At 38.8% G+C, this 72,089-nt stretch overlaps 1 protein-coding gene across 1 annotated transcript; it reads right to left on the bottom strand.

The window, feature by feature from the left end:
* Positions 1-44,613: 44,613 nt before the first annotated feature.
* slc9a8 (solute carrier family 9 member 8) lies at positions 44,614-71,102 on the bottom strand. Its single transcript, XM_054609126.1, is given in 17 exon segments — positions 44,614-45,922; positions 47,672-47,818; positions 47,913-48,133; positions 49,190-49,301; positions 49,384-49,466; positions 50,155-50,202; positions 50,205-50,270; positions 50,416-50,521; positions 50,627-50,765; positions 53,826-53,969; positions 55,251-55,285; positions 55,432-55,533; positions 56,902-56,985; positions 62,963-63,021; positions 64,943-65,023; positions 66,805-66,986; positions 70,866-71,102. Coding segments are annotated over 17 exon segments (1,887 nt in total). The 5' UTR covers positions 71,030-71,102; the 3' UTR covers positions 44,614-45,808.
* Positions 71,103-72,089: the final 987 nt, after the last annotated feature.

The raw sequence follows: 72,089 nt of genomic DNA, 5'->3' as shown, positions 1-72,089 counted from the left end.
CTTCATTTTCCAGAAATTGCCTGTTTAACAAACTTTCCTTTTTATTCTCACATTTTCCTTGGCAGTATATCTTCTTGCTGCACAATCCTAAGTGGACCCCTTTAACATTAATTTTGCATGTACAGTATACATACACTATATACACTTTACAGGAGAACGATACAGTAAAGTGACTGAAGAGACCAGAAAGATAACAGTGAAGAAGCAAAGGGAGAATGACATGATACAAAATGGGATATCTGGATGTGGAGAGTTCTGCAGGGTGGGGTTAGAGACTAGGGCGCGGGTTTGGCTTTGAAGTGCAAATGAAAGCAGAATGTCATGGTTAATCTTTGCCACCAGCAAAAGCAGTCTGGTGTGTGTGTACACCATTGCTCTGTAGTCCGTTCAAATGCAATTTCACAACGCACTGGAGGATGTACTGGGAGCATTATTCATAGAGAAAATTGAAACTAAAGACTTCAAATCAGTCTTCACCCCTTGGTTGCACACATAGAAAAAGGATGGACCTTATAAAATGCAGTTTATATATGCTGTATAATGAAACCGGTAGTATAATTGCATCCATTCATGACTATTTTTGAATGTAGAAATATGCCTTTATTCAGTGCAGAGCTGAGCACGTGGAATAAATGAGAGGGAGATTGAAAAACGGGGGAGGGGTGAAAAAGCAGCAGCTAATCAGTCTTCACATCAGCTTGATCACATTTTGATAGCTTTAATAAAAGACGCCCTTGGTGTTGACAATGGTCAGTTTGAGGTGACTCATTTTTGCACACTCGAGTGAGTAAAAAAAAGCACAAATCAAACGCGAAAATGAAAAGACATGCAGACACATTTATGCACCCTTGTGTATTGACAAATAGGATTTGCCTTTCAGCGTGGACAAGGACAAGTACCATTGTTGCCAGAGCTGCAATATCAACCTGCCTCAAACTAAAGTAAAACATCATTAGTTGACCAGAGCACAGCAAGCTCATCATGTGTTTTGACTGTGACATCACAGTAAAGCATCTGTTTGTTTTCTGATGGAAATGTTTTAGAAGAACATTGGGTCAGAGTTATCCGTCGTATGACTGTGCAAATACTAGGCTACAAGTAACGTTTCTACATTCAAAATGTTAAAGTATTTAAGTGTTATCAGCTTCAAGTATAAAAAGTAAAAAAAACACTCATTACGGTATGCAGAAATGTTCTCCCTTTTAAAATAAATAGATAATCCTTAATTAGTCCCGCAGCAGGGAAATTTGCAGGATTACAGCAGCAGAGAGGATGGTGGAAACAAGAGACAGTAAAAAATAAGATCTAAACAGGTATTATAAATAAGTAAATAAGTAATAACAGTAAAGAATATGAAATAAGTAAAACAAGTAAAAAATCCACAATAACTAAGATATTATATAAACAGACAGAATAATTTTGGTATTAAAATTTAAACAGTGCAATAGATAAAACAATAAAAACAAATACTGCAAAGATTACAAATAATAAAGGGGAATTAAAAAGAATAAAAGCAGTAAAAAAGACAGCATCACATGGAAGCCAATCTGTAAAACCTAATATTAAGAAGTAATTTATAAGAGATTACTGATTCTGCAAATCTAATCTCCTCAAGCAGGTCGTACTACGACTTTGGAACAGCCAGAAAGACCCCAATTCGAGGGGTTTTGAGCTGTCTCATACAGGGTCAACGTTTCCACTTTATAGCTTGGGGCCAGAACCAGACGTGCTTTAAAAGTTTGTTCATAAAATCTTAAAATCAATTAAAAAACAAACAGGGAGCCAATGGAGAGAGAAGCAAAGAAACGGGTGATGTGATGTTTGACGTTGAAACCAGTGAGAAGACCAGCTGCTGCGTTCTGAACTAGTTGGAGGCAACAGAGGGACTTTTTGTTGATGGCAGAAAAGAGGTAGTTACAATATGAAGATAAAAGAATGAATTACTTTTTCCAAATCAGGTGCAGGAGAGGATTGGTTTGATTTTGGAGATGGTTCCTATTTGAAGGAAAGCAGGACTGAACATATATTGTGATTTCTTGTTTAAAGCCTAAATATGAGGCAAATAGAACTCCTAAATTATTGTTAAGACATAAGGGAACATGGGCACTTTCAATGGGACTGGTAGGGTTTGAAGGACCGACTAATATGTTTTCTGATTTCTAATTGAGCAGATTGAGAACTAAGACAATCCAAAACAGAAGCTGGAAGGCTTCTTGGGTCATTGGATCACAGGAGAATTATTGTCTAGGCAGCAATGAAAAAAGATGTTAGGACGTTGGAGGATTTGACCAGGTAGGAGTATGTGTATAGAAAATAAAATTGGACCTAAAATCGAACCTTGCGGTACACCACAGGTAATGTGAGTTGGAGAAAACATATACTTACATTGAAATGATACAAAGCTGGTTGAAAATTGACAAAGTCTCCCTTTATCTCATTAATATACAGTTGGGTAGTTTAATCTACAACAATTCATCATAATCAATAAAGTCATCATATGTTCATCTCATCGCTGACCTGTGAGAACTCATTTCTGAGCTCAGAATAACAGCCCTGTTTTCCAGCTCTGTGAAGATGTATTCTCCAGCTTATTCGATAGTATTCATATAAATAGTTTATCTTATTATCTAATTATCCAAATTCAAAATCAACACATTTTGAGATAAGGGTTTTTTACTAAACAGTACAGGGATGGAAAACGTTGGAATTTGAAAAGTAACTAGTAACAATAGCTGTCTAACAAGTGTTGTTTGTAGTAAAAAGTATACACCATATACTTGCCACCGAAAAGGAGAAGTAGAACAATAAAGCAGCAAGAGAAACATTCAGTTACAATATACGTACCCAGAATTTGTACTTATGTATAGAACTTGAATAAATGTTACATATTTTTATAAAATGTATAGAGCAGCCATTGCTTTTGTGTTACCAGTAAGAGAGCAGTATCTTTCCATCATGCAGTCATCATACATCGTCAAGGTCATCATCATGCATCATAATCATGACCCTCGGTTAAATGCATACACATGTAGGGGAAGAACACATTACACTGATTGCATGTAAGCAGAGCCTCGAATGACGAACTGCACTTCCAGCACTTGTGTTCTTTTTGATAAATAACACAACACACCGATGTATGCAGAGTGCATGTAAGGGGAGCTGCAGATGCCATAGTAAATCTAGCCAGTGTGCACATCTGGAGTCAGTGGTCCACAAGGAAGTGAAGCCTTTTGTAGTTCTTGAATTCTGGGTTAATGCCAGCATTTGGTCAACATGTCAGCCATTTATTGACCTCATAAGGCCGACATGCTAATCAGAACATCATATGGGCCCCTAGTTATGGACCACATGAAGTTGTATGGGGTTATGAGAATTGTTGTCTTCATTACAACCGCCGTTGTTCATGAAAATCTATCTAGTTTCAAGTCTTCTTCAATACAGCATGATGTTCATTTAGTAAATGCTCCATTTAGAGTCAAACAGACCATAAAGCAGGGTATGATTTAGGGCGGGGCTTACTTAGTCATTGACAAGTTTTTACAGAAGTCCACAAGTCAATGGGCGAAGTCACAAAGACTAGGTCCACTTCTTACATATAGTCTATGGTATCAATATGCATTTTTAACCTAATTTAGTCAAACTAGGATGAGGATTCTTGTTTATTTTATTAACTGGGGACAACCACACCGAAAGTGTTTTGTTTTTTTCTACATAGATGCTGTTGTGCACTCAACAACCACATATCGGCATTTTCCATTAACAGATCTTTGTTGACTTAGTTTAGCTCCATAGAGACACATTTACTTTCCACTGGGCGGTTGGTGAAAATAACATAATGGCAGCTGAATGGCTTCACATTGCAAGGTTTTGAATAACAGTGTTAGCTATTTCAGTCTGTATGATGTCATGAGCTATTAAAGTCTAAAATGTATATTATACCTTTGCCTAGTGGAGTCGGCTCTGTCTGCATATATCGTAGATTTATAGTTATAAACAAAAACATCATCATCATCTTATTCCTGGATGTTTCACATTCCTCATCCTCATGCCTCTTTCTTTGTCTCTCTTTCTTTTCCTTACTCACTTTCTCTTATTGTCTTATTCTTGCGAGTTATTAAAAGCAAGCCTTTTGATATATGAGTCAGGACTCTATGTTTTATTTTTATGAAAAAGAAAGAAAGGACTCACAGTAAGTGGAGGAGTGTTTTGTTGGGGAGGAAAGAAAGGAGGAGCGTGAAGTGTACACGCTGGAGTGTGACTAATCAGTAATCCTCGTTTCTCAGGTGCCTGATAGATCAAAGCTTGTTTAAATTGTCATCCAATTCTTTTTTAAATGGCCTCTGTGAGGATTTCAAGTCAATGATGTGGATGTGTTATATGAAAAAATAGTGACACGTGACACATTCAGCAGTGCATCAACTATAATAACCTGAGAGGGAAGCAGGAGTCCTTTAGAATGACAGATACACAGCATACACTGTATTCCGTGGCCATTCATGGACTGTATCTCCTCTGTATATCTGTCACCCTAAAGGGCCCCCGCTTCCTTTTGAAGTAACTCCACTAGAGTATGCCGTCAAGCAAAGACAGCAGAGCGAGTAAAATGCACAATGAACTGGTTCACTATGTTCACCGTTCAGTAGTTTTATAGCATCTGCATGAAGTAGAAGTCCCTGCAGTTTTGATTCCTTACATTCATCTAACAGACAGCAGCAACTGTGTGCAGGCTTAGGCAGTTTATCTGTGACAATGGACGCAAAAACAGTATATAACAGCTGGCAACAGGCAGTCCACACACAAGTCGTCAACAAGCAGGAAACTATAATACTATGGAATTCTAAGACACAATGGACGATAGGTCAAACTAGTAGAGAAATCTGTCTTCTATAAGGAGAACAAATTGATTGCAAAACCAAGAGGAGGCTGGGCTTTAATGCAGCTTTAACAGGATTGTTTGTTGGAGCACTGGTAAAGAAGAAGAACGGCTCCAGCATGCTCCGTGATCTGACCCATGTACAGTGTCCTCTACAGGTGTGTGCACGATGCATGCAACATTTTAAGCGTGCATATTCACGTAACGGAACAATATACAGCAAGCACAAGGAAGGCTGCTAGAGAAACCAGGAAGTCCGCTGGTTATACCATCTAATCCTGAGTGAGTCATGAATGGACTTCCATTCAATAGTCGATGAGACAACCCACTTAAAGCTCTTCTAGAAACAGTGAGGGGATTCCCTAAGTCAGTATGATCAGAGCCCGTCTACGAAGAGCCTGGGCACTCCCTATACGCCTTGTACTTTTTGGTTGTAGTTCCATGAGACATCCACTGGGGGTGATCGCGGGCGAGTCCAGATTGAATGGGAGTCTATGGGGCTAAACGCTAAACCTTTTAAATTGTAGATTCCGCAAGTTCAATATAGATTATGGTTCAAAAGTCAACATTTTAAGCGTGCATATTCACGTAACGGAACAATATACAGCAAGCACAAGGAAGGCTGCTAGAGAAACCAGGAAGTCCGCTGGTTATACCATCTAATCCTGAGTGAGTCATGAATGGACTTCCATTCAATAGTCGATGAGACAACCCACTTAAAGCTCTTCTAGAAACAGTGAGGGGATTCCCTAAGTCAGTATGATTCACCCTCTGAGGAACATGAACATCTGTACAGACTCTAAGGGCAATCAAGCAAAGAGTCGTTGAGATAATTCAGCCCGTGCTTTCGCATCCACTGACCCTTCACTAAGTCCCGCCGCTTTGAAAGCAGACTGGCCAATCAAAGCGTGGCATCGGCTAGCTCCAACCTGGGTCAGATAACTACCTGTCTCTGCTCCATAGACTCTCCTGCAAAGGTTTCAGATGTTCTTCATGGCCAAAAGTCAATTAAGACTTTAGTGGTGATGAGTTTGAGTGTCAGTTTGAGTCAAATCCCACAGAAGCAGTTTATCTGCTCAGCCAACTGGAACAAAGTGATTAATGAGTAATTACAACGTAACAAAGATAACAGTGACCTTGTGCTTCAGTAAACAAGCTGTACAGTAAAGGAAAAGTAAAGGCCTCTGGTATGAACAAACAAATACATTTAAGAACTAATTAATGCAGTACATACATGAGCCTGCACTACGCATACCACAGAGAGGGTCTCTGTGGGGTGAGCCGTCGCCCTCTGCATAGCTTTTCTTTGTGATGTTAATCTATTATTGTCCTTCACACAAATTGGTGGTCGACCGATTAATGATTTTTGTTTGAGATAATTGGCCGTTGCCTGCGCTCTCGAGGCGGATAACAAAAAATGTTTGCAGACATGCATGCAGCTTCATCAGTGTGGCTGCTCGAGGGCCATTTTGGTCATTCCACTCCGCAGACGACTGTGAAGATGTTGGAAATGTGCTAGGAAGTCCTGGCTTTTTTTAAAGCTAAATATATCTAATTGACCACACCTAATAACATATACAATCTTTACTAAGTATCATTTAACAAACTGACTACAAAAGAGATTGTCTTCTCATGTCGGCAGAAGGCGAGCTAGTTAGCTAGCTGTTAGCTCCACTAGCAAAACATACCCGCAGGACTCTGCTGCAAAAGGCTAACAATTAACACCTTAGAGCACATTAAATATGATTTATTTATATAGTGTCAAATCATAAGAGAAGTTATCTTTTGACACCTATACATAAAGAGTAGGTTAGGACCTTAGCAATTTACAGAAACCAACCATTCCTTCATAAGCGAGCACTGGGGTGACAGAGGCCATAAATAAAACTCCCCTTTAACGGGTAAAAACCTTTTGGCAGAACTTGGCTTTGGCAGCTACAAATTACTTAGCTACCTATTATCTATGTTCTACAATACATCATGGGGTGACCAATGCAGTGAAGACTGGAGAGGTCAATCTGTTTTTTATGATGTCCTATAAAAGTGCACAAGAAAGAAAGGTAGCGGTATAGGCCACATACACATACAAAGAGTATCACATGATTTTGTATTTTATGAGTGCAGAATTTTTGGAACTATCCGTTTGCCTGGGAGGTGATAGATCACAGTTTTGCAGCTGGATGCCTTTAATCTTTTCATAGAGTCTTGATTTCATTTCAGTCGAACCTCTCCCGTGTTGTATTGACTGTGTTTCATTTTTCACGCCTTCTGCACATTTTGCCCCTGAAGCATAAAGAACTGCAGGATGTCCTCCAATGGTTGCTTGCTCTCCCTTTTACTCCCCTCAACTATACCCCTCGAGGCAGCATCTCATGTTCCATGTTACTCCTTCATACAACTCTTCCTTTCGCTTGTGCTTATGTTTGCTTTATCATTCTCATTGGTTTGCCATTGCAAACTCTCCTTTATTCATCTTTCACTGTCTTTGAGTGCATTTTAAATAAACAAATGTAATTTAAAGGATTTGACCATTTTCATATGTTTTTATATACATATGGGACATTTACAGATGTTTTCTGATTCAAACTAGTTTTGTTTTTACAGCTTGCAGAACGTTTTGACAAACTCTAGTCAGGATTTGTTTTTGTTTCTCCAATTTAGCCGCTTAAAAGTTTTGTCAGCACTGCAGGTTATCAAACTTCCAGCTGATGCAAAACTTTGGCAGCAAATACAGCTTCAGGTATACTGCAAGAGGAAAAACATTCATATTGAGCTTTGAATAGATTGATACCTCTTGCAGGTCAAATTTTCTGGCTTATAGAGCGGCGTGTTGTATCCAGGTCAATATGTTTACTCGTCAATGTATCGATTTAGCTGCATGAGACAAAATAATAATACTGTTAGCATATTTTCAGATGTCAATACCATGAAATAGTGTTTTTGCTTGTTTGAGTGACCTCAAACGAGCGTCCAACATTATTGGGATTCTCACTCTGCTGGTCTGCCACAGAAGCAAAAATGTTTCTTTCTCACTTTCCGAAACCTACTTAAATTTAAACAAATTAAATTTTACCTGATTTCCAGATAATCTGAAAAGGACATTGCCTTTTTTGCCTACTCACGTAGGTTTGTTCGCTGGATAATTTGTTTATTTGTGTCAATCGCACTGGATGCATTGGTAAGAAGGGGGTGGGGGGGTGAATGATATGTAATATACTACTGATTGTAAGTCGCTTTGGATAAAAGCGTCTGCTAAATGACTGTAATGTAATGTAATGTAAATGATTCTCAAATAAACAGATTTTGACATGACTAATTTCAATTAACTGCTTAAAAGGCTGCCGACATTATTACGTAATGAGGCTGATTTTTAAAACGTCGGAATTCATGCTAAGTCAGGTCTGTATGCAAGACGACAAGCAAACCACTTCTAAAATGCTTGTTTTCAGAATGGAGCTTTGATTGATCGGTGCTAGGCTATGCTGCTATTGTAGCCGCTCCATCAACACTCAAAATAACATCATCTATGCATAACTATGGGAGCAACATTCCTGTTCTATATACACATAGAGTTTCATCCACTCTCTGTACAAATATGAGGTACTATCATGGAGCTCTGGGTGACCACAAATGGCTACAATATTTATTTTTTCTCCATTTCTGGTTCAACAACGTCAAGATGTCAGTGACGAAGAGAATCTCAACACCAACAGGCTTTTGCAACGCACCATCGTCACGTTTTTCAAAATTTGCATTGAATCCGTATCTGGCTGTAACGGAAAAATTGCATTACTGTTGCCAAAATTCAATCAAGTCATCCATTCTGCAACACGTTCAATCACGCTGCCTGCAGTCAACAAGCCAGTGGACTCCCATCTCCCAGTTGGTTTTTCTCCCCGTTTTCCCATTATGTTGCCTCTCTGCTCCTCAGTTAATCTCTCTGCCTCACAGCCTGTTCATGTAATCTCAGATTTTACTCTGCTTTTTCTCAAATCAGCCAGCTCTTCCAAAGCTTCTCTGCCTGCTTTGATGACTCCCTCCAACACTTTCTCCGTCCCCTGGCTCAGCTTAAGTCTCCCATGTAGCTCACATCAAGTAGCTTTTGTTCAGATCGTTAGATTGTTCCTCTAATGAGCCAGAGAGCTTTCAATCAATTAGCTCTTTTTCCCCGACCGTCTTTCCTCCGATTTTCAAAGACTCCAGCTTTCCCAGGATTTCGCCAGGTTTCCCAATTACCGAGTCCGGTCCTGATGCTGTACATCTGTATTTGTCTGTGGTCCGATATGACCACATCTTCCTGGCTCCAGAACTCCAACCACAACCTTCCTTCTATGTTCGTTAACTTGCTCTAGTCTGGACCGTTTGGTTGCTGCCTGTATTTGTGTGCAGTCTTACAATTAACAGTTTGATCAGCAGGCCTTGAACAGTCCTCACTACAATATCCTCGGTTCTAAAGAAATCATTGTGATAGTCACATGGCAGAATGTGTTAGATTTTTCTGATTGCATTCCTATGAGTAAATGCTGTATTCTTGATTTTATTTAGCTGTTTATAATAAATGTGTGACAATTACTTGCTGTGCTTTAATAATTTTTCTTAGTTGCCGTCCTGCTATCCAAGAAGAGGAGAGACAATGTCCTGCTTTAAACCAGGTACTAGATCAAATTGATCAAGGGTCCGTTTAAGACTTTGATATCAACGCTATCGTTTCACTGCAATGACGTCGGGTTGAATCATCTTTTATATTTTCAATTATTTTTTTGACTGTAGAGATTCAGTCACACTCAGATAAGATCAAATTGAGCATTAATGGATTTCACACGTTCCTGTTTAGAACTTGCCACCCTTTTGCAGTTCAGGAAGTTCACAGAATCTCTTTCCACTCTTTATCTTTTCCATTACTTCCTTGTCTGTGGTCTCTGTGATATGGATTAGCCCCCATCGTGGGCCAATTCAACATATAAGGCGCTCTACTGTTTACTGCCCTTCTGTCAACCCCTTGTTCTCTATATCACCCTCTAAACATTCATGTGCTTACTTTCAATACATTCATTATTTTCTCCACATCTATCTGAAATAGAACCATTTAGTTCAGCCATGCTCACACACACTGGCAGAATGGGCTCTGCTCCAGTCTGTTCTCCCCAAAGAATCCAAGTAGCAGCACTATCGCTATCTAGAGCAGAACCAAACAGACACATGCCAGTGAGAAACGGGAAAAAACTAAATGCACAAGGCAGGAGACGCCATCACCAAGTGTAAAACTAGAACAACAGACGGGTGGCCCTATTATGCTTTTCCACTTTTTCCCTCTTCTTTAGTGTGTTATATATATTTTTGTACATGTAAAAGGTCCGTAGAGTATAAAACCTGAAGTCCACGCCTAAAAGGAGTTACCCTCCCCCTCAGAAGCTCCTGAGCTACTGAAACGTCTCCATTGAATTCTTTCCTTCTCTTCTGTAACTTTATGAGGTCAGTATCGTTGTCGTTTTGGAGAATAATAAAACGAACAGCGCATAGAGTATAACCGACTCTGTTCATGATCTACGGCGCCAGACCGGAGTATGAACAGAGCTTAAGACTCAGCAAAATGTCACAAAAAAGATAAGAGAAAAGCCAAAACATTGAAACAGATTTTGCCTCTTCCTTTTTTTAGGTTTGTGAGAAAAATAAAGTTTATTTTTTGATGCTTGATAAGAAGAGACTGACTTTTTCTTCTTCCAAAACTACCCCAATACATATAATGTTTAGTGTTACCTCAACTGGATATAACAGGGTATATATGCAAACACATCCATGCATCAGTATTAACAATAATAATACATCATATATAATGATATCTGACATGGACCAAAGTGAGTACTTTTACTTTCATTTTGCTAATAATACTTCTGTACTTTAACTTAAGTTGGATTGTTAATGCAGGGCTTTTTAATTTACTAATATATTGCCTTTTTTTACAGGAGTAAAGTTGGCAGTGCTTCTTCGACCACTAGCTGTGTTTGTTTTTTTTGGCGGCTCTTTACTGGAGGTTTGTGTTTGCACTGACAACAGGATATGTTATCACAACAATAAAGGCACACCCACATGACTACCACTACACAACCCTGTGTTCAGACTGCTTATAAATATATGGAATCAATTATTCTAAATGTCACTTCATTAGACAATTGTGTAATTACATCTTGCTGCAGCCATTAAATCAATTTTCTCTGTTATTAAAGTTACATCACAACAACAGCATTTGTTGGTAGGGGTCAATGTAGAAATGCAATTAACCATAATGTCACAAATGTCACAGTTCACTGGAGACATGCCAATTACTAACCTGCCTAAAAAACCTCCCCCATTAGGATCACACCCAAGGATCACAACAGACCTGATTCCCTGAACTCTCTGGTTATGGAGTTTATTAAGCATCTTCCTGGAGCCCCTACAGGTCGCTTTCACAGCCAAATTTGTAGATTATGCAAACCTGACCACGTAGGTTTGATGCCCAAACCTGCACGAGATTTCTGGCAAAGGCAAACTTCTCCCATGAGTGCTCATGTTCTGTGACCAGTGTAGCATAAAAGCATGGTGGAATTAGCAAGCTAAGTTGTCAGCTGCTTAATGAGTAAAATTTTACAACTTCATTCACACCAAAGACTCTTATCACAGCGTAGGAAAGAGGACTGCTTTAACCAGATGAGTGACAACTTCAAATCAGAACACATCACCCCAGTCCTCCACTCCCTCCACTGGCTTCCCATAAAACAACGCATCACTTTCAAAGTACTTCTCCTAGTATTCAAGGCCATAAGCTGTACCGGTCCAACCTACCTCCTGGACCTCCTCACCCCTCAATCCACATCCAAGACACTTAGGTCAGGAAACTCCAACATCCGTGCGGTTCCCAGGACAAAGCTGGCTACCATGGGAGATCATGCCTTCTCTTCACTGAGGCCACGCCTGTGGAATAAGCTCCCGGAGAAGATCAGGGCCTTAGACTCCCTCACCGCTTTTAAATCAAATCTTAAAACTCACCTGTTCCTCTCTGCCTTCCCCTAAGGTCTTGGTAATTTAGATTGCTTGTGTTTGGGTGGTTGTTCAGTTTTAATAGATATTCTTAGATTTCATTATGATTAAATTAATTCATTTATTTAAATTCTTATTTTATTTTTTGTTTGTTTTTAGCGTTTTATTATTATATTTGATTATTGTGATTGTTCTACCCTGTGCAGCACCTTGAGATTTCTTTGTATTTTAAAGTGTGCTATATAAATAAAATCCATTATCATTATTATTAACTTTGTTCGGCTCATTTTCGTTAAAAAGTGTAGCATGAAAGCTAGTGGAAAATAAATGAGTGAAATTTAACAACTACTGGACCATCAGCACTGGTTCCCTTTCCCCTGCTCTGATAATAACAATAATTATCATAATAATGAGCAGAACATCTTCACATTTGTAATGATGTGTAAAAAAACACTTGTACTTGTGAAAAGTGACATTGAATTGATCCTTTAGCCATGATGACATAATGTAGAATGCCAACTACTTCACTGTTGTAAAATGATTTTCATACAGATTTTGACATTTTCCTTTTTTTGTTCTGTGTGCAAAATAAGGTTTATTTTTTCAGTGCTTGATAAGAAGAGGTAGCCTTATCATGTTGCAAAAATGAACAGATAACACTCTGATATGATTTATTTTAAAGCCTTTTTCCATCCATGTTTACAGTATAAGGAGATCTGTCTGCAGTATATCTACAGTATTTCTTCCTGCCACCCCTACAGTGCAAAGGTTGCCTAAGCCCCCTGCGTTCCACACCTCGAGGGTGGAAATTGGATCCCATGGATGATGTGCAAAGGAGAGATTATCTGGGATTACAGCATCAAATATACAGTCAGTAAACTACTGCAGCGCCGCACAGCCAGCAAAGGGGTGCTGCAAAGCACACGCTACTGTAGAGTAGAAACTTCAATTTATTGCAGCAAATGGAAAAACAGTCATACAAGCAGCAGTTTGTGGCTGCATTGGCGTAGCAGGGATCAGGAGGGAGTCATATCTTAATGGACCGCTTTTTTGTGAGAATGGGAAACAATGAATAAATCAGCTGGCTGTCAGCTGATTACAGTTCATGACTTCAATGACCTGCATGAAGTAAGGCAGTGCTTTATTTTGGAAAAAAATAAAAAAAAAAGCTTTAGGAAGTGCTGCTTCCACGTTCCTGCTTATCAGGATGCAGACTTGGATAGAACCAGGCAAGCATGAAATTTGTTATGGCGTACAGTGGAGAGGAAAATAAACATTTGCTGTGCAGGGAAATCAAAATGACACAATGGACACCAAAGAAGTGGACATGTTGTTGATCCTGCGACCTCAGCTTGTCCTCCTCTATCCTACTGCATAAAGACACATCCTCCATCTCGCTTGCAATCTATTCCCAGTGTCACAGCTTTGCAGACTGGTGGACTCAAAGATAGAAGATAACAGAAACTAAAGAAAATTATTGTTTGCCTTTCGGACTTTATGGCAGAAGAAGGCAAAACAAAACTGGTTAGATAGAAACGCGATGAGCAGAGGCAATCAGCAAAACAACAGCTGCAAACGTCGGGATACATTGATAACAATCGAACTGACAGAGAAAGAATGGGAAACACATATTTACACAGAAAATTGACCAAAAGAACAAGACACAACAGTCAGTATCTCCCAAGCTCTGTAGGCCTCGATTCTCAACTTTTCATAAACAGTATTGGCACTGAAAATCAGTAATCTATTCAAAAAGGGCAGTAATGATGAAGTGGATCTAATCCGTTTTTCTTCAGTGACATCAGATGACAGCACGGCCAAAGATTGGCTGTTCTGAAGACTGTGCATGACATTGTTTTGCAGTAGAGGGAATCTTTCCCCTCTTTGACATCCAAGAGCTGTTGCTGTGACGGATTGGTGACCCCTGCGCTCCCTTTGGTCCCACGTTATTCCCACGTTATTCCCACATTATTCTCACGTTATTCCCACGTTATTCCCACATTATTCCCATGTTATTCCCACGTGTCCCTGTGATGGATAATGACTCTAACGTCTGTCTCCGCTGAGGAATCATTCCGTCTTTGACCACTGGCTTCATTCACAGATGGTGAGACAGTCTTCCCGGGCCATATGCTGCGAAGCTGTACCACCACCACCTCTTTTCTCCACATTCTGCATTTCTGTTGCCGCTGCTGTATCAGGAGAAGTTGCTAAATATAAATACAGGGACACTGTTGTCAACCCGTTGCTGTCAGCTCTGCTGTTTTTCAATGACAATATGTCTGGAAATAGTTCACCTTCAGCGATTCTCCTCTTAGACATTCTGCCAGCTGGACACGTTGGTGATCAGAGGAGACTTGTGTTTATGACATATGTTAAAGTTCAAGTGACTACAAGCTTTCTGGCGCTCGTAGTAATTAATATCTAGGAGGAAGTCCAAGAGCGACAAAGTCCGGAGGGCTAGGAGGTCGGCTTTGATGGATGAGTCTACAGAAACTCCGACCTTAAACAGGCCCTATTATGCTATTTTTCCGGGTGCATATTTTTTTCTCCAGTTACAGTTACAACATGTTTACATGCGTTAATGCTCATAATCCTCCTTGTGTTTCTCATCCTGGCTGTCCTGCAGCACCTCTTCTCACACTCTCTCTGAAACGCTCTGCTGTAGCGTTAGCTCCTCCCTCCAGAAAGCAAAGTCTGCTCTGATTGGTCAGCTAGCCCGCTCTGTTGTGATTGGTCAACGTTTCATATTTCAAAAAAACTCTTCCTCCAAAGCTCCAGCTCCGTCTCTCTCTTTTGTTGTTTGAGTGCCAAACTAGCTGGAAGGAGTTCCGTAACATTATGACCTCATAAAGTTACATTATGACCTCATAAATTAACATTATGACCTCATAAAGTAACATTGTGACCTCAAAGTTACAGAAGTGAAGGAGAGAATTCAATGGAGCCGTTTCAGGAGCTCAGGAGCTTCTGAGGGGGAGGGTAACTCCTTTTAGGCGTGGACTTCAGGTTTTACACTCTACGGACCTTTTACATGTACAAACATATATATATAACACACTAAAGAAGAGGGAAAAAGTGGAAAAGCATAATAGGGACGGTTTAACACCGGGTCATGTGGATTTGTTTTAACCATGACCACTGTTGTTCACTAACTGTAACAAAGTGGTTGTAATTGTTATGACAACAAATCCCCTTCAAGAAGAAGCAGCAACTTTAACCAATATTACCTCACCCTAACCCAGTCATTACCATAACCAGGATCAATAATAGTATCTACCTAGATAGCATGGACCAGAGAGTTTCATGGTTTTTTACAGATCAGAGTCAAGGTAATGAAGCTTTTTCTCTCCATCAGCATTTTGAGCTGGAATGGAGGCAGATTGACCATCAACAACAAGCCTGTCTAAGAAACACGCCTTGTCAAAGCACTAAATATAATATACTTACTTCCTCAAAACACTAAATTCTTGCTATCAGGCTCTAAAAGAAGTGATTTATCTGATATAATTGGTCCAGAACACTGTTCCCTCACGTGGCTCACATCCTCTCTGCCTTAGCTATCAAAGGGGGGGGGGAGCTACAGCATGCATCCTGTGATCTTGACCTCACTGGAGGCAACATTGCTCTCCCTAGCAACCTTCCCCATCATGGCCTCGGGCCAGATGTCAGCGGATCGGTGAGTTATGGCGCCGTCTTCCATTTTAAAGAGTGCACACTTAAATGGTTTTTTTCAAGCTGTAAACTTAATGATATGACTGTACTGTGATGAAACACATCAACGCTGGTGTTAATATTGACACTTCCTACCAAAATGTCATCGTAACACCATCTACTGTATAAATCTTTCGAGACCCGTTCCGAGAAAGAGTTTACGGTTTGGGACTGATCTACGTCATGAAATAAAAGCATGTTAAAGTACTCCAATTCCCTCCTCTCCCAACAGCGTCTATCGTTTTTCAGTTTCAGTAAACACTGTAGCTTTACAATCATAAGTCTGTTCTCTCCATTCTTTTTCATTTTAACAGATGAGCAACCACCACAGCTCAGCAATCCAACATATTTGAGAAAAAGTTAAACAATTCGAACGCTTTCACTGCGTTAATCGTCATGTATAAGTGGCGTTAGGGGTTAGTTCCCTGAAACAGCAAAACATTCTCAGCCCAATGCGTCCAATAATGAAGCCTTGTCAGTGCTCCTAAGCTTCAAACTATGGCGCTCTACGTACCCCTCTAGCATCCGTTTTGCACATGTCAGTAAACGTTGGTTACATGCATAGCGTCTTTTTAAAATAAACTTCCGTCTTCACATTAGGTTTAGGGTTGAGGCAACAAAACCACTTAATGAGGTTTACAAAAGGAGAGTGGTTGCTAAAGATAAGGCTATGGATAAAAAGGCGCTAGAAAAATGTGACAAGCAGCGCAAGATAAGAGTGCAAATAAGGTGCGCCAAACCGTAAGAAAACAATGGTTTTGCAGGTTTAGCGTTTTGTAGCGATGCATCTCGCTGTGATCGGGGCCTCACAAGATCAGTTAGTAACAATAGTCATGTGACAAGCGCCTCCACCAATGATAGTAACAACTCACGAGAACATTTTTTTACTTTTTCTTTCACTCAGGACACGAACAGCGGTCTCATGGGTCAAAGTCCTGTGTTTGTTTGTCCCAACCGCGATGGCAAGTTACACCACAGGACTACTGAAATGTAGGCTAGCTGGTAAGCTCAATGACGAAAAAATATTGCCTTACAGCAAAAGACTTGACTGGTTGTGTCATACTGTTATGTGGCAGTGCAAGTGTGTGTGTGTGTGTGTGTGTGTGTGTGTGTGTGTGTGTGTGTGTGTGTGTGTGTGTGTGTGTGTGTGTGTGTGTGTGTGTGTGTGTGACAGTAACGTTTACTATATATGAGAGGAGCTGAGCATTGCAGTGGTGAGCAAGCTGGCAGTGGTGAGCAAGCTGACAGCGGGTCACGGTGAGGCATTAGATGAATATGTTCCTCAAAGGTCACAGAACTAGCTTGACCTCCCCCGGAGAGCTTCTGACTGTATATAAATCTAATGTTACTCTCATCCATATGCATCATATCGAATTGACTATGAAGCCCACTCACACTGACTGCAAGAATCATGTCTCCAGGTAAGTATTGATAGTTCCACATTGTTCAGTGTGTCATTTTATTCAAGGAAATGAGCAATGGCTCGAAGAAAATCAGTCATTTAGCAAAAGCAGTTTAGATTTATTTGCAGTGCGAAGCTAAATATACTAAACAGTAAACAGTCTTTGAAGATCCATCCTTTAACAGCGTAAAAAAGTTCAGTCCACTTAGTGTGGAGAAAGAACTTTTCCGTCATTATATGCAAGCATTTGAAAGACCACATGCTGTTCTCAGTTCTGGTGTGTGCTGCTTTCAAGGTCGTCCATACTGTCCCTGAAACAAAGCATACAATGGGAATATATACACTTCTGCTTTTTTCCACCAATTACTAGTGTGATTGCCACTTCAGGAGAAACTTAATGCAAGAATGGCGCTCCGGGATGCATCAGGCTTTAATCACCAAACAATTGGTTTTAAGAGGGAAGGGTATTTAAAACTATTTCAGATGAGGCTTAGTTCATTTGAATTGAAAAATGTCATTACATTAGTTACCCAAAGAAGATAACAGTCTAGATCGTAGCCTAAATGTGTGTGATTTGGTTAAAGAGACACAGTAGATTTGGGGATTTTCCACTTAAAATTTAAACTTGTTGTGATGTAACTTTAATAACATTTGCGACAACTGAAACACTTATAAGATAAATGGTTAGAATGGATAATCTCATGCAGAAGACCAACTACCAGGATATTCTATTGACCCAGAGCAGCGTCTGTCTGAGGTAAACTGTTCTATGGCCTAAGATACTGTAAGATATTTTATTTTTTAAATGCCCTGACCTTATTTTAGTTCCCTCTGGTACATGTGTATGTCTAGGGCTTTTATTGAGAAAGGTAAGAACAGAAGGAGTGGATTATGTCCGTGCTGCCTTTGTCAAGGTTGAAAGACGTCTTGGTTTTGACTACAGAGCCTTTGTGTTGTCTAACACTGTAGTGTACGATTTCAATATGTGCATTGATTGGTTGATGCCTTTATGGGCTAAAAGTTGCTTTTTTGCCGCATATCAATTGCATTTTTTGTGAAAGTACACATGAGAAAAACAGCAGTTCAAAATAATATATTGACACAAAACTTTGCACACATGTTAATGTATTTGTTGTTGTCTGAAGTTATGTCAAACAGGAGTTTTAGGCTCAATTGATGTATGTCTAAGGGATGAAAAGTCTCTGACTATGAGCACTATAGAGCATATAGTGTGAAGACTCTGTCATGATGACAGACACCTATTTGAGGGACCTGTTTGTAAAGGAAATTGCATCAAAGGCTGAGATCACATCATTTATTTTTTTTTATTTTTTTACACTTTGGCCTTAACCTGCAGACCTGACCTCCCTCCTCAGAAAGGGGCTTTCCCAGTTAGAATCACACTGGTTCTTTGTCGTAACTTACACATTAAGAGGTCTTTCAGTTGAACCGTGGTGATATTTTCTTCCCAGAGGAACAGATATGATGAATTGGTTATAAATGTCATCACACATTCATCATTTCATTTTTTAAAGATAAAAATAGGATTTGTATCTGAACGTTGGTGGGAAAGCAGACTAAGTCTGAGATGGGGTTAAAAACGGTAGTGACACTGTTACTATCAGGAATATCTCTATTGTGGATTTTGAGACAAAGCTTTTAGCTTATATGATGATGACCCCATGCCAAAACTATTGGGATTTTGGGCTATACAAATAAATAAAAATGTAATTGAAATGAATAATGGAAATATGTTCAGAAAAAAAGTCTCAAGCTGGAACAGGAATCAAATAAAGTAAGTGACAGATCTTTGTCTGTAAATGCTGAACCAACAACACATAAAGGGAAAGTAAATATTGGATTTATATTCATTTTGTGGCCAGAAACCAAACTGTGTTAAAAAATGGTGGCCCCCTAGAACCTATTGTCTCCTATGAAATGTCCTGATTGAAACTCAATAGGACTAAGCAGCACCTCTACTCGTCTGTGCATGATTGAGTCCATTCTAACAGCTGTCAATGTGAAGAAGAATCAGCAGACATTATTAACTCCGCCGTCACTTTGATTATGTTGCTTGTCAGTCACACAGACACTGGAAAAGACTACGCAATACCACAGAGCTCTGCCTCATGCTGCTTGTCTGCTAGTATTTAATGCCTTCATTAGTCGGGACGACCCACTTGTAGTTTATACTGTCCATTTAAAAAACAATATCATATAATGATAATACAGTCAGTTGCATAGAAAGGATCTCTGAGATTGAGCATGATTATCACACAATGAATGAGATAGATGGGGTTCGCTGTAACAGCTGGTGATGTAACTTACAAGTACATTATTTTTCAGATGATTCTTCAAGAACACATCAACCTCATTGACCACATAGCCATTACAGTATATTATTGTCCTACTAAAAGTATGACCTGGCCTTTTGAGTGCATTTTAGTGCATGCTAGCTCCCCACTAGCTAGCTAACAGCCGCTGCTCTGCACTGCTTGCATATGGCTGTCACATCTTGATACGCTGTTCCGCCCAACAGAGTTGTCGTGGAAGCAAAGCATCCCAGGTTTAACCCTGTTAGCAGGGTTTGCACTTTTGCTGCTGTTTGCACCGTTATCGCTGTTAGCACCGTTAGCTGTTGAGGTGCATTGTGGGTAATGTGTGCGCCAGGTTTTGACAAGGAAGAAGACTGGTTAGAATTTAAAAAAATATGATAATCATTTAAGTAATAATTCGGTACTCCCAAAAACAATGTAAGCTTTATATTATTTGTGCAAACATGTTTTTTTCTGTTATTGTCTAGTAGAAAATTCACAAAATCTCTATTACTTTTGCTTTTGAGCATATAAAAGAGCTTTGCATTAGCAACATCAAAATCTACTAGCTATGTTCATAAACCTTATCCTTAACGTTAGAGTGAAACATGACTGTGTGACTTGAATTAAAACTATTTAATCAAAGAACCCGTGCTTCATAGTTTATAGAACATCAAAGTGAGGTAGAGGAGTGGATGGAGCAGATGGAGAAGGGGGTATGGCATAGACTGAATGTCAGTTGAGTGAGTTGTTGAGCACCTGAATGAATAAAATAGTAATTAAAAGCGTGCGTATGACCTGAGGTTTTGGCTCTGACCAGTTTAACGAAATATGGTAATTTGATTAAAAATAATGCAAGAGTATTAATTTAAACCTTAACTTTTAACCGAACCTCGGGTTACTCACTTCCACGCTGAGTTCCTCGTGTATAATGAGCTGTAGATTTCATTTCACAAGTGACGGTAAAGCAACATGATCTGCAGTCCATGTGCTCGTGTGAAGAGGCTTGATGATTTTTTAGAAGACTTTGAAAAGTCCTTAACACCGAGGAGACATTGAATCAATCACGCTGACTGTAAGCCACGTCGGTTGGGAAAATGCACGGTAGTGACACAGGACGCTTTCTATTTGTCCATCCCATATTACTCCTTCACACTCAGAACATGCGTACAAATACAATTGTCATGCTCATCACATGCATCTCCGGATGAATTCTGGCAGAGGCTGCTCGGGGGCTAATGGCTGTGAGGTACCAGCTGCTGGAAGTGGAATATAGAAAAGATGGGCGTGCTTGAATTGCGCCACGAACCCCCCTCTCGCAGCTCATAGACTTTTCTCACAGAGGACTTCATTTAATTCTCATTTCCATTATAATTATAATATATAATAATTATAATTATAATCCATAATAATCCGCCTACATTAAAAGGTGGCTATGGGGTCACACTGACTCTGTGAACGTGTCTATGTGTGTGCACGCGCTCTCTACGGTATATTACTAAATATGTTTTGAGCCTATATACTGTATGATTATGGCTGATTGAAGTGACAGACGGAGTGAGGACTCGGTAACCACGCAACTCTGACGATGTGATGACCTTTAGTGCCGATACGGCAGCCCTGCTACAAACCCCACAGAGGGATTGTGGGACTTCAATCAACAAGCGAGAGGTTTAAATTGCTCCGTAGTATAAGGTGTATAAAAGCCCTGTCTCTCAACCACATCAATCACTGACCTCCTGCTGCACCGAGCGCTGCCAAGTAGGCAAATAGCTCAGGGGATACATGTCGAGTGTGTGCACGAGTGGTATTCCTATCCAGCATGCGTTTTCTGCCTCACCTGGAGATGGATTTGGATTGAATAGCACGGTGCAGCGTGTCAATGGGGTCTGGTTTTCTGAATGTTACTGGGATGAATATGATATAAATAGGCTCCATGGCTGCATAAAATGAGTGATGTAATTAACCATTTGCAGCGTATAAATTGGTCATGCATCCTTTACATGTTCCATTCCTCACAGTCAAAACTCTCTCTATGCAGATGACATGATCATATTTCAAGCAATACATTCGAGGTCTAATACAAGATTGAAATGTTGTATTCATATATAATAGGGGAAACAGTAAACCAGGGTGCATTACAATCTGCACAACAAAGAACGTGCTCCCTCCTTCTGTATTTCATATTCCAGATCGGCTTAAATGCATCGTGTGTAGAATTTAGGTGGAAATATTGGCAGAAATGGAATATAATATTCATCAGTGTGTAATGACCTGAACAGTCAAACAAATATTTTTTTTTAACCAGGTTACCGTTGTTTGAGCCCCGTGTGAAAGGAGTTTGATTTATTTGTCAGATAACATTCGTAGTTATTTTAAGCCAAATCACGATCTTTTCATAAACTTTACTAAGTCGTTTCCTGTGAAGATGGAAGTTTATTCTCAAAAGACTGCATGCATGTAACGAGCAGAAATCGACAAGTGTTCCTCAATTTTCTTAGAAAAACACACAAAAGGTTTTCATAAGATATCATACCAAGCGTTGTATGATAATTTTACAAATGTATCATATTTACTACTGTCTAACAAACAAATGTAGTTCAGCAATTAAAGCATTACGCTAATAACGTTATACAATGTATGTGAGAATTAATATTAATAAAAAAAACATATTCCAGATGGCAAATTAAGCAGCATCTTATTTCTCAAACATAGGGATCAAATGATGACGTCTCTATTCATGAGCAGCAGCGTTGCGGCTTAATGACTTCAGAGCCCAAGTGATGAGTGAAGATTCAGAGCCCTTCAGTGAGTCATGTGTTTGGTCTTGCTGGTGACACATGCTCTCCTCTTCACTACTAATGTATGGCATAATTATGGCAACTACGGTGGTTATTTCTATGACTGTAAAATGTGTGAGTTTTTCTGGTCCATTTCTCTGACTACCCAAGCATTCTCAAACTTTCCTCATTCTGCAAAGTTTTATTCCTGTACCGATGTTTTTCCCTCTCTGGGTTTCTGGGACAGATGAGGTTCAACAAATATTTTGGTAATCTAGACATCTCTCCACATTGCTAAATATCTATCCTGGAGGCAGGATGTGTGACTCAGCCCCCCCGACTGACAGCGGAAATCGAAAAATAACACGGTCAAATAATAATAATCAATCCTTTATTAGTCCCACAATGGGGAAATTATTTCTCTGCATTTAACCCATCCCGGAGGAGCAGTGGGCTGCAATGAAGCGCCCGGGGAGCAACTTGGGGTTAGGTGTCTTGCTCAAGGACACCTCGGCATGCTGCCTGTAGAGGGGTTTGAACCACCAACCTTGTGGTTACGGGACAAGCGCTCTACCTCATGTGCCACAGCCGCCCCATATTGACAGACTGTCACCTCTAAAATACATGCTGACCGATCCGATGTGCTTTTATGAGCCAGCGGAGGTTGGACTCAATCGTCCAACAGATTGTCTCATGCCACAGTCATACACATTTTATAAAGGCCGTTCAAAACACTACTTTATACAGAATGCTGACTTGATGTTTAATATATAATTTATAGAAACATGCATATGATAGAACAAGATTTAAGAATACATGCTGATTCCCTCACAGCTCAAAAACCTGATCCACTTTGCTCCAGTCTGTCTTTAGATCCAAAAAAGACTTGCAATGCACATTCATCAAACCGACACCGGGGGGAATTTAACTTGTAGATCCGTCCAACAAGTACGGGTGTCACAATTTGATTTAGATTTTCAGCACTGACGGCTTAGCCATCATTAGATTGTCGAGTCTTGATTTGTATAAAGATCTACAGATCATTAGTTTTCTGCCCTGACAACTGATATATCAAATAGTTTTTGGAATATAACACACTAACGCCCCGATCACACCGAGATGCATTGGAAGTCCTTTGTATATAAACAGAAAATTGACAAAATTCTGAATTATAGCATGTTATAATGGAATTACAGACACAACGAAAAACTAAAGGCTGATAAATTTGATGTATAATTCATTCAATTTAAATCAAATAGAAATTCTAAAACCACCAGGACTGAAATCTGAAATATTGCCAGTTTACGTAAAAGATCTCAGTACTTTTTCCATTGTAAAACGTGTGTGTGTGTGTGTGTGTGTGTTTTTACCGTATAGCATGTGTGTGTTTGTGTTGGAACGTTATGCTCCATAAATCTGCTTGGACCCTGCAGCTGGTCTAAACTTAAACTTGTATTAGTGTGCACCATCGAATAGAGGATCCATTGGGACTCTTTCACCCTGGAGAGATGAAAAGACCTGAATACAGTGTTCACAAAGGGCTCGTGTTGTCTTCTGATCAGCATCATCAATAGCAACCATTAATGTTTAATTTACTGTAAAATTACATGCATAGCATCTTGGCATGTCTTTTCTAATTCACATCTGACATGTTGAAAGATCTGAGAGCACATGAATGGCTGAAGAAAGGAGGCGGAAGTACCAAGAGGAGAAAGCTTCCCTTGTGACGGCAGACGGACATATAAGTAAGATTGTGATTTAACCTTTAAAGACCCACAGATGGATAATGTTGAATATTCTTGGGATTTTATAGGATTCAACTCTACAGAAGCATGCGATTGTTAATAAATATAAAGAATAAAGAAGCAGAAAGACATTTTTTGACCCGTTCAAAACTGTTAATTATATCTTAACATGTTTTTATGCTGCACTTCCAATTGATTTATCATTTTATAACACATATATATATATTTATTTCCCTCTGTGAACTCTTTGAACGTAGCCTCTCGGGGCTCTTGTTAGAACACCATGTGAAAGGAGAGATTAGGGGAGAAGAGCATCAACGTCTTATGTAGATCAGTCCTCTACTGTTGGTGGAAGGGATGCAGAAGGGAGGACAAGATGACAGCAAGAAAGGAAAGTATGAAGACAGATGTTGAGGAGTTCAGAACTTAGAGGAGGAGAATTCATGTTCACAAAACCTGAAGTCCGTCTCATATCGTGGATATGAGTCAAAGATCGGATCAGCAGGAAAAAAAGAACTTTACGTAAATCAAACTTTTAGAGAAGTCGCCAGTCATCAATACAGATTATTTTTTGTTGTTATTTTGTTTCGTTATATCAGCTGATATACAAGAATGCAGGTTATATTTTTCACAAAAATCACCACTCTGAAGTCAATGTAAACCATCAAATATTATAATTTCTTATCATTTTAATTCAAATGATTATGAGATAAAAGATTCTATTTTTATAGATTTTTTGAATGTATTATGAGCTGATATAGATCTAGTGTTAGCAAGTTAAACAGGTTATAGTTCCTATTCTAATATCTATTTTAAATTGCTGTGAAAACAACAGTTTTTATTCAAGTTTCTCACCAAAAAACTGCATTTTTACAAGATTTGAACACATCATTATAAGGTTCGCCCAAAACATATTTTTACTATTTTGATCATGATGAAGTCCGTAGTTTTGAACTAGGTGCAGTAAAATATGCAAAGTTGCATTTAGGAGAAAACAGTGACTTTGAAGGTGTGTTAAATAAAACGTGTGAGTCCGGTCAGGTGAGGAGGAATGTGTTTCCTGCTTGGGGAGGTGACCTCTTTGGAAAATAACCTGTGACCAAAGATGTAGTCATGCTTATCAGAGCGTGCTCCTCTCGATTCATCCTTATTCTATCTCTGCTCGCTTCACTTCCTTCCTCCAAACCCACCAGCTCTTACTCCTAAGTCATGTCGTCCTTTTTCTTATTATTAAACCCAGTTCATCTTTTATAATTTGACTCTAATCTTGGATTAACCGTCAGATCAATCAGCACCATAGCACATTGGATGAATAAATCTGCATTATTGTTCAACGCTGACCTCATAATTTTGATTTCATACTTTAAACATATTACTGTGATTTGTTATTCACAATAATAAGGAAATGAAATGAGATGAAGATAAGATTATCATGCGCAACGGAGGGCAAATTAATTATTTTAATTATAAAGTAAACAACATGTAATTATATTTAATTAAAATGAAATTGTCTGGTATTAGATAGTCGTACAGTATGCAAAATATTTGTTTTAATGTTGCTGACGGATTTAAATAGAGGACACAGTGTGTACATACCCACATGTGACAATGAGTGTGTGTGTGTGTGTTCCTTTGCATATGTGTGTATGTCACTATAAGTCACATCTCTGTCTGTGTTACATAATCACAACCCCGACGGAGGGAGATAAAAAGAGGAGGAGGAAAAACAGAACAGAAGTCATTATGCGATGCGGCTCGTTTTCTCCTCCTGGCCGAGATGGAGTTACTTAAAAATAGCCCCCCTGTGTTGTTATCCACATCAGAGAGTCAACAGCATCCCACTGTGGAACGAGGCCAATGAGGGTGGGAGGGGGGGAGATGCCAGGATGTAGATCTGTGTGTGGGTGAAAGCGATAATATGGATATGGCAGCTATCAATACTGCCAATTAGCTAAAAATCTGCCTGTAGCACCAATTAGCGCTATCGAACCCGTTATCAATAATTGACAGTTTAAAAAAATCCATACAGTAATGAGATCATGAGAAGAAATTAAAGATGTGGATGGACAAATGTGGTTCTAAAGAATTCTGAGCGAGATATATAGAGAGATTATTTTATAGTTGGACCATAAACGTGTGTTTTTACATATGTTTGGCATTTTTCTACTGCAGTTTTAGTTGCTTATCGGCCAACATGCACATTAAAATGATGTACCGGTTACAGACTCTGTTAACAAGAACTCTAAAGCTAAAAGAGACATTTTAAAATGTCACATGTCATGTTTGGTTCCATGGTGCCCAGACGCCAAAAATGAAAACCTTTGCTTGTTGACTGTATCTGGCAACCCAGCAACTGTAACCTGGAATTCAGAGGACCTGTTAATCACACTAGTCCCGCCCTAAAGCATACCCTGCTTTATGGTCTATTTGACTCTAAATGGAGCATCATTTACTAAATGAACATCATGCTGTATTGAAGAAGACTTGAAACTAGAGATTGAGACGAGTTGGGATGAGAGAGCTGCAGCGAGTCGGACTAAAACACCTCCGATGTTTTTCTGCACTTCAGCCGCTTATAGTCCCCATAGTGCCATGTACTGTAAGTGTCATATGTACTCATCACGTGATGGCCACACGTGAGACACGTCCTCATGTAAAAACGTAACTGAAGGGCTTTCTGCATCATGTGCAGGACGGAAATAGTCCCTCTTCTAAATGAAGCATGAACAGTTCCAGGCTTACTGGAGGTCTGAAGACAGAGAGGGGCTCCTAATGATGCAGCTCACAGATGCATTGTCTGCACGGACTGTAAAGAGCTCACATATAGGTCTTGCTTAATTTGTCTGGTCGAATTTAGAAAAAGGGGACCGTGAGCTTGTGACAGAGACCGTGACAGTACCGAAAGGGTGAGGCGTCAAATATATCATCCAGAGCAGTGAAGTCAGCGCACACCTACACTCTCCTCAAGCTGAGACCGGAGTGGGAATCATCCTATGTGTGTGTTGCAAAGGCTGATAAGAGTTGCTTGGACATGTCCTCTGGATGTCCCAATAGCCTGAGGGGGAAGGTGTCACAGAGGAGGATATTAGGCAGAACAAGGACTGCTCTGCTCTGTGATTTTTTTTTTATAATATGATAATTTTTTACCGTACTTTGGGAAACATCAACTCTAAATCTCTGCTAGGTGTTAATGTAAGCGCTGTCTGGTATTGATCCACACCCGACCCCCCTGAACCCCCTAAAGATAAGCCGTTATAAATAATGGATCCCCGCAACTATTGGATGGATTGCCGTGGGATTTCGTACAGAATTTCTTGGTTCATATTAAGAATAAATCCTATTGATTTAGTTGATCCCCTGAATTCTCCTCTTGCGCCACGATGAGGTTAATGTTCCTGGTTCCAAAATTATTAAAATAATCAATAACTATTTGATGGATTGGTTCACAAATTCATGCCCCCCCGACAAGAAGAATGGTAACAACTTTGGTGATCCATTCACGTTTCATCTGTTGCCTTCATTAGGTCAACGTTTTAAATTTGTCCATTTGTCTTTACAGAATACTTGCAAAACCAGTGACATTCCTGTCAACCTGTACTTTGTGTTTTCTGCAGATGTCTTTGTCAAAGATATATGTGTTTATGCTTGGAAAACATTCCAATACATTCTTTGTTTTTTAATCTGACCACATCTTTTGTTGATTTCCTAATTTGTTCTGTTTTGTTGTTTAAAAAATAAAGAATTAAGTGTGAAAGAAATAATAAAAAAGCAAATGTAAGCATGCTGATATGCTAATCAAAGATGGCAATCATGGTAAACATTTCACCCGCTGAGCATTGGCATGTTGACAGAGTGATTATAGATTATAGATAGCAGCCAATTGTAAAAATTGCTAAACTCAGGTTGTATTCTGACCTTTGACCCCAACTCTTGAGACAGACAAGTCACGGTCAGCTGTGGTTTCCCCGCCCCCCCAAAAAAAGAAATTTGCGTAACATTCTGCACACATGTATGCACGCAGCTGCATTTTCTAAATCCAACACTGCCAGATTTTCTGCTCTGTGTGTGTGTGTGTGTGTGTGTGTGTGTGTGTGTGTGTGTGTGTGTGTGTGTGTGTGTGTGTGTGTGTGTGTGTGTGTGTGTGTTACTGCCACAGCTGGAGGGAGCAGATGTTACATGGTGTCCCAGAGGTAGCACAAGGCCACGCACCCTCTCGCCTTGCCACGGTGCCAACGCCAGGCAGGCTGGCTCAGGGTGAGGACTAGATCGGGTGCCGAGGGGGCAGGGGCCACAGGAACCCGCTCATCACTGACGCTAATTAGTAGTGACAGAAGTACTGCTGCATACTGTAACTCCAGCTTAGCTCATTAAAACCGGACAGAGGGAATGTCCTGTCTTGCTTCCTTCTGCTCGGTCTTTTAGATTTTATCCTCTGCTCTGTAATTACCCACCTTTTTTTAAAATGTTATACATATTGGTCCGAAATTATAATTCCCTTCACAGATGCTGTGCTTCATCCTCAGCATTCATTAGGCAGTTCTCTCTTATTCATAGCTGCACATGTGACTGTGTGTCCTTCCAGATCCAGGTATCTGCAGAGAGTCTCTTTGCGAACACAATTTTAAGAAATCAAATGTGCAAAGAGAAGCAGACGCCTTTGCTAATTCTTTTACTTCATGTTTCTGAAAATATTCTTAAGAGGTATACTATGCAAGAATACAGACTCAATTATGACCAACTAGAAGTACATAGCGGCTTCTAAAAACTGAAGCCAATGTGGAGGTGTCTTAAAGCTGCATTCTCTCTACTGTCCATCAGGGGGCGACTCCTCTGGTTGTATAGAAGTCTATGAGAAAATGACTCTACTTCTCTCTTGATTTATTCCCTCAGTAAACATTGTAAACATGAGTTTATGGTCTCAATCTCTAGTTTCAAGTCTTCTTCAATACAGCATGATGTTCATTTAGTAAATGATGCTCCATTTAGAGTCAAACAGACCATAAAGCAGGGGATGCTTTAGGGCGGGGCTACACAGTGATTGACAGGTTGTTATCAGAACCGTTTTTATGTGTCTTTCTCCTACTTTGTCTGCTTTCCCACAGAAGGCTTTTTGATCTGAAGCCCAGCACATTAATCAAAACTGTCTCTTAGTTGCAAGCTGCTGCATGTATCTATCTTTCTGTCCGTTCTTCTTCTGTGGTGCTTTGTTGTGTCCTGCCCACCCATCTGTCCAGACTGCTGGGGGAGTCCAGGTGGAGGGGCTGGCCACAGGAATATCCAACCAATAATTGATTTTTCTCATCCACACACCTTTTAACATGCACAGCGTGTGTCAGAAAATGTACCATGATTGCAAGGTGCCTGACGTGACTCTCTGTGCATCTGGATGTCACATCCCATGACATGGTACTTCCATGGTGCCCTCCAGAATGTTGCAATCATGGTCAATTATGATTCCTCTGCTGCTCTAACAGGGTGCTGTTCTGTAGGAATGCAAGGGTCGTTATGCCCAAGAAAAGCCCCTGTAGAGTAAATGACACCAGTACCCCCCCACCACTATTCGTATTAGTTGCTGCACTTATTGTAGTTTGTTGCACTTATCCTATTCGTATTTATTGTATTCGTATTAGTCTGTTGCACTTATTGTTTTCGTAGTAATTTGCCTCTGCACTGTACTTTTGCTCTGGTTTATGCTTTAAGATGCTTGTTTAAGAAAGGAGATGCACTTATGACTTCTGGTGACTAGTAGTTCTCTTGAATACCTATGTTGAATACACTTCCTGTAAGTCGCTTTGGATAAAAGCGTCTGCTAAATGACTGTAATGTAATGTAATGTAATGTACCCCAGTCAGTCCTCTCCCCTTCCCTCTTCATAGGTCCAGAGAGGAGGCGGTAAGCAGCCGTACTGATTTCTCTACACCGAGTGCCACATTTCCACAAAAAAACGAACTCCTGTGGAGGATAATCTGACTGCAATGCACATATGGGCCTAAAGCAATAACAGTCTTTATAGGTGATCGCTTTCATTTTAATAAAAAAAACTTATGTTATGGAAAACCACAAAGTATGAAACAGTTTGAAAACAGCGTCTGTTAAAAAGAAATTTAAAAATAGAAGAGAACCAAACGGACGCATGTTATAGGTACTGTAGAAAAGTGATGACAAAAGCACTTCTCGTTGCTACGCTCATAAATCTGCAATAACATAATAAATCTGCTGGTAATTTACGGCACTAGCTGTTTGATATGCATGAATGCATTCAAGCTGTCTTCATGCACCATTAATTAAATGTCTGTGCCACGAGGTCTCAAAGAACAGCTATTGTGCTGCAATGAGGCCTTAAATTCTAGCTCAGTTTCTTCTTTTGAGACAAACCTCTTTCTCATAATTTGCCTTGAAGTGAGATCATAAATGCTGCGATCATCGTTGAGCAACACACTGCACCCTTGTTCTGCTCAGTTCTATTCTAAAAGAGCCTCAGTTAGTCTAACATTCTACATCCTATCTGGAAGCCTTTCCCTCAGACTTTGATGATTCTGAACTTGACTACATGAATTGACAACATGAACCAATTTTTAAAAGTCTAACCAAGTCACAAATCTTGCTCTTCAGCCATGACAGGCGAGTGCTTACCCTTTATAACACTTCCTTTCATTTATTCTTGGCAGTGTGAGATAGAGAAAAGCAATCCCAGAACTATGTGACTGTAGGAGGAGCAATATTCATGCTGAATGTAGTTCATTCTCTGTTTCATTCAATAAAATAGGTGCGAGTGTCTTCTGCATTACAATTTTATATTCAGTAACCTGCTCATCAAGCAAAATATGATATTAATCTGTCACCCAGTTACAGATTAGTATTGATCCCAGCTGAGAGAAGTGGTCCAGCTGCAACGAGCATTAACAGCTCTGGATTGAATCGATGAGCTGCACCTTTCTGTCTCCGTTTTACACTGTTCCATTTCAGCTTTTTTTAACGGCCCATCTTAAATCTGACCATCTGTCCAAGCTAAACCGCCTCCTTGCGCCCAGTGGTGAAATATTACTTCCCAGAGCCGCAGATATGAGGTAACGCCGATAAGACCGAGCTTGTTAAGATGTTTCAGTACTGCCTGGTGGAAAAAAAAAACTTGGACAGTGATAATGGATTTCGCAATACTCCTGAAACAATTGTACAGCTCATCAGGCTACAGATAATAGCTATACTTTTTCAATAAAGGTTTCCCCTGAGGGAAGACAAAGTGATGGAGCATATGCCAGGTTGAGGTTGAGGCTCTATAAACATTGAACACAGCCTGAGTGACTCCTCACTGGGATGAAAAGCCCTTTTGTATGACCTACAGCTCTTCCAAAGGGCATTCATGTCACACATTCATTCTAAGTATTGCTGTAATTGGCACATTTTATGTAGGGATGGGACATAAGATTATATCTTATATAATCGTATTCATAATTGATGGGGACACTGAAGTTGGTTCACAGTTGTCATCTTGTGACACTGACAGCTCATAAAAATGCTTCCAGGAGGGAAAACGTAGCATAAAAAAAGGATTTTGAATTAATTGCAAACAGTCAAATTAATCAATAATTTGTTAAAAAAAAAGCCCCCAAATGAAGATAGTAAACATTATTGTGGCACTTGAGAAAATCATTGAATAGAAATACCAAAAGGTTAGAAATCAATAACTGTTTTGTTCCTGTTTTATTAAGTTAGTCTGAATGCATTGATCATTTGTGTTGTTTTTAGTTTGGGGCTTGGAGAGAGGGGATATTTTAGAGCCTTATAAACTTTGTGCTTTTCTATGTTTCACTGATTTATTGTTGTGGTAGCTGCAGGCAATCATGAGACTCTCTTAAGATTCAGGGAATATTTGGGTTTAGTCAAGTTTAATCCGCACAGTCAAACACAAATTAATATCAGGCATACTAAACAAAACACATTTCAACAAAACAACCGGCCATTTGGACACCAGAGATTCGATCTTGTAAATTACCGACCAGCCAAACACACTGAAGTCTAGTGTGTAGGATCTGGTGACATCTAGTGGTGAGGTTGTAGATTGCAACCAACTGAAACTTTCTCTCATGTGCCAAACCTGAAGGAGAACTACGGCGGCCGATGTGAAAAATGCGAAAACGTGAATTGCCCTTTTTAGAACCAGTTGTTGGTTTGTCCGTTCTGGGCTACTGTAGAAACATGACGGCGCTGTGAAGAGGACCCTCTGTATGTCGATATAAACGGCTCATTGAATGGCTCAGGTAACAAAAACTACTTTCATTTTCAGGTGTTTCTTAACTAAAGAAAACATTCTTGTTTATGACCTTCATTCTCTGTGTTCTTTCGGTAGATTTTATGATGCCACAAGTTCTCTTCAAAGGTTAATCAACAAACTATCAACCCAGAATGAACACTGCAAACACCTGCAGTCTATAATTCACTAACAAGCAGGTAAATAATCACAGATGCTCACCAGCTGTGGGCTGATCAGGAAACAGGGAAAGGTGTGAATGTCTTTGACTCAAAGTCAGATCAGCACCATGGACAGCAGCCAGCGAAGCCCTTTGGCAAGGCTTTAGTAACATGAACCCGGCAGCCGGCAACTTTTGTTGCCAACGATGACTTCAACATCCAACTCTACCTGACCTGTGCCAGAGGCGCACCTAAACGGAGCGGTCCAATATCACAGCAGATGTCTTTAATGGATGGAATTTGGATAAAAGCGTCTGCTAAATGACTGTAATGTAATGTAATGTAATGGATGTTATGCTAATGTGATTCACTTTAACCACCACCGGGCCGAGGCTAAGGCCAGCTGTGACCAGTTATGATAACTCTGATATCATACAGTCATTTATCCACAAAGGTAACACGTTCAGGTTTGCTTTATTGTTCCATTGGGGTTATTAATAAACAAATATACAATAGATTTATGTTCATATCAAAGCTACAAAGCTTATACTCTAAGGCAGAGTTGAAAACTGAAAACATAATGCAGGTATGAACTGCAGTATTACACGCTTGTACGTGAAAAAAAAATCACACTATTCTAGTTAGTCACTAAAGCAAATGACTCTTCATACACAGCTTGAAACAAAACAATTAAGCATTCTCACACACACTTGGCAGAGCTTCAGCAGAGGCTCATTCCCAAAACAAATGCAAATCTACAAATGCAAAATTAGGGAAATCCCAACATATTCAAAGCCTGGCAGGGTCCATCTCTGCAAACTATGTCAATGCAGACAGAATCACTTCAAAACTGCATAATGTTAATTTGAAGAACACCTTTAGGCTGCAAATAAATTACAATAAATCAACATGAAACCAAACCAGCAATAAATTACATTTATAGACTTTGCAGCATGTGCAATGAACTGATAATGAAAATATATATATACAACAGCCTCCATCTGCGTAGCATCGCTAGAATAAACCAGAATGGAGGAAAAACATCCGACAATTAAAAAGAATAATTAATAATTACAAAAAGTCGAGGTAAACCGCGGCGGGTTCAACAAGCATCATTAAACCACGTAAGTGATTTAGCCTGAAGCTTCTATAGAATCAACAGTGAGATTAAAACAGAGCAGACAACACGGAGACAGAAGAGATGTAAACAATATAAACTCCACAGTTCAGGCTCTGCAGTCACAACACAACAAGGATTAACCGTCAGAAAGAGTAGAAAGGTGCATTAAATCACTGTTTAATGAAGGTAGAATCAACCTAACCTTTGCTCCTAATGCTCACCATAACTATACCCCATAACGGCATATTACCTCATTTACACCTCTTTTCCAGTAAATTTCAGAAAGTCAGGAAATATTGCACTTTTTACTACAATATATTTATTTGAAAGGTGCCGTTATATCCTACTTAGAAAGGTTTATAATAAAAACATATGGTGGACTTATAAAATAATGCATTATTAAAGATAAACCAGTTTCCAACCAAGAAAGCAGTGTATTTTTGTTTCCTTCATGTAAAATGATTTTTGTCATGCAGGGCGGTGTGTCCTGTGTCCTTGTAACATGACAACATATAGTGACATATACATTACATTATTACATTACATTACATTACATTACATATAGTAACATATAGTTCTGACTCAAACAGCTCCGTCATCGTGTTAGGTAAGAGGCAATTTGTTGATGACGCAATTTCCAAGGTTACTTCACCTCTCTGGATGCTTGTCAGAGGACATTTTGGAAACATTCACCTGGGACATCGTTCCGGGTACGCCTCTCTTTATTGATTCATATTCCAGTAATGCTTCATATTTACACACAACATCCTGCGTTGTGCTGTGGAAGTGAAGGTCGACATGCAATCCCCAGAACTGTGATGTCAGGGGTAATGAAAGTTTAACATGGATTCTAAAAGCGTTTGAATGCGTGATTACGAGTCTGTGCTCAACCGTTCTCTGGGAGTTGCTCAAATGTTCCTGCTTTATTTATGTGCATCCATGTAAGCGTTTGCAGCTTATAGCCTTGGACAGGGGTCACTGACTGCAGGAACGGCTATGCATGCTAACCGTTGGATGAAACTGCAGCCTAATCAATGTCTTAGCGGTCAGGCTCTGTGCTCACAGAAGGACACAATAAGGAATTACCGCTGGAGATTAGGGTGGTGGCTGGATTTCAAAATAGAGAACCGATGAATGTTTTCTGTTTGCCGATATTGTTGATATCCAAGCATGTGTCCAATGCTTTGCAGTTGTTGTGTTTGTCTACCGTAGCATTATTATTCTATATCGTGGGAGCAGATGTGCTCCCTACACTGTGAATATTCAACAACCTTTAATGATTTGTTATGTATGTTCCGGTTGACAATGCCAGTTAAATATGTAAATTATTTCACGCAATGTTCTGATTTTCATGCATTAAAAATGCATGAAAGAAGAAGTTTCTCAATTTAATGCTCAGGATGCCTCTGAGGCGTTGCATTATGCAGCGACAAAGATATATATATATATATATATATTATATATATTATGAATTACACACATTTGAAACATATGATCAATCACATGTACTCCTGTGGATTTGTTCCATTGTTCCCAGTAAGTAATAATGAATTTAGCATTACAATGTTAACAAAACGAAAAAAAAAAAAAAAAAAAAGGATAAGCTTTAGAAAAAACGTTTCATATTTTGCCGATTCAAATAAACTTCGAAGCTGTCTTCCAGTTTTAAACAAATATTAAAGTTAACAGATTTTTTTTAACCCTCAGAACCCCAAAACACGATGGTTGGAAAAGCATCTGTCAAAGCTGCACCGTTAATCTCAGCCAGAAGCTTTAAAAACTGTCATAATCGTCAACTGAAATACATTTTTTCTGTGGCTGATCTCCAAAACAAGACAAAGAATGGGTGAAATTTGGTGGTAATATTACATTTTGACAGTTCTGGTGAAATGCAGATCGTGGTCTGACAGTCCTTAAACACATCATGTGTGATGAACGCCTCCTCAGAAAACGCAACCAAGACAAAGCTTAAAATTGTGATATTTCATCCCAAAAAATTATTCCATGTCTCGTTTAAAATTTTGCCCCAAATAACCTGTTTACTCAAAACATATCCTGTAAAAGGAAGCCATGATTGATTCACTTGAGACCAACAGTCAAGTGAATCAGTGTATTTTGTCTATATTGTTGCAAACAATATGCAGAAGCACACCTTTGACCTTTGACCTTTCACCTTTACCTTCAGTTCCCATCTAGTCTCCTTTGAACACTCATTACACTATGTCAGCTATTGATTACATTTATCCCTGATCAACATGCATAGGTGTTCCTGAGGTCAGCGACCTCTACCTGTGTCTGTCATTAGGTGATGAGCATCGCGTATCTTGTGAGAAGGATATTTTGTGCTTTACATAGAACGAGAATGTCAATCTTCCTTCATGTATTTCCAGCATTTCTGCCATTTCATTTGATCCCTCAACTATTTTAGCGTCTTCTATCAATCAACCAATCAGCTGGTCGCTGGTCTATGTAGATTTTTTTACTGTGTGTCTGGCATCATTGCCATTGGTTTAACATTCTGCAATTTGAGCATGTTAAATTGGTGAAGGATTTGAGAAAGAGTTGTTTGTAAAGACAAGAAATTCAGCAAGTTAACCCCATTTTACGGCTGATTTCCTTATTTTTTGTGTTGCCTGATGTTCTTTATTCGTGCACAAGTAGTACAAAGCAAAGCACAAATCCTTTCAGTGCATGTGGTTTAATCGCCCCACCACCTACACAGATCCCTTTTTGTGCTTTCTTAATGCTTAATTAACTATGCACTCCTCTCTCCAGGCCATCTGAGAGGCACACAGCCTGTTTATCTATCAGTCTGCCATTCAAAGTAAATTAGATTACACGTTGCCGCCTGCTGCTCTGTCAGGGAAAAGAATGAGTGACGTCCAGCCAGACGAGATGCACCTCGTTAGCTTCTATTGGAGAACTTATGTGGCTTCAATCATTTACTCTAATTGGTAGATCTCCAGCTAAAATATCGGCATTTCAATATCAATACCAGTGAATATATTGTGTTAGAAAATCATTGTGCTTGAGTGTAGAGGATGTTAATGTCGGCCTGTTGGTGCACCACTTTGGTCAAGACTTCAATATCTCAACGACTATTTGGTTTGTTTGGATTGCCATGAAATGTGTTCCAGATAAATATGATCAGAGGATAAGTCCCTAATGGTTTTGGTTGTTTTGTAGTCTATGGGATGATTTGCCGTCTAATTTAGCGCACACATTCATGTCCCTCTCAGGATCAATTATAACAACTTTGGTGATCACATTAGAGACATATTTTTTCAATATTGAGGGTTTATGCATCTGCAAAACGAATGCTATGACATTCCCATCAACCTGTAAATTGTGCTTAGTGCTAATTTCCATATGTAAACATTATACCTGCTTAAATAGGTTAGCATTTAGCTCGGAGAACCGCTATGCCTGAGTAGCCTACAGCTCCAAAGCTAACAGTTAGCGTGGCCCATAACATCTCCAATGATTAGACCTCAAAGAAATGATGTGAAGCAGAGGTTACAGATGTTATGGATATTTGTGTTTCAGTCCAGCGCTCACTACGCATGGCTGCAGATAACGATGTCACTGACGGGTGTTTAATGAGACGTCAATGGCGCCATCAGCTTCGTTATCTGATCATCTAATTACCACAAAAACGTTAATCATCAGTCTGTACTGTGAGTCATTGATCGCTCTCATTGCCACCATTGACTTTCTGCCGAGGGATCAATTCAACCCACTCACATCCACTTCATGCTCTCTCTCTCTCCAGTGCGCTAACACACACACACACACACACACACACACACACACACACACACACACACACACACACACACACACACAATGGTAAAGTGACACCTTCACACGTTGCATGTGTGTCACCTTCAAGCCCGGACCGTTACGATCTCACCGAGCCGTTTCCTGAGACATCCTGTCTCACAATGTTGCAATACATGTGTGTTATAAGTAACTGGTTTGTCACAATTATTATTATTATTTTTTTTTTTTCGTTAAGTCTGCCAATAATTAGTCTTTTTCAATGGAATACAGTGTGATTACATATCGAAAAAAGCTTTGGCAGTGTGTCGATTTGTCACATTGAGCCTCAGTAGAGCCTCGTGGGTTGGTTCTCGTTAGCACCTTTAGAAGGTGAAGAGATTCTGGACAGAACTTCCAGAGACGGTCCTGGACGGAACCATTCCACCATAGAAGGGTTCTCTGTAGAAGCTCTCATAGACGGTTCTGGGAGGAACATTTCACAGATGATTTTAGGTATAACCTTTTATGTTGTGTCCTAGGTAGAACCCTCTGAAAGGGCTCCAAGTGAACCTTTATAAAAGGTTCTGCAGGAACCACAAAGGGTTTTCCTTTGAAGACAAGCCAAAGAACCCTTTGTAGTTCTAGTTAGCACCTTTATTTGAGTGTAGATCATTGAATATGTTTCTGTAAATATTTCATGCATCCATAACGGGTTTAATTTTAATTTATGTAGAAATCATTTTTACATTATTTGATATTTTCAGATATATTCTCTGTTCAGTGAAGTCGGAGCATCAGGTATCTGAAGCCTGGACTCCGCTGTCTGTCAGCATATCACAGGTTTCCAGAGTTACTGTTCTCATAACTGAGCTCTTTCATGCTGAAGAATCTTCACCCCGAGGCGGCTGTAGCACCGCGTCTGTGTTTGAAACCCAGATCTCTCGCTGCTGATCTCCTGGGGTTCTCCGTTAGCTGATGGAAGAACACAGGGGTTCTGCTTTGGCCATCCCAGAACCCCGGCTGTGCAGCGAGCCCCCCCGCAGATCCTCTCAGGTTGCTCACTCAGCACTCCTCTACAACAAACACCCCACGAGCTGTGATTACTCGGTACTTGAACTTGTAACCAAAGCACAGATTTATGGGGAATATGGTTTAACAACAGACCCACAAAGCATCAAACAAACACCACTAAATCCCTGCCCAGTGTAGAAACACACAATAATCTCCTTTTCTCTGAATCAAAGTCTGAACTCTTTAAAGGCTGTAGATCTTCTCTCCTCCACACTGAGAGAAAAAGAAAAAAGCCTTCTGCTCTGAAGATCACAAGAGGCCTCTGGAAGAAGTGAGAGAGTTGACTTTATTGAACCTGAAAAGCGAGGACTAAGTACTCCTTTAAAAGGCCCAGCGTTGGTTTGCTTTATAACGTTTGTGAAACACAGTAGAATAACATTTGTGCTCCCAAAGGCGGAAGTTTTTACTGAAAAAGCAATCTATGTCTGCTGCTAGTCTTGTTTTTGTCGTGTCTTTTTTTATATAAATGAACACGGATGAAACTTCTATTTAACAGAACTTCTTCAGATATATAGATAAATGAAACAGCATCCAAAATGACGACTATGAAACCTTTAAGTAAGCCATCACTGCATTCTATGAAAAGAAAACGAGACTTAATTCGTAGATATCCCACCGTTGTTCGCTCTCCATGTGAAAGGAGAAGTCAACTCTGATTTGGGTACTCAGTTTTGTTGCCTCAACCTAAATAAGATGTTTCCTGTCAAAACACATGTTTATTTTGAAAAGACTGTACGCAGAAACTAACTGAAAAATAAGGTGTAACTTTAGGTAAGATATGCGAACCGTTGTATGAGGAGACCTTACTGCATGATAGTAAATGTTCTATGTTGGCTTATTCAAGGGAAATATTCAAACCCAATAATATTTTGTTTTATACGTTGTTCCACCAATCAATTTATTTCATTTATTTATTATTTTTGATTTAACAATTTTGTACATTCTAAAGCTGAACCAGGGTGATGACAAACATCAAGAGTAAAGTTTCAAGACATCTGTGATGTTTCTTTAAAGACTTGTGGTTCTCCGTTAGGATTTGAAGTAGAGAGCTCTGTGGGTTTGAGCAAAGTTTGGAGCCACAATGAGAGTTTGTTATGACTGACCCACAGGAAGGTCAGTGGAATTTCAGAGTTTTATGACAAAAAAGAATAAAATGTTGGTATTTCTAAATTATTCAGGCAGCTAAAAGGTCCATTTAAAGTAAGTTGACGTTTATTTAAATACCAGGCGGACAGCTCCTCTACTAGAGTGAGCTTTATTTTTATATTTTATGAATTTCACGGACAACAACTTTCAGACAGAGAGTTGTTTTTGGACAACTCCCAGAACAAAACATTGTGCTGGAGCCCTCCTGTGTCTCCGAACGAAGAGACTGTCAACAAAATCCTGCTTGAAAAAAACAAATCACTGACCTGAAGTCGGTCCCCATGGCAACCCATTGGACATAAATCAGAGGTAGTGCATTCTTTGTACTGTAGAACATGATAGAAAGTTACAGTTTGGAGTTCAGACGTCTCAATCAAGAATGAAAGAAGTGAAATAAAATGACAGTTCAGTCTGAACATCAAGACGTTCCTACCTTGATGCCTAATAATTGACTCTTGGCTAAGCCCCGCCCCCTTCTGGTGCTCCGACAAGCTGTCAGAGCTACGTTACCATGGAGCCCACACTGTCACTAACTGCACTCCCTTAACAAATGTGATCTATCCTTTTTAAAAAAGCAATTTTAGAGAGAAGTGGACAGAAGACAGTGAAATACCGTTTTAAAGCCTCGAGTTCGGCATTTTGGTCGTCACCATCATTTTTTTTTGGCAACCAGAAGTGGCACAAGAGGGTGGAGCTAACATTCATGAAGGGAAAACACACTGTGAGAAGGTTAAAGGTTGTAAGAGGAAAACACGGACAACTCCCAGACCGGTCAACGCCCTGGTAGCGACCTGTCAATCATAGTAGCCCCGCCCGTTATCAATAATTGACAGTTTAAAATAATTCATACAGTAATGAGATCATGAGAAGAAATTAAAGATGTGGATGGACAAATGTGGTTCTAAAGAATTCTGAGCGAGATATATAGAGAGATTATTTTATAGTTGGACCATAAACGTGTGTTTTTACATATGTTTGGCATTTTTCTACTGCAGTTTTAGTTGCTTATCGGCCAACATGCACATTAAAATGATGTACCGGTTACAGACTCTGTTAACAAGAACTCTAAAGCTAAAAGAGACATTTTAAAATGTCACATGTCATGTTTGGTTCCATGGTGCCCAGACGCCAAAAATGAAAACCTTTGCTTGTTGACTGTATCTGGCAACCCAGCAACTGTAACCTGGAATTCAGAGGACCTGTTAATCACACTAGTCCCGCCCTAAAGCATCCCCTGCTTTATGGTCTGTTTGACTCTAAATGGAGCATCATTTACTAAATGAACATCATGCTGTATTGAAGAAGACTTGAAACTAGAGATTGAGACCATAAACTCATGTTTACAATGTTTACTGAGGGAATAAATCAAGAGAGAAGTAGAGTCATTTTCTCATAGACTTCTATACAACCAGAGGAGTCGCCCCCTGATGGACAGGAGAGAGAATGCAGCTTTAAGACACTTTAGCATTACTTTTCCGACCTTGAGGTGTCTTTCTGATAACAAAGAATAACCCACATTAATTATCACCCTTGGGGAGAGCCCGATGTTCCATGTTCACTTCAATAGCTTCAGATTTCTTAAAGGAGTCCGTTACCTCCGATGCGAGGCGTGTTAATCAGTGAAATCCCCGCTGTAGCCCACATGCCTGATGTTAACTGCACACTCCATCACACATGCCATTTACATGTAACTGTAAGGACACGCATGTAATCAACAGTTCTCAGCGTGCCAGAGCATCAGATATAAAGAGATGGCAATCTGTTTCCACAGGTGATGAATTCTAATTTATTCAACAGACATTTTCTCTTTGGTAAGGGATCTGGCTGCGTGCTTCTTAATCTTCCATCTCAGCTCTGAAATAACATTGTAAGTTGTTAAAGAAGCAATGATATCTGGAGTTATGATACATATTCCATGTTTAGGGTGAAAGACAGTGGAAAGATAATTTAGGAAATGTGAATATGAAAATAATTTACACTTAATATGGAAATGTGTGGGCTGCACGGTGGTGTAGTGGTTAGCACTGTCGCCTCACAGCAAGAGGGGCTGGGGTTCAATTCCCGGGCTGGACAACCTTCTGTGTGGAGTTTGCATGTTCTCCCCGTGTCAGCGTGGGTTCTCTCCGGGTTCTCCGGCTTCCTCCCACAGTCCAAAGACATGCAGCTTAGGTGCATTGAAGACTCTAAATTGCCCGTAGGTGTGGATGGTTGTTTGTCTCTATATGTCAGCCCTGTGACAGACTGGAGACCTGTCCAGGTGAACCCTGTCCAGAACCCTGCCTTCACCCATTGACAGCTGAGATCGGCTCCAGCACCCTGCAACCCTTAACTGGATAAGCAGGTTACGGAAAATGGAATGGAATGGAAATGTGTTTAAGTTTTATAAAAAAGTGATGATGATACACGAAAATGCATAAATTATTGATTCATTGTTTTTCATGCACAGGTCAATTTTTTGATTTTGGTCTATTTTGCTTCCATAACACCTTCTTTCAGACTAGTGGAAAGAAAACATCCAAAATACAAATTCAGGTGTTTATTTCACTACTTTGTCTATTTGCGTCTGTAGATTTCTTCTAAATTCACCAGAAGTTACCATTAGATAATGCCTCATTTGCATATTTAAACATAACATATCAGAAAACTTGTAATACAATAAATAATTGTCTTAATGTCAGTAATCAACTGGTGAAGTTTCATGTTGATATCTATTAGTTATTTTTTTTACCCTATTCACCTGTAGTGTCTTCAACATGTATGTAATTTAACTAAACATATCTTTAAAGGACGTTTTCTCTAAATGAGTTTTTTCTCAGACTCTGATCCAGAAATCTCCACTTCAGTAGCTCTTACATACACCAAACTTTACAGCTTCATTCCTCTCTATATTCTGAAGGTTTCTACAGAGGGGTTTGTTCAGATATCAAATCAACTAGTGAAGTATTGTAATTGTTACTAGCTGTTTTTTTTTATTAAGACATTTTTGATTGGGAACTACACTGTTCAAGGTGTTTGAAGTATATACAGTATGTGTGTATTGAGCTCTGTTAGTATTTGTACATTTTATCGTTGCATGTGCAGGAAAAAAAGAGACTGTAAATGGTGATTAACTTCTTTCCCCTGGTATACTACGACATGCATTATAAAAATTGTGGAACTACATATGATGCCCAGTGGAGAAGTTACTGGGTATAACTGGGTAATAAAAACTAAATAATGTATCCACTGTCATCCACTGTTGTGTGGAATTGTTTATGTTTTATGGACCGATGGATTTAGACCTCCCCCTACTGGTTGTACATTCTTATTACACAAATCAATTAACCAGGCAAATGCATTTAATCTAGTTAAATAATTGCAAGTTTTGCTTCACAAAAAACAAATAGTACTTGAAGTACTGCCTCATAATGTATTCAAAGTCAGCTGTTCACTATGTTTTCAGAATGATGTCCATTCAGTATGGGCTTTGTTAGTGGTGGCAATATGTCGCTGTCTCTAGATACAAACAGTGTCAACATGTTTCTGAGGAGCAACAACACAAACTGATTTATTCTACATTAATTATGGCCAAATTTGAAGGATTGCGCTCCAGGCGCTCGAGAGATATCACGTGTGGACGGATGAAAACATGACGACCCAACAATAAAAAAAAAAAAAAAGAGTAAAATAAATACAAATTAAAAATGTTAAAAAGAAAAAAGAAGAAAATCATTATTAAATATTACATTCAAGAAAAAAAATAAATAGACAGGTTTTTATTTTATTTTGGGGGGTTCATGTTTGGATCCGGGGGCAGAGGATGTCATATGACAAAATAAGTGTATTTTAATTGAATAGTTTAAAAATATCAATTTCCAGCTCCTCTCAGAAGGCTGTTCTTCTAGTTTGAAGCACAATGACCGAAAAGCAGCACAGCCAAACGGTTTGGTTCTGCTTTGTGGAACAGCTAAAACTGAAGAACCAGAGGATCTGAGGAGCTTTTTTCTGGTTCACAAACCAAAAGCATCTCTGGTGCACAGTGATGCAGTGCCTTTAAGACTAATAAAGGAACTTTGAAATAAATAATAGAAGAGGAGACCAGTGTAAAGACTTAAGTGCTCTCCGTTTGGTCTTAGTCAGCAGAATTTTGAATTAATTGTAGTTGTTTTGTTGTACCACTCGGTAGACCAGAAAGGTGAACATTACATTAGTCTAGCCTACGATAGTAAAAGTGTGCATCAGTCTCTCGGTGTTGGAAATTCTGATAAAACACTGTTTTTGTGACACCGCGCTCCAAATCCTTCCTCGATTTTTTGGGCTCGAGTTGAGTCTTGGATTATTTAGTTTGGAGGCCAGTTTCTCTCTCTGAGCCTCTGAACCAACAACCAGTACCTCTTTTTTTTTTTTTTTTTTTTTTTTTATCTTGGTTGACCTGTAAACAATTCTTTGATGCATTTCAAATCAAAAATAAAGTTGAAAAGTGAGTCAACGCGCCTCATGCCATCAGGAGACAGTTCTACAGAAAGCGGAGTGTCATCTGCATAGCTGTTCACTGGACACAATGATCGTTTCTTCCTCCAGTTCTACACCGTCACATCCTCATCCTCATGTCTAATGAGATCCCAGGAGGGTTGGAGGTTACGGGACACTCTACCCCCAGCATGACATATTAACCTTTTTATGTCTTCTAATTACTCTTAAGGACCGGTCTGGCTTCCTGTCTTAGACATTTTAATCTCCCACTTAACTATCTGGACTAATTAGCACATGCTGCTGAGGAAATGAGTGGGAACTCCAGTGGAATAAATTACATTATCATTGAAACTGAAATTAAAAAGTCTTGAATATTAAAACACACGAGTTGTTGATATTTTATTTATTTAGCTTAGTGTTTCATAAAGAGGGGTTTCACATTTTTCTGTCTATTCATAAGTGATTTTTTTGGACTAAATCCAATTTTACTTTGGCAGACTTTGATATATTTACCTGCACATTTATGAAGAGTAGACTTGTTCAGGGGATTTGCAGTTCCTATTTATTATTCAGTGTTCCAGCACTCTTCTAAATTAACTAAGGTTTATTTATCAAAAAATAGATCAGTGATGTCTGTATTGGTTTAAAGTCCTCTTAAAAGTTCGCTCTTTTTGAAATTGCTTTTAAAAATACAATAATTACATATAGGCAATACTTCAGGATTATCAAAACGATTTTTTTTTCACAAGGTATTTGAAAAATTTGGCAATAGACAAACTATTCATGAAAGTAGCATTCGATACAACATTTAAGATGTCAATATGTTTTATTATTTAATTTCTTTTCTAGAATTCTGCAGCGCTCATAGAGCTTGTATAAAAGCCTTTTATCCCACAAACAACACATAAATAAATAGAAAAAAAATAGATCAACATTCACAAGACATTCTTCCCAGTTACCCAAACATTCATTGGTGCTCATCTTCATTAGGAAAATTAATTTAAGGGAACCCGAACTGGAACCAAAATTAAAAATAACACCTGGAGTGTTTTTATCCTCCTGTGAGCTGTAGATGTGTTTAATGTTTTGAAAAGTATCCGTTTCACCCGAGAAATTTCATTAACATTAACTAGATTTGTCTTTGTTTGCTTCTTCGCTGGAGGATGTAGCGAGTCGCTCGTGCGATCACTCCTCATATTTAATCTTCATTACATATGTATGAATACATACGTGTTAACTCAAAAACACTTATGCATACAGAAGTGGAGATAATTAAATCTCAGGAAACTTTTCGAAGCAGCAGCCTCACAAATCCCACTTAAAAATGACCCTGGAGCGATTTCGTGTTGCATCCTTTCCCCTGACGCAAAGTAAATCCTGCAGCAGACTTTTAATAAGCTAGTGCCACGTAGGCAAGAACAATAGAAAAGTTAAAAAAGTTGCAGTTATATTGCTTTACATTGAACGTTTCCCTCTCAGCTCCCATTACAAATTAATTAAGACCTAAACCTTTTATGAAAGAAACACCTTGGAAAAGATTCTCAAGGTTTAACAAGACTTCCTGTGTTTCTTTAGCGAGTAACCGTATGGCATTTAAATGAGGAATATCATTTTCACAGATTAGTTTCTTTCCTTCATTTAGTGTTTCAGTTTTCAAATAGAGTTTTTCTGGAGCTGCACTTTGATTTGACACATTCCAGCTCACCTTGTGCACAAAAAAAAAGCTTCTCTGTCACATTGAGTCGGTGGCAGATGAACAAGCAAGAAGTGCATGTGACTCTGTGACACTGAAAACACACACACACACACACACACACACACACACACACACACACACACACACACACACACACACACACACACACACACACACACACACACACACACACACACACACACACACACACACTTACACACACACACACACACACACCCTCGGCCCAGGACACACAATGTCCACTCATTGTTCTTGTTCTCATGAACTGAAAGCGTTTTGTTCGGTTCACAGAAGTTCTGCTTCGTCCTCGTCATCCTCAGAGCCGGAGGGGCCCTGGCGAACTTCCTCGTACCACTTGTTGGTCAGAGTCTTCATCTGGATCCGGCCGTGTAGCAAGTCCTGTGAGAGACACACATTATACACATTATACACATTGCACACACGCTAGAATGAATGAACATACAAAATCACAGTTCTTAGAATAAAGTAGCCCTGCAGCAAAATCCAATATGGTGGAGCGCTTAATATTCTGTTTTTGTAAATACTGTGAAAGTTTAGGTTTTGGTTTAACATAAAATATAAATCATAATTACATAGGCTGCTTAACAAAGATGTGCTATTAAGCTAATTAATATAGTATACTGTATGTACCACATTCTACAGGTGGCTAAAGGAAATTATGCTCAATATGCAAAACGACAAAAAAGGGATATTTACGGTGACTTCAGCAAGTTACCATCAGGGACACAAACGTTTGGATCACCACCACAATGTGACACCATGCTTTTATTGTGAAGGAGTCGTAGGAAATGCGATGTGTTTGTCACCAAGTGAGCGTAAAAACTAAATCTAAATGGACCAGCTATGGATATTTAATGTTACAGGGAGGAAGAGTAAAACCAGCACACCTCCCAACATGTGACGGTAAACTTGTCTTTTTTCTTGACTTTTCTGTGATATCTCAGATGCAGTGTTCTCAGCAGGGATAAATGAAATGCTGCTGATATTCCTTCTTTCCATATTTTGTGCTTATGAAAAGGAATTCCCAGTGGTGTCGTCTGGTCTGGGCATTTAGGGCTTATTAACCCTGAATAAGTCTCCACTTTGAGCGGTTTATTGTCACTGAAGAAGATAGCAGTGTTGTAATTCTGTACCTTCCGTGAACGCAATGACTGTTTACAGGAAAATATGTGGAAATACATGTGTTTTATTGGCTGACAGGTCTGTCATTAGAGAGCTAGCCGAGCTCACACTGTCATTAGAGGTCTTTTTTACTAGTAAAAGGTAATAAGCATTGACACAAACATCCTCTCTGATGATAAACCAGGAGAACCAGGTGTGTGAATGGTTGTACGAGTTCCACGTTGAACATGATATGAGCAGAGGAGCATCAGTTGTGTAAGTGACAGCGAATTACAAGAAACAGAGTAACGTTACCCTGTTCTGAATGACGGTAAACACTAACATCGGCATATGTTGTTTACATTTGTCAAATTTACAAGATGGGAGAAATATTTAAGAAGTTGTTGTAAACAGCGTTTCACTAAGTTTAGAACGTTTCCCCCGACTCAACAGCTCACAAAACAAGGACGTGAAGGAACAGTAGAAGGAGGAGAAGTAAGAGAAGAAGACGGAGAAATAGAAGGCGGCGAAGGAGAAAAAAGGATGGAGAAAAAGGAGAAAAAGTCAGAGAAGAAGAAGAAGAAGAAGAAGGAGAAGGAGAAGAAGGAATAGAAGGAGAAGAATGAGAAGAAGAAGAAGGAGTAGAAGGAGAAGAATGAGAAGGAGAAGAAGGAGTAGAAGGAGGAGAAGAAAAGGAGTAGAAGAACAAGAAGAAGAAGGAGAAGAAAGAGAGGGAGAAGAAAATAAAAAGGAGAGGGGGAAGGAGGAGAAGAAGTAGAATACGCCAGTCAAATAAACATAGCATTACTAAAATGTTGTTTGCAGTAGTGATTCCATGCAGTAAAATTACATTAAATTCAGCCAACCTCCAAAACAAGTGAGCGCCTAAAAATGGGCCTAAAAAAGCCCTGATGTGGAACAAACTAAAACCTCACCTCTGAATGTCTCAATGCTAAAAAACAATGAACTGTGTTTAAGGGGCTGAGAGCTAATACTACGCTGAGGCCTCCCGGGTGTATCACTTACCTCTTGGGTGAGTCGTCGGGTGAAGAAGGGGTTGAGGTATTTAGCATCGAGCCACATGAAGCCCTTCAGATCTTGTCTCTGGTAGATATGAGCCTCGTACTCCTCCTCCGTCAGCTCCGACAGGTGCTCTGACTCGATGGTGTTACCCTGCAGAGGAGAGGAGGAGCAGATCACAATCAACCCTTTGATGTTCTTTCCATCTGAGGAGAGACAGCTAGTATCCGAGAGTTTCGTCCGTTACCATTTTCTGCGTCTTGCTCAGGTTGATGTCTTTCTTGCTCTTGCGCCGCGACTGGCTCTCCTCGATGTCCATGAGCCGAATGAGCGGCATGGTCCCTCCGCCCATGAGGAGGATGGTGAAGAGGACGATGATGATGGTGGTGGTGCCGATCAGCTGCCGCTTCTCGATGGGCTCCAGGCCCAGATGGAGGCTCAGGGCGTAGGGGATGGCGCCGCGCAAACCTGTCAGACGGAGGAAAAGAAGAATTACATTATATAATAAGATAAGATATGACAAGATAAGATAAGATAAGATAATCCTTTATTAGTCCCGCAGCGGGGAAATCTGCAGGATTACAGCAGCAGAGAGGATAATGCAAACAAGAGACATAGTAACAAGTATTATAAATAAGTAATAACACAGTAAAGAATATTAAATAAGTAAGTAAAAAAAGTAAGAAAAATCCACAATAACTAAAATATTATATATACAGACAGAATAATTATTTTGGATTAAATGTATTTAAAGTTATATAATGTAAACTGTAGTTTGTTTTAAGTGTATATACTTTTTAAAATATATGTAGGGCTGCAAATAGAGAATATTTTCAGCATTGATTAATCTGTCCGTTGTTTTTTCTATTGATTAATTTAATTATTTTGTCCATAAATATCATATTACTAGGCCTGTTGCAACATTTACTTTATCATTATATCTGCCAATAGATGGACATGACCTCAATCATTTTTGCCTGTTGTGTTTATATAAGAGTTTGTTTACATAAGAAATTCATTAGTCGACATTATGCCAGAAAATGTAGGTTGTCCCCTTATTTTTACGTTATAAACTTATAGTACGATAAATAAACATGACCTCGGTCATCCTGACGTTATGAGGGATGTACTTGCATTAATATGCTATCATATTTATATTTATTTATATTATATGGAATGCATTAAATGGTCTTAAAATTACAATAATATTGTTGATCGAAATTATTTCTTGGACAACATATCGCCCCAAAATAAGTAGTTATCATGACAGGCTTGATATCTTGTGACAAAAAAAGCACAATATTCACAATTAAGAAGCTGGAGTAGTTTCCTAACGATCGACTAATTCATTTCTATAAAATAATTCAATATGTGTTTTGGCTCTTGTTGTTTCTACTTTCATTTGTCATTAGAGATGTGCACCATCTGTTTGGGGGTTTGATGAAAAGCATGGAGGCTGACTACGAGCTGACTTCCTGTCATTCTTGTGTCACATGAGTCAAAAGGTCCACTGTGTCCTCTCACCACTGAACCACATGATGAACATCATTTTAGGGGTGATCTTGTGGTCTCGGAAAAAGTTCAGCAGGATTGTGAGAGGGAAGATGTTCACAGCTCGGCCGAGAAGAACCAGAAACTACGGAGAGAGAACAACGTCAACCAGGAGTTTAAATCGACGTCAACATTCAGATAACATTTTGAAATAAGAGAGCACTTACTATGCACCAGACGACGAACGATAATTCAAACTTATGAGGGAAGCTGAAGATGGAGAGACCGAGGAAGGCAAACACACAGGTCTCTGGGGAGGAAATTTGAAAAATTAAACTAGAATTATAGTCACATGGTTTTATGCCTCCGCCAACCAGTCAAGTTGCAATTCCCATGCATGTTGATCCAAAATGTCATCATTTGATCCTGTGCATTTTTGTGAAATTTTCATGATTGGCAATTTATTTCTAATCCGACCAACCAAACTGTTTGTTACACAGAACCATCTAAGAAGCAGACATTGGAAACAGTTTGGAAAAGGGCAGGCACTTTAAATACTTGACAGGTGATTGGACAAACCACCCGTCAATCAAACTCTAATCAAAGCAAAAACAGCTCTTCGATCTGCTCTTTGCTCTTCTTGGAATAACTAGATATTCTCAAGATATGATGTAATAGCATCTACGCTAACGTCTTCAGGATCCACTATTGTTGATTAGCCATCCACGCCCCTCGCTGCCAGTAGCCCTTCCCAGAATGCATTTCTTCAAGCCTGACAAGATGGATTATCGTGCGATATGTGAGCCCCACTATTCTGGCGCGATGTTACGTGATTCCAGCTGCTGTGTCATTGTCATTGTCATTGTTGACTCCAAGAGGACATCTGTGCCAAATATGAAGACATTTCTGAGCTACGACAGACAACCTAGAAACATCGCCAGTACGGAGGCATAAAAACAAAAAAGGCTAATTAAGGAGGAAAGACTTATTTCACTGACCACACATGAAGGCCATCGTGCGCAGTGTCTGCTGCATGAGGATCTGGTGACGGGAGACAGGTTGTGATGGGTGTAGTGAGACATCACAATGCCCGCAAACAGGATGGACATTATTCCTGTGGGCGGAGAGAAAGCATGGCATTAAAAAAAAAAAAAGGTCCTGTAAAGTAAAATATAATGGAAGAGTGTGTGTGTGTGTGTGTGTGTGTGTGTGTGTGTGTGTGTGTGTGTGTGTGTGTGTGTGTGTGTGTGTGCACTCACCAGACAGTTTGATGCCCTCTGCCAGGCCATAGGGGAGGTACGCAAAGATTATCATCATACCAAACTCCAGCGAAGGAGTCTTCCTCAGATCAAAGTGTTTTAGAAACTGATCAGCGAGTTAAGGAATTTTAAATAATATTTAAAAACACACACGAGTTTAAAGCTCTCTCTATCTCTCACACACACACACACACAAAATGAGTCTGGATACAAGAGCCGAGATGAGTCCAGTGAGGGTTCCCAGGGCGGCAGAACCGAAAAACATTTTCAGGAAATAACCCAACGCTTGCAAAAACGTCTCCCAGCCTGTTACCATGGAGTTGTCTGCGCGGGAGAACCCCTCCGCGGTGCTAGAAGACAAAAAAACAATAGAGTTAAATATCCTGTGTTATAATACCTCTATCTGACCCTAGAGGGCAGAAACACTCCACCATAAATCCAGCAAACGCACAAGTATGAGAGTCTGTGTGCAGAGTTTGTTATCCTGCCATCAAAACCCTGCTGCACAGAGGTCATCTGTAGTGACTTAACAGCAATAATAACATGAAGGAATGTATTGTGACATTCGGGCCACACAGGGAAGACATTTGAATATTCTATGGGCGAAAATGTACTTGTTTTTGAAAGTCAAATGTAGATCTTAAAGAGCAGCGTGACTTTACGTCTAAACTAGACACATCAATGCTTAATATCAGCATTAATAATGAACAAACAAATTGACTGCCTTGATTCATTCTTTGGACTTTAACTTAGTTTGGTGAAAAGCATTTGTAGTCGTGTTTGCATCCCCCTAAAAAAGCATGTTTTATAGTTATTGATGTAGAAAGAAGGCAGACATCAGGCATCTATTAAACCTTTAGACACCCACATAGATCTCTGCAAGAAATGCTTTTTTTAAGTGATGAGATGATGAGCACTTCCTTTGCGTAAACTTCTCAGAAACCCCCTTAATGTCAATATAACTAGGAAAGTTACATACATCCTCTGAACGCCCTCAGTCTCCAGTTTGTAGTTGTACAGTTCCATGAGGCTGTGATCATCCTAGAGGTCACAACAGGTCATTTTATACTACAATAAAATGGCTACTATGAGGACTTTCATAATCACACATTGGAACAATCAGGCTCACTGGATCCACAAATGTCTCAGCTTTACAGCAATACCACATTTATACAATTCCAAGCCTGTTTATGGACCCCAGTATGCAAAATACTTATACTGCATGCAGAAAACTACATGTTTTTCCCCCCAAACTGCATGTGATATATAAAGTAAAACATGTATATAGAGGGGGACTTATGGGTTTCCATAGAACCTATTTCATTCCCATATATTAAGGTGAGAGGTCAAGGTACCACTTTGAAAATACATCAAAATCATGCCTAACTTTGGAGCTTTATTCAGCCTCCTTCCCAACTAGCATGACCTGGTTGGTCCCAATGGATTCATTAGGTCGACTTGTTTCATTTTGATATCAGTATCTTCGCCCTAGCTTTAAGACTGAGCCCACTACAGCCTCTTAAAGGCCGTAATGATCGTGCAGGTTTCCAGACAAAACAACAGCGTAACTAATAATCTGATTTGAATCTGATAAACAAGCTCCAAAACAAAAAAGGCATTAGCTGCGTAGCTGTTTCTAAACAACTGGGCCAAACTGTGAAGTGGCTTTCTAAGAAAAACACCCGTCTGTGAGGTGCTACCAAACAAGCAAACTGCCAGGCCCCGTTCCGGCCGCTCCATTATTCATGCGGCCGTTTACTCCGACGGGCCGCGCCGACACTTGAGATCACTTTGCACATTTATCCGGCCGTGAGTGGGAAGGAGATAAGGAAGCACTGCAGAGAGCACGGAGACGGCAGAGAGGACGGTGGTGATGCAGACAAACAAGGGAAGCATGCCAACCTCTCCGTTTCCGTCAAACTTGTCTGTCAGGATTTACTGTGTGTGTGTGTGTGTGTGTGTGTGTGTGTGTGTGTGTGTGTGTGTGTGTGTGTGTGTGTGTGTGTGTGTGTGTGTGTGTGTGTGTGTGTGTGTGTGTGTGCCGTCAGTCTGTTCACACAGGGTGATCTTGATAAACATTTTCTCCTATGGCTAAGGTACGTTCTGTCACACCCTCTCATTACAGATCGTTTCTGATACGACATAAATACTGTGAACATAGTGTTCTAACTAAATGTTTCTGTTTGGCTTCCTCCGGTTCTAATTTAATGTGTTTTGTGTTTTATTTGTTGTTTTAACGGACAATTTAACATCAGGTCTAGGGAGCTGAAACACTAACTATCACTGACACATTTACAGGGATGTTGATCAGAGAATACATAATTGAAAACATTAAATAGAAATATAAAAATTGTCAGATAACAATTTTAAGTCTTAGAATTTACATCCGGCAGTACTGATTAAAATGTTCGCACATCCTCTGCGTTTCGAGACCACAGCTTTGCCACAAAGTGAAAGTGTAAAGTGATAAAATAGGCCACTGGTTCTGTACTCCTACTCACTTCCTGTTCCTTTTGGGGGTTCAAAGGCTGAAAGACGCCTCACTACACCCATGCCTGATATTTAAAATGCTATGGATCCAATGCGTCACCGTTTGCGTATGAGGTTAACTGCAACCACAAGGTGAATCGGGAACATAAACCGGTGGGAGTTAAAACCATGTTTTCTTTAATCGATCCGCCAAAAGTACACCGTTTCTCACAGCCAGAAGATGTAAAAGATTTTCCTCTTTCAGACAGTTCTTTCACACATCATGTGCAACAAACGCTTCCATCATAAAAAACCTCCAAAACAAAGCCTAAAGTTGTGATATTTCATCAAAAACATTTTACTCTACATGTCTCATTTAAATTCTCGCCCCGAATAAACCTTTTGATTTTACCAGATTCTGTAAAGAACATTAAATTCTGAGCTCTTCAACACAACTAGGAAGCCATGGAAGATGTGACAAAAGATTCCATGAAACGTCGACTGAACTTCAGACTGCTGACCACAGAGTGGAGAGGAGAGGCTGTGAGTGCAACAAACGCTTCCATCATAAAAAACCTCCAAAACAAAGCCTGTGATATTGTTCAGCGCAACTAGGAAGCCATGATTGATTCACTTGAGACCGACAGTCATGTGACAAAAGATTCCATGAAACTGTGAGTCGAGGTTTTAAATATGTGAATAGTTAAATATATATAGCACGTAGAGCCTCTGTTTTTTTCAGACATTGGTAACACATGTTGAAAATAAATTATCAAAGAAATTCAACTTGCATTTTTCTTTTCTTTATATGATTTATGGCATTATATCTTTGTTATACAGCACAAAAGAGACGTTTGAGTTCTCTCTACTTCTAGAAATGATTGTGCTGTTTCCAAAGAGCTGCAGGACTGCAGAAAAAAGGGGTTCAGAGGACGTCTTACTTGGTGAGGACGATGGAGACGGCATCGTTGAGGATGCTCTCTCCGAACACCAGCATGTTGAGGACCGGGTCCACGTTGAGGGCGTTGAAGATGGCGATGGTGGCCACGGGGTCCACAGCCGAGATCAGAGAGCCGAAGGCGAAGCTACAGCAAGGGAGTAAAAAGTAGTAGTCGTTAGACCCTTTTACAGGCATTAACATACTTTAAAAGAATAAAAAAATATGCAGCTAATTTGTGTAGGTACAAGGTCAGAGGGAGGCAGACAGGAAATTAGTCACAAACAAGGAAGTAGCGTTGGCTTCAGGCAGCACAATCCTACAAAATGTTCATTTTATGCAGCATTTAGGGAGATCTACTGGCACAGATAGTATATAATATCAATAAATATGTTTTCTTTAGTGTATAATCTGCTGAAAATAATCTGTTTCTACAGTAGCCCAGAACGGACAAACCAAACACTGACGCTTGACAGCGACATCTGTGTTTTTTTGGTAAAAAATTCTCGGAAGGCAACACAAAATACCATAAAATAAAAAAAACTAATAAAATAAATTATTTTAATTAACTTTATTTTAATTAAGTATTGCTTTTTTGTTAGGATGTCTTTATAAATTGAGTCTTGTAACTGTAAAACATTTTTTTATTTTCAGGGTTATATACAGACGTTCGGAAACAATATTAAACATATAACAATAATGAAATTTAAAATATATATTTTCTTAAAGAACTTTGATTTTAGACATTTTCTGTTTTGAGATGTCTTGATGAAAAGCACTCCTTTAATTAATATGTTTGTTGTGTCTTGCAACTTTAATAAGCAACTTGTATTCAATTATCTTGGTAAAGTTTAACATTTGGAAAATTTGGATTAAATTAGGTAAAATTAGAATCTAAATATGGTAGATGTTATAACAAGAAATCCAAGAAAAGAAAAAAAAGACGAGATAGGATGTGGGACTTCCCCCAACAAAACCTAATCAGTTCTCTTGGCTCACATCCTGAATTCCCATCTGAATGTCATTAAAATCTGTTGAACAGTTTCCAAGATATCCTGCTAACCAAACAAAAACACAGAGGCAAATTGGACGGGAAACACATCCTCCTCCGTGAGGGGAAATGAAAAGGCAGAAGCCCGGTTTCAACACAAGACACACACACACACATGCTGACTGTGCACCCATAAGGCAACCCACACGTGAACCATAACAACCCAAAGCCTCTCTATAAAAACACACAGGCGTGGAGTTGCACAGTGTTTTGCTCATCAGTCATCTCTGGCAGCCGATTATCTGAGTATTTGGAACTCGCTAATAGTTCAACTCTTACGTTTGGCTCTTAAAGGGGTGATGATGTCATGAAATACTAATATTTGATTTCCCTTGAAGTCATTTTTAATGCTTCTTAGAGTGGAACACTTATACTCACCTATCAGTCATTGACATCTTATAGATCACATCAGCCTGAGGGGAAAAAACACACTGTTTTTACAAGCTGTTCCAGGGAAAATTCACGGGAATGCTGAAAATATTGAATCCAGTTGACAGTCTTTCTCTGAACAGGCCCCGGCAACGCCAAGGCTGTTGACGGATAACGTTACGATCCTCACCTGCCCCAGGAAATAGATACCTCCTCCTACTATGAAGGCGGAGATGGTGGTGCCGATCACAGCGAAGAGAGTAATGGAGCCGATGTTCTGGAAGAAGTTACCCTGAACATACATGGTATTCATGGGGTTTAGTAGCATGACGTGAAGTTTGCATGGTGTAACATAAATAACAAAAGGTAGCGAGTGAATGTCAATGGAAAGCAGAGCACAGGTACAGAGAAATTATTCATCACTTCACCGTGAGTAGTGGAGCAAAATGTATCTATAAATAATAAAATGTTACACGCCAATTCATTCTAAACCTCAGTTTAAATGATAATACATGACCGTACAGGAGAAACATTACCGACAGAGCAGAGCTGCTTTAGGGACGTGAGCATGCTGCGTTTTTGCGCCTTCAAATCAAAGACCGTATATAAGAAGTGGACGTAGCTACGGGGACGTCACACATTGGTTTGTGGACTGATGTTTGGAAGCCTCGAGTTGGGCGTTTTGGTCGTCGCCATCTTGGCTTTTTTGCAACCAATGAACAAAGATGATCATATTTGCACCGCGACGTAGAGGCGCCGTATACGGCTCTGGTAGAGAACTGTCAATCAGTGTGTAGCCCCGCCCTAAAGCATACTCTGCTTTATGGTCTATTTGACTCTAAATAGAGAATAATTTACTAAATGAACATCATGCTGTATTGAAGAAGACTTGAAACTAGAGATTGAGGCTACATAGAGCTTTAAGATCTGTCCCACTCTCCCTGTTTGATGAAGTCTCAACAGCTGGTTGAAAGGTCGGCCAAACTGAAGATGACGAATCCAGCAGTAAAGCTACTGTGATGAATTTACTGGTGCTGGAAAGCCATTTATTTATGTTTTGAAGTAGTTTAGTTAAGTTTTTTTTACTGATTAATTACCACAACTTCATCATCTTCATCATCATCATCATAGCGTGCAGGTGTGTTTGCTTAGAGCAGCAGGGTGTGACAGGAGCGCAACCCCCTTGGCACCTCGGATAAAAGGATGAAAGCGGCCCTTTTACTTTTATGCTTTAATGTCGAAGCCAAACCGGCATTTGTGTCTTAATTTACTGACAAAACAATACGTTTTAATTTCTTCATGTGGCTTTAATTCTTGCTCTCCACATTTGGATAACCTTTTTTTTTTTAAACTGTAATCAGCCAAATAAGCAAAGAGAAAATAAATAAATGTTATGTTTTCATATTTATCCCGGTTTGCCCTTTTGAATGCATCACATTCATAATGTGTCCAGCTTTATTTCACATCTTGAGCCTTTCAAATTCAGCTTTATGCACACACACACACACACACACACACACACACACACACACACACACACACACACACACACACACACACACACACACACACACACACACACACACACACACACACACACACACACACACACACACACACAAACACACACACACACACTCACTCACTCACTCTGCCGTACCTTATGTAAAGAGTATCCAGATTCAAAGATGATGGGCGGCAGCAGCAAAAGGAAGAACATGTTGGGCCGGAACATTTCCTCCTCCTTTTAAGGAACAGACAGAGACAAAGTTACATACGCTCCAAACATGTAACAGTCAAGTGATCTAATCTAATCTTTGCATGGAGCTACACTCTGACCGTAACACATTTTCGTGGAAAAAGGGAGAAATGGCCCAAAACACATTCAACGGGAAACATTTTAATTGAATTAAATGATTTTTTTGACACATTCTGTTGTTTTTTACCATCTTGCAATGAGCCTACAATGCTAATGCTTATCAGTACCCTTACATATGAGCACATGATGCACGTGACTGAATGATAGAAACACGTGCTTGTGGTTATTATGCAATATTCCAAAGAATATTCACTACTTCTCATCTGACTGATGACGGCCGGGTTAGTGATCGTCAGCTGACTTCATACGTAGTCATAGAAGACGGGAAGAGGTGACGAGGGAGGCCGTGAGCCGTTAGTAGCAGCTCTGTATCTGACAAATCTCATTTGGATGTTGGCTTCAGGATGACACACAGAAACACACAGAAACACACACACAAACACACACACACACACACACACACACACACACACACACACACACACACACACACACACACACACACACACACACACACACACACACACACAGTATCCCAGTGACCATAGCTCTCTGATTATTTCAGCGATATAAAGAAATCATTGTTGCTTCTCAGCTAAATGGGCCAGCCTCCAAGATCAGGCGTAGGCATCATGTGCCCATGCATTAACGCTCCGGCTGCCAATGTGCCTGTGCATGATGCACCCATGTGTTCTTGTACAAGCCATAGTGTGTTTGTGTGTGTGTGGGAGTGTGTGTGTGTGTTCTGTGCATAAATCTATGTCAGTAATGCATGCATTTGTGAATGTTCATAGAGCAGATCTATTTCTGGATCCGTGGTTTGAAGCTGCAGTAGTGTTTGTCAGAAATATGAAAGAGGGCGGGCCCATATTTACTTCATTCAGTCAACAATCATCCTCATTGTTTTATGGAGGCCGGCTTTGACAGCTGCTGGAGCCCGACTATCGACCCCACCGGCAGATTGACATCCTGACTCCTTGTCACTTTGGTCTGCTAGAACACAACTGTACAATTCCTCAAAGGGAGATGCGGTGGACTCTGTGTTTACGTCAATGATGCTTGGAGCTCAAACACAGTCAAAGCTGACGGACAATGTAATCCTCATGTTGAATTTTTAATCATGAAAATGTCGGCCATATTTTCTGCCCAAATAATTGTTTTTGTTGCAGCTGTTTACATTCCTTATGATGCATATGGAAGAGAAAAAAAAGCTCTACAAGAATGCACTACTGTTTTTGTTTTGTTTTGTTTGTCATGTGTTTGTTGTGCTACAAAAATGGGCTGCAACTGGATTTCGTTGTGCATCCCTGTGTTGCATAATGATAGTAAATTAACCTTAAATGACAAACCAAAAAACTGAGTATGCAGGAAATAATATGTGAGGCATCAGCAGAAGGAATGGACACTCAGTATGTCTGACGTTATGTGTGCAGAAAACATTTAGTCCAAATGTCAGTTTTATTATAAACTATTTGTCTCGGATGCGGGTTTCCGTTTTTTCGTCTTTGCAGTCTGCATGAGACAGTTGGTTTGTCCCTTTTATCAACAGCAGATTGGAACGTTGGAACATTTTTCTGTATAACCACACATTACACAAACTACATCATTTGAAAAGCATCTAAGATTTTAAAAACAACAGGATTAAGGATCATTGAACCGACTTGTTTCAACATGGGAGGAAAATTCTTTGATTGATGCAATTTGCAGGTTTTATTTGCCGTTTGTCATCTCTACTGTCTGAAATCTTTTTTATATTGTCCTTAACTTTTTACTTATTTGTTTTTAAGTCTGTTATCTGTGCATTTAAGTGTTTTTTTACGTACGCTACCATCTTGACCAGCACCCCTTTTTCAAAACAGATGATCCTGGATAAATAAAAGGTTAAATAAATAAAATGAAGCTCTTAAAAAACAGGCCATGTATAGTGGATAGCCTATAGAGGATGTATTCTGGAGTAAAGAGGCTATGCTCCTGTTTACTTTGTCTTATTATGCATTCAAATTTCAGGAAAAGTAGGCCGGCAAGGACACTTCCACTTTTACTCTTTGACATTTATCTCTGCCAGACTTCCACCCTTCAGGGCAGGTAAAAGGTCAGAAATCAAAATTAACACCCGAGACACAAGAAGCTACTCCACGCGAGCACTAAAACCCTACAGACGTGCTCCTGCATGCACGTCAATGTTTCACTGCCACATATAAGGATGTCTGCTGGAGCGGCTGAGCATGCACACACAGACTTTGCATACATGCACATCTAGACAGATTTAAATAAACAAGATGCCGGCAAGCTACTGCTTTGCATTATGTGCTGAGCAGGGTTGTAATGAAGGGTTCAAATGATTATCAGTGTATTTGTTATTCACTTTTTTGGATTAACTGATTAATCCGAAACAATTTCCCAGAGCCTAAGGTGAGTTCTTTAAAGGGGTTGTTGTGCCAAGCGAACAGTTCAAACCCCAAAGATGTTCAATTTACAACGACAGAAAACTGTTTTCAGACGTTGAAACTAGCAAATGTTTGAAATCTTTGCTCGATAAATGACTCACAATATGAATCAAATATCAAAATGGTTGGTGATTTAATTACTGGGGTTTATTGTCGACTAGATTTTTAGGTTCAGAACGCACTAGATTGACCTCATCCTGAAAACCTGATGCGGCCTAAGAAGGCGTGAAGAGATTTCAAAAACACTTGACGTTGATACGACAGCAGATAAATATTTATATTGTAAGAGACAGCGAAGATGAAATGGATTGAAAACCAGAGAACAGAGGACGGGCACACTCTGGGGGGAAATAGCTGAGACAGAGCTTGAACCAAATGAGGAAAAGATGAATGCCAGAGAGAAAAATGAGGGCTGAGAGATGGGGGGGATACGAGAACGGGGAACCTCGGAGAGACCTTCGTTACGAGCACGAGCTCCCTGGAGGCCTCCGCTTTAACACTCAGCGACATCCCCACATGGGAAAAGAAAAAGCCCCCTGAAACCACAATTAAAACTCTTCTCCCTGTGTCACTCTCTCCACGGCGGAGGGAGACATCTATTAAAAGCATGTGCTGCCCTTTGGGGCTTAAAACACACCACCGCGGCCGCTGAGGAGAAACGAGGCGACGTCATACAGTACAGAGAGAAAACCAAACTACGAGCTTGCGTACACTTCAGATGCTAATGTATTCACCTATGTGTGTGTCTCTCTCTCTCTCTCTCGGCAGACAAATTGCTGCTAGCGTGCTACTTCATGCCAGCATGCTATTTCTTCTTCAATCTGTGTCAGAGCACAGGGGAGAGACGGGCAGATGAGAGGGGAAAAGGGAAGAGCAGTGAACAGAACCAGAAAAAGCTTCTTCTCATGTGCTGGATTGTAGCAGAGGACTGGAGATGGAGGGGTTGGTAGTGGTAGTGGGATTGTTGTTGTAAGACGCCCGTGATGACAGGATGCTGCTGCCCGAGGGGGTTTCAGTTTCGCCCTGTGGTGGTTTGTGGGGCCGCCCCGGAGGGCACGCTAGATTAACCAAGTAGGACACATGCTAGAAGGAGGAGGAGGTCTCAGCGTTAGAGGTTTGCTACAAGCGCGAGGACGCAGTTTAAACCTGCAAAATGAGCTAGTGATAGAAATAAAAAAAGATGCATTGACTGTGGTGGTACAACATGTAGCTAAGTGTAAATGCACTATATGCACAAGTTCAAAAGAGTTGAAAAAATAAATGATGCTCTCAGGGGCTCCTTCTCCAAAACAAATAGGTCAGACAAATTCTGTAAAAATTCTGTAAAAAACATTAAATTCTGAGCTCTTCAGCGCAACTAGGAAGCCATGATTGATTCACTTGAGACCGACAATCATGTGACAACAATTCCCTGAAACTTCGACTGAACTTCAGACTGCTGAACACAGAGCAGAGAGGAGAGGAGAGGAGAGGCTGTAAGTAGAGGTTGTAAAAGATGTAAATAGTTAAATGTTTATAGCACGTAAAGCCTCCATTTTTTCCCCCCATTTTTGTAAAATAACTCGATTTCGATCTATGATTTATGGCATTGTATCCGTGTTATTTGGCACAAAAGAAAAGTTCTCTCTGCTTCTAGACATGACTGTGCTGTTTCCATAGAGGAGAAGGCCTTTTATATTGCACTGCAAATCCAAGCCAAAGAGATAAAAGGATGACAGGAGCAAACAAACCAGCCTGAAACTGTGTTTGGAGTTCAGAGGGTTAACGGTAGTGATAACAGGTTAGGGGGGAGGGGAGGAGGGGGCTCTGGTTACTAGTAGTGTCGATGACTCAGCAATCACCCTGGGGGCCTCCGCATAAAAAACAATGGGCTCCAGTGTGCAAGATACATTGACACAACCTGTCCTCTTTGCATCCCCCCCCCTCGTTTTGCATCTACATCTCTTGTTCATCCGTTCTCTCGCTCGCTGGCAGAGAACAAGGAATGTTAATTAAAGGCTGTGAGAACCGGGAGGATAGAAGAAAAAAGAAGTCGGGCTCATAGGGACACGGAGGGGGGGGATAGCGAGCAAAGATCGGTGTGTGTCATTATGGGTAGGTAACGGCGTGGAGATGGAGAGATTTGTGACAAAAAACAATAGCCAGGAAATGAATGACTGAGCACAATAAAATAATTGGAAATCTACAGCAGATGTTTATGTGGGTGGAGGGGTGGACGGGGATTCCCGGGGATTTTTGTGTTGCTGTGGGATGAATTGCATCACATAAGAACTGGGAGAGGCGGCGATATATACACTCTTGATGCATTATGTTTTCAATAAGCAAAAACACTTGAGCAATGCAGATGTTTGTCCCCACCCTTTAAATTGCAGATGGCATCGAGAATGCAGTGGGTGTAGCTTTATGGATTTAAAGCAACTCTATGTCACGCATTGCATACATTTTGTGTGTTTTCTCTCTGGGTGTGTGGTGTGTGGAGGAATGTGGCTGTTTTGCCTTGTGCTAAACCAATTAAAGTGTGCTAGTAGAGTTCTGCAAGAATGAGTCCAAAGACCCAGATATGAAAAATTTTTGATCCCTCAAAGGGTTTTATGAACGGGTTTTTGGTTAGATGCCTGAAAGAAGGTCTGAGGTTAACACAAGCTGAAGAGATTTTTATGTTTTCTTCTGCGATAAGTAGAATTCGGGTGAATTTAGAAGTTTTTATGTGTCCTTAAAAAGCATCTAAATGAGACGGCTAAACATCATAACTAGAACACTGGTCCTCCTTTAGCTTAATGGTGGAGACGTAAAGTCATGTGACTAAATGTTCTCACTAGAACACTAGTCCTCCTTTAGCTTAATGGAGGAGACGTAAAGTCATGTGACTAAATGTTCTCACTAGAACACTAGTCCTCAGCTTAATGGTGGAGACGTAAAGTCATGTGACTAAATGTTCTCACTAGAACACTAGTCCTCCTTTAGCTTAGTGGTGGAGACGTGAAGTCATGTGACTAAATGTTCTCACTAGAACACTAGTCCTCCTTTAGCTTAGTGGAGGAGACGTGAAGTCATGTGACTAAATGTTCTCACTAGAACACTAGTCCTCCTTTAGCTTAGCGGTGGAGACGTGAAGTCATGTGACTAAACGTCCTCACTAGAACACTAGTCCTCCTTTAGCTTAGTGCTGGAGACGTGAAGTCATGTGACTAAACATTCATTTGTGAAGATTATCTTGATTAACAAGTAAGATAAACTTGTGTTTTGCCACCAAGATCATTTTCTGCAATAATCCCAAATCTAATGGAACAATCCGATTGGCTTTTTGTCAAAGGGAACTAGTGCGATGGAACTTCCGGTTGGCCTACATAAATACATCATCCCTAAAGCCCTTTGTTGTGAACAAAAGTTGTGTCCAGTGCAGTGTGGACACAAAGAGCTGTGAAGCAGGGTGTGAACAAGGAGTCACACTATACCTTCCAGTTGGCCAGTTCCTGGAACTCAATGATCTTAATGAAGCCTCCCATCAGAATCCCTGGAGAGAGCAGAGAGAAAAATGAAAAACAAATCCTTGGTTTAAATATTTTACGACTTCATATGAAAATTTCAATACAGCCAGAATACAGATGGAGTGCAAAGCTCAGGCAAAGTGCTATTTTAAAGGGGCTAAAACAAATGGATGCCTGGCAAATGCCCAAACAATGAGTGTAAACCGGATATTGTCTTAGTTTTGTCCTCAAGAGAGTCCCAATGGGCCTTTGGGACTCTCTTGTTCCACCGCCCAGCAGAACGTTAATTAAGAAGGCGAGGGAAACACACAAGATGTGTAAAGGGGCAGAGAAAGAATAAGATAAATGAAAGAAATGAAAGTAGCGTGTAAGACGTAGATGTATGGGCAGATGGAAAGGAGATATGGAAACTACACACACAATGAGAGAGGAAACGGTGAGGAAGGAAGAGCAGTTCTTCCTGATCTGTAAGCAGACGGTTATCTCCTTTCAGCAGAGCGGCACTACTCCAAAACACTGAGACAAGCTCCGTCTCATATGCAGCCTGAAGGAAAAAGGCCTTCAGGGTCAAGACAGGTTTGAGTGAGTGTAACACCATGAGCATGCAAAAAGGAGACAATGGAAGTAGAAGTAGAGGAAGTGGAAATAACCTAAAGTGACCTCAGACAAGAAGCTAAATAAATCTTTTTTTTTTAACAGCGAAGCAATCTTGGATACAGCTGCCATTGCTGATGTTGCGAAGACACTTATTTGACTTAGATTTAAACTTACAGAAATAAAGATGTTTAATTCACTGCTGGACACACGTTAGCAATAATGTTAAAAAATGTTCTTAAACACAAGGGAGAGAGGCCCAAAGTAAAAGCTGTCAGGCATCAAGTATATTATTTATAAGTGTTCTAAAAGTGTGGAGTATTCAGGAAAAATCCCAAATCAGTCTCAAAACAAGTTTCCTGTTCTCAGACTGTCTGTGTCTTCTATAAAAACAGGTTTTCCTAGAGAGCTCTTAAGGGGATATACCAAAAGGTAAAACATGTTTTTCATAAACTGCTTAATTACACGTCTTCTTTCAGACTAGTGGAAAGAAAACATCCAAAATACACATTCAGTTGTTTATTTTACTACTTTGTCTATTTGCGTCCGTAAATTTCTCCTAAATTCACCAGAAGTTTCCATTAGATAATGCCTCATTTGCATATTTCAACAGAACATTTCAGAAAACTTGTAATACAATAAATAATTGTCTTAATGTCAGTAATCAGCTGGTGAAGTTCCATGTTGATATCTATTAGTTATTTTTTTTACCCTATTCACCTGTAGTGTCTTCAACATGTATGTAATTTAACTAAACATATCTTTAAAGGACGTTTTCTCTAAATGAGTTTTTTCTCAGACTCTGATCCAGAAATCTCCACTTCAGTAGCTCTTACATACACCAAACTTTACAGCTTCATTCCTCTCTATATTCTGAAGGTTTCTACAGAGGGGTTTGCTCATATATCATTCATAGCCTGATTTATGCAACATTTTATTACTAAAAACATGGAGAAAATGTGTTTTTTTTATGGCCGTTGACAGTATTTACTGATTTGTGGAGTGATACAAAGACATATTCAAAATCCCCTCTGTTAAAACCTTTAACTCTAATATGTTAACAAAACGAAACAACAATAATGATCTTGGCTTCATCAAATGTACGCACTGCTCTGCAAATTTTTGCAAATTAGCACATATTTGATAAGAGAATGCCTCATTTGCATATTTAAACATTACATTTCAGAAAACTTGCAATAGAAAAAATATCTGTCTTAATGTAAGTAATCAACTGGGGAAGTGTCATGGTGATGTCTTTTAGTTAAAAGTTTGAGTGTCTCTTCTTAAATACAGAAACATGGTACATTCGTGGACTCCTGTTAAGAGCAGCATGTTACATAAAAAAATACTCACCAAGAGAAACGACAGCCACACTCTCTGGAAGAAAATGCAGTTTGAACTTAATAAGCAGGTGCACCAATATGATGCAGATACCTGGGGTGAGAGGGGAGAGCAGAGAAAACTGAATGAATATTTAGGACAAATACATCCGAGCCTCAAACATCATGTCACATGAACTCAGATCAGCCCAAAAATAGCCCTCACATCAAATAGTGTTAAGATCTTTTCCGTGGCTGCTTTCCTTTACACAAACTACTGTAGACGGGACAGGGATGTTTATGAAAAACCATATAGCTCTGACTTTATTTCCTCTCACTGAAAATCTAACTGCATACTTGGAAACACATTATATGAGACTACGAAAGTATTTTATGCAAATTAGTTCAAATACACTTGCTTGACATAAATATGACTACAAAGCAGTTCCATGACATTTAAAATTGTAGTTCTGAGACTTTACAATAAAGATAATTGCCCCCAATTAAAACACAACATTCAGCTGTGACAGTAAAAAAAAAAAGGCAATTTTGTTCATCAACGTGCTAAATCAGTGCGTACGCATATTAGCATAATTATGATGGTAAACACCCAAGGCGGCAATGTAGAAAAGTAAACGGCAATTCATACATACGGCCAAAAAAAAAATGCAGTGCAGCAAATGAGATAAGTGTTAAGACACAGTGTTTGCAACACAAAAGCCAGCAGAGGTCGGTTCATCAAAGCTGGACTGTTTAGTCAGAAGGGAGATGATAAATCCAGGCCTAATTAAAGCACATCATGTACATAATGTTAACATGGTTTCCTAGAAGTGCTATTAAGGACTAATGTTTGGTTTCTATATTATAATCCGCTGTGGCCTCTTGTTTATTGACCTCTAACATCTCAGACAAACCACTGATGAGATGATATCAAAGTTACTGTGAGGAACTTTTAACTGCTTATAAAACAGCCTCAGTTTAGTCCTGATCCTCTATATGTCCTACATAAGTTAACGAGACCGTCAGAGAGAAGATTGTCTGTTTCTATATAGGTCTTCGTAACGATCGGCAACGGTGCCACCGGTTCGGATTCTGGTGAAATCATGCCGGTTCACCAGAAACTCCTTCAGCTCAGACTCCAGCAGAGACCAGTCCACTGTGAACAGAACCAGATCTGGCTTCACCGCAGCCTTAGACCTGCAGTCGGAGCTCCGGAGGGCAGAGCTTAACCTCTATGCTCCTCCGGTCCCCGCTGGGAGGCAACACCGACACCACGCTGCTGGAGACCCAGACCGTATTGCTGGACCCGCTGAAGGGAAGGGAGGCCACGGGAGAACCAGGACTGTGCGGGGCAGACTGTCAGACCCTGCTGCAGTAAAATGAGAGGTTTTCTAAAGGGACTCTGGTGCTCGGAAACACTTCCACTTCAGTTCACAGGGACCGCCGACATGAACACAAAGTGAAAGTTCCTTGTAACTTTATCTTTAGAAGACAAATGACTGTAATGTTCTGAATGTCGTGCTTCTTTCCAACCAATCGAATGTTTGCTAGGTTAACATGGTTATGTGTCTACAAAGTCAATTAGGCTAATTGGTAACCTTATGCATGATTTATGCCACTTCCTTGGTACAAACCATTACAGTGGTAAACATGTGACTTAACCTGCAGGGAGCTAAAGTGCATAATGGACACTTTGTGTCTTAAGAAGCTCTTGGTGATCTTATACATACTGTGTTAATGTGTAGCCACATCCTTTCCTTTATCCACTTTCCTCATCCTGAATCACCACCCACACAGCCACTAGAGTGGGTGTACATTTGCTGTCCATTATTAGCTGTTTGAGGACTACGTTATCCATATTGCATGAACCACAACGACAGCAGAGAGACTACCAACCGATAACCAGCAGGCTGAAGAATATGGTCAGCCCACTGGACTGCTCTTCCTCCTGGGCCTTGACCCCCGTCTGCACTGGCAAGATGGGCTTGACGGTCGGAGGCACCGGGGTCGTGAGCTTGACGGCGGGCGTTGTAGAGTGGAGGGTCTCGTTGCCATGGTTTTCAGTGTCATTGGTCTTGCTGCAAGGGGACAATCAAGAGGAAAAGCATGTTGATGTGATGCATACAATAAGTCAAGATAAGAAGACACAGCTCTGGATTCAATATACACCACAAATATCTGAATCCACATCATTCAAATTACGTTATTTCAAAGTTCTTTTGAACAATAGTGATACATTGGAGAGGATTTGAAACAGAATTACCTCACCCCTCCTGAAACCTTATATATTAATATTAAGGTATATCACCCCTCCTGAAACCTTATATATTAATATTAAGGTATATCACCCCTCCTGAAACCTTATATATTAATATTAAGGTATATCACCCCTCCTGAAACCTTATATATTAATATTAAGGTATATCACCCCTCCTGAACCTTATATATTAATATTAAGGTATATCACCCCTCCTGAAACCTTATATTTTAATATTATATATTAATAGTACATATTAATACTAAGGTATATCACCCCTCCTGAAACCTTATATATTAATATTAAGGTATATCACCCCTCCTGAAACCTTATATATTAATATTAAGGTATATCACCCCTCCTGAACCTTATATATTAATATTAAGGTATATCATTATATATTAAGGTATATCACCCCTCCTGAAACCTTATATATTAATATTATATATTAATATTAAGGTATATCACCCCTCCTGAACCTTATATAATAAATATATATATTAATAGTATATATTAATAGTATATATTAATAGTATATATTATATATATATATTAATAGTATATATTAATAGTATATAGTAATAGTATATATTATAGTATATATATATATAATAGTATATATTATATATATATCACCCTCCTGAACCTTATATTAATAGTATATAGTAATAGTATATATATATATATCACACCCAGCAGACTATGCTTTCTCCTCTGTCTGTTTGTTGTTGTTATAGTATATATTAATAGTATATATTAATATTAAGGTATATCACCCCTCCTGAACCTTATATAATAAATATATATATATATTATAGTATATATTAATAGTATATATTATAGTATATATTATAGTATATATTATAGTATATATTATATATATATATATATATATATAATAGTATATATTATAATATATATTAATATATATATATTATATATATATCACCCCTCCTGAACCTTAGATATTATAGTATATATTAATAGTATATATTATATATATATCACACCCAGCAGACTGTATATTTCTCCTATATCTGTTTATGTTGTTATAGTATATATTAATAGTATATATTAATATTAAGGTATATCACCCCTCCTGAATATTATAGTATATATTAATAGTATATATTATAGTATATATTATATAATAAATATATATATATATTAATAGTATATATTAATATAGTATATATTAATATATATAGTATATAGTATATATAATAGTATATATTATAGTATATATTAATAGTATATATTATATATATATCACCCTGCTTTCTCCTGAACCTTAGATATTAATAGTATATATTAATAGTATATATTATATATATAGTAATAGTATATATATATTATAGTATATATTAATATTATATATATATCATCCCCCTGAACCTTATATAATAAATATTTGTATATATATATATATTATAGTATATATTAATAGTATATATTAATATATATATCACCCTGCTTTCTCCTGGTCTGTTTGTTGTTGTTATAGTATATATTATAGTATATATTATAGTATATATTATATATATATCATATATATATCACCCTGCTTTCTCCTGGTCTGTTTGTTGTTGTTATAGTATATATTATAGTATATATTATATATATATCACCCTGCTTTCTCCTGGTCTGTTTGTTGTTGTTATAGTATATATTATAGTATATATATATATATCACCCTGCTATATATATATTATAGTATATATTATATATATATCACCCTGCTTTCTCCTGGTCTGTTTGTTGTTGTTATAGTATATATTATAGTATATATTATATATATATATCACCCTGCTTTCTCCTGGTCTGTTTGTTGTTGTTATAGTATATATTATAGTATATATTATATATATATCACCCTGCTTTCTCCTGGTCTGTTTGTTGTTGTTATAGTATATATTATAGTATATATTATATATATATCACCCTGCTTTCTCCTGGTCTGTTTGTTGTTGTTATAGTATATATTATAGTATATATTAATAGTATATATATATATATATATATATATATATCACCCTGCTTTCTCCTGGTCTGTTTGTTGTTGTTATAGTATATATTATAGTATATATTATATATATATTAATAGTATATATTATATATATATATATATATATATATCACCCTGCTTTCTCCTGGTCTGTTTGTTGTTGTTATAGTATATATTATAGTATATATTATAGGTATATATATATATATATATATATATATATATATATTATCACCCTGCTTTCTCCTGGTCTGTATGTTGTTGTTATAGTATATATTATAGTATATATATATATATATATATCACCCTGCTTTCTCCTGGTCTGTTTGTTGTTGTTATAGTATATATTATATATATATTATATATATATATATTATATATATATTTCTCCTGGTCTGTTTGTTGTTGTTATAGTATATATATATATTAGTATATATTATATATATATCACCCTGCTTTCTCCTGGTCTGTTTGTTGTTGTTATAGTATATATTATATAGTATATATTATATAGTATATATTATATATATATCACCCTGCTTTCTCCTGGTCTGTTTGTTGTTGTTATAGTATATATTATAGTATATATTATATATATATCACCCTGCTTTCTCCTGGTCTGTTTGTTGTTGTTATAGTATATATATAGTATATATTATAGTATATATTATATATATATATATTTCTCCTGGTCTGTTTGTTGTTGTTATAGTATATATATATATATATATATATATATCCCCTGCTTTCTCCTGGTCTGTTTGTTGTTGTTATAGTATATTAATAGTATATATTATAGTATATATTATAGTATATATATAGTATATATTATATATATATACCCTGCTATATATTATAGTATATATATATATATATCACCCTGCTTTCTCCTGGTCTGTTTGTTGTTGTTATAGTATATATTATAGTATATATTATAGTATATATTATATATATATATACCCTGCTTTCTCCTGGTCTGTTATAGTGTTGTTGTTATAGTATATATTAATAGTATATATTATAGTATATATTATATATATATATCACCCTGCTTTCTCCTGGTCTGTTTGTTGTTGTTATAGTATATATTATAGTATATATTAATATATATATTATATATATATATATATAGTATATATATATATATATATATCACCCTGCTTTCTCCTGGTCTGTTTGTTGTTGTTATAGTATATATTATAGTATATATTATAGTATATATATATATATCACCCTGCTTTCTCCTGGTCTGTTTGTTGTTGTTATAGTATATATTAATAGTATATATTAACAGTATATATTATATATATATCACCCTGCTTTCTCCTGGTCTGTTTGTTGTTGTTATAGTATATATTATATATATATTATATATATATCACCCTGCTTTCTCCTGGTCTGTGTTGTTGTTGTTATAGTATATATTATAGTATATATTAACAGTATATATATATATATCACCCTGCTTTCTCCTGGTCTGTGTGTTGTTGTTATAGTATATATTATAGTATATTTTATAGTATATATTATATATATATCACCCTGCTTTCTCCTGGTCTGTGTGTTGTTGTTATAGTATATATATAGTATATATTAACAGTATATATTATATATATATCACCCTGCTTTCTCCTGGTCTGTGTGTTGTTGTTATAGTATATATTATAGTATATGTTATATATATATATATATCACCCTGCTTTCTCCTGGTCTGTGTGTTGTGGTTCTCCTCCTGCAGCCTCCTCATGGTTCAGTCCGTCGTCAGCTCTCTTCCCGCTGTCGTCTCTCGCTGTCACGCACTTATTTACTATTAAAAGCAGAAAGGAAAGTAACAACACTTCAAGGTAAAAGCCTCTCATCCTTCAAAACCGGCGCATTTACGAGCTAAAGACTGGGAATCCCATGTCGACGGCGCTGTGTGTGCCTGTTTGACACGACTCCACTTCCGGGTACAGACGCGCTGTAGGGAATTGTAGTTCTTTTACGGAGCACTGATGACAAAACAGAACCGAAAAAGATGGAAAATGAGGTAGTTCGATGCAGCTAACGTTAAACAAACACACATGTATCTGTCTCAGTGGATGTGATTTCACTTTATGTTATTTAAATCAACTGTTAATGGGTCGCGGTGATCCTAGTGTACTCAGTTTCCCATAAGCCATTGCAATGTCGCGTCAGCCTTCCACCTGCCTTTCAGTGAAGCTTCCACTTTACTGCAAATACCCTGCAGATGAAGGAAACACTAATTAAGATGGATAGATTGTAATAGTTTTCAGGAGGTTTCAGGAGGGGTGATATACCTTAATATTAATATATAATATTAATATATAAGGTTATACCTTAATATTAATATATAAGGGAGGGGTGATATACCTTAATATTAATATATATATTAATATATAATATATATATAAGGTTTCAGGAGGGGTGATATACCTTAGGAGGGGGGTGATATACCTTAATATTAATATATAAGGTTTCAGGAGGGGTATTATATATATACTATTAATATATAATATTAATATATAAGGTTTCAGGAGGGGTGATATACCTTAATATTAATATATAAGGTTTCAGGAGGGGTGATATACCTTAGTATTAATATATAATATTATTATATAAGGTTTCAGGAGGGGTGATATACCTTATTATATATAATATTATATATAAGGTTTCAGGAGGGGTGATATACCTTAGTATTAATATATAAGGTTTCAGGAGGGGTGATATACCTTAGTATTAATATATAAGGTTTCAGGAGGGGTGATATACCTTAATATTAATATATAATATTAATATATAAGGTTCCAGGAGGGGTGATATACCTTAATATAATATATAAGGTTTCAGGAGGGGTGATATACCTTAATATTATTATATAAGGTTCAGGAGGAGATTGGAGCATCTTATAGGCATTAA

This window comes from Anoplopoma fimbria, chromosome 12 (assembly GCF_027596085.1).
Source record: "Anoplopoma fimbria isolate UVic2021 breed Golden Eagle Sablefish chromosome 12, Afim_UVic_2022, whole genome shotgun sequence".
Lineage (NCBI taxonomy): Eukaryota > Metazoa > Chordata > Actinopteri > Perciformes > Anoplopomatidae > Anoplopoma > Anoplopoma fimbria.
This window is presented reverse-complemented; position numbering and strand designations above follow the sequence as displayed.